Here is a 72,089-nt window from a genome sequence, read left to right on the forward strand (position 1 = left end):
TGGCTCTGCGCCATCTTTGAAAGAGACACAGCTCAAAGTCCTGCAGCCAGCAACCTTGCCGGTAGTTCCGCTGGGAGGGGAGACACAGGAACAAGCACATATCGGGAGGAGATCGGTGACTGCGTGTCAGGGCTGGCTTAGCCCTTCCTTCTCTGGGCTGGCTGCTCAGCTGTCGGCTAATTGCCAGCTCTCTTCTCTCTCTTCAGTTACCAGCTGTTCCCGATGATGCTCGTCTGGCCTGCCTATATAAAGTCTTCCAGCTCATTTCTCCTTTGCCTTCACGTTTGGTCACATCTCTAGGAACCATCTCCTGCTGTTGTTTCAAGACTGGCTTGCTAACATCCCTCCTAGCTTCCATCCTGCTTGCAGTTGCTCTCCATGGATCCCTGACGTCTGGACTGGCTGATTACCCGATCTGGTTTATGAACTTTGGACTGGCTGACTACCCGATCTGACTACTGGACTCTGGCTTGCTTGACTACGCTTTTTCCTATTTATCTTTTTATTTTTATTAATAAACAAGTGTGATTAGATTGTACTTCTGTCTCTGTCTGTTTCATGTTTCCTGACAGTACGTGAAGGCCATGAATTCAGAAGATACAGTCAATCCACTTGTTGGTAATATTTTTTCCAGATTGGATGAGCAAGATCACCGCATGGATCAGTTTGCCTTGGCGTTACAAATGCTCCTGAATCACACGTCTCACCTGGAATCCCGCACGGTGGCTGCTCCGGTACAACCTGAGTCGCAGGCCGTCCCTACTGCTACGCCAGTCTCTGTGCAAGCACCCACCTCTAGTATTACCTCTATAAGAGGTATGTCTGGTTCTGCTCCACTTCCCCAGCGATTTGGGGGCGATCCAGTTCAATGCAGAGGGTTTCTCAATCAGGTTGAGGTATATTTCGAAATGCTGCCCCAGGCGTTTCCCACGGACAGAAGCAAAGTAGGTTTCATAATATCTTTGCTTTCTGAGAGAGCCTTGGCCTGGGCTAACCCTCTATGGGAGACGCAAAAACCTGTTGTCTTGAGTTACCCTCAGTTTGCGGCCTCCTTTAAAAGGGTTTTTGACGTTCCAGCATGCTCCACTTCTGCTGCCAAGTGCCTCATGTCCATCAAACAGAGTACAAGAACTGTTGCTGACTATGCCATTGAATTCCGTACTCTGGCAGCAGAGGTTGCTTGGAACAATGAGGCCCTCGTGGCTGCTTTTTCTCATGGTCTCTCGGATTCCATCAAGGATGAGATAGCAGCCCGAGATATATCCACTGAGCTGGAGAGCTTGATCTCCTTTGCCATCCTCATTGACTCCAGACTCAGAGAAAGACTTTCTCTTAAGGAGCGCTTGCGGAAGCCTCCTGTACGTTTGCCTCCGAGCTTTGTAGTCCCACCCATGCCTCCCTTACCTCCCATGCCTCCTGGTACCGAGTTGGTCAGCGAAGATGAACCCATGCACCTGGGCTTCACGCGTCTCTCTGCAGATGAGAGAGCCTTTAGGAGGAGGGAGAGATTGTGCCTTTATTGTGGCCAGGCAGGTCACTTTTTGAAGTCTTGTCCTACCCGTCCAGGTAACGCCCGAACCTTGAGGTCCTGTCATGGACAGACCTTAGTTGGCGTTGTTTCGTCCCCAGTTATCCAGAAGGATAAGCCCCTGGTTTTGGTCACTCTTTCTTGGGCTGAGTCCTCCATCGAGATACAGGCTCTAATCGACTCTGGGGCTGAAGGCCTGTTCATTGATGCTGCATTTGTTTTGTAGCACTCGATTCCGCTGCAGCTGCGTGACACTCCACTTGCCATTGAGGCTCTTGACGGGAGACCTTTACAGCCTGCCCATGTGACTCATGAGACGGTTCCGTTGTCCATGGCCGTAGGGGCTCTTCACCATGAGATAATCCAATTCCAAGTTATTTCCTCACCCAGATTTCCGCTGGTTATTGGTTATCCTTGGTTACAGAGGCACAACCCCTCTTTTGATTGGCTGTGTGCTGAGGTTCTCTCCTGGTCACCACAATGCAGTGAGACATGCTTCCTGAAGGTATCCAAGGTCCTGTGCACCGCTTCACTCCCCTCCCTGCCGGAGGAGTACCGTGATTTTGGCGATGTCTTTGATAAAGGCAAGCCGGTAATTTGCCTCCACACCGCCCTTATGATTGCGCAATTGACCTTAAACCTGGTGCAATACCTCCTCGTGGCCGGGTTTACCCTTTGTCGGTCTTGAAGGATAAGGCCATGGAGGAGTATTTTGCTGACGCACTTTCTCAAGGTTTCATCCGCAAATCCTCATCTCCTGCTGGTGCTGGTTTCTTCTTTGTGAAAAAGAAGAGCGGTGAACTGAGACCTTGTATAGATTATAGGGGTCTCAATCGTGTCACAATTAAGAATACCTACCCGATTCCATTGATTACTGAGTTATTTGACTGCCTCAAGGGAGTAACGGTTTTCACGAAGCTTGACCTGAGAGGGGGCATACAATCTCGTGCACATTAAGGAGGGCGACAAGTGGAAGATTGCGTTTAATACCAGAACAGGCCATTATGAGTACCTGGTAATGCCTTTTGGCCTTTGTAACGCCCCGGCAGTGTTCCAGGAATTTATTAATGATGTCCTCCGAGATTTGTTGCAGTTGTGTGTGGTGGGCTTTCTCGATGATATCCTAATTTTTTCCAAGTCCCTGGAGAGCCACCACACAGATCTTTGTCATGTACTTCAGAAACTAAGAGAGAACAATCTCTATTGTAAACTGGAGAAGTGCGAGTTCCATCGTGAACAGGTTACATTCCTGGTCTATGTCATTTCCACTGCTGGTTTTTCAATGGACCCAGAGAAACTTTCGCAGTCTTACAGTGACCTCGACCCGTGGGTTTACGTCCTCTGCAGCGTTTCCTGGGCTTTGCCAATTACTATCGGAAGTTTATTCGTAACTTCTCGTCTCTGGTCAAGCCTCTAACTGATATGAGCAGAAAGAACAGTAACCCACAGAGTTGGTCTCCGGAGTCCATTAAGGCCTTTGAGACTCTCAAGGCTGCCTTTGTTTCTGCTCCTGTGTTGGCACATCCTGATCCTACGTTGCCTTTTATCCTAGAAGTTGATGCTTCTGAGACTGGTGTTGGCACCTTTCTGTCTCAACGTCCTAACTCTGAGAGCGTTATGCATTCGTGTGGCTACTTTTCCAAGAAATTGTCACCTGCTGAGTGCAATTATGAGATTGGTGACAGAGAGCTGTTGGCGATCATTTTAGCCCTGAAAGAATGGAGACATCTCCTTGAAGGTACCACTGTGCCTGTTATTCTTACTGACCATAAGAATCTTACTTTCTTGTCTGAGGCTAAGCGACTCTCTCCCAGAAGGGCATGATGGGCTCTTTTCTTGTCGAGCTTTAATTACATTGTCTCATTCTTACCCGGTACTAAGAATGTAAGGGCGGATGCCTTGTCACGACAATTTTCCTCCACTTCCAAGTCGGAGTCGATTCCGGTTCCTATGATTCCTCCTGATCGTATCTTAGCTACGGTACGTACCAGTCTTACTTCTCCTTTGGGTGACAAAATTCTTGCTGCTCAGGTCCATGCTCCTCCTGATAAACCTTGTGACCGCTGCTTTGTCCCAGAGAGTCTCCGTACTGCAGTGCTCCAGACTTATCATTCTCCCAAGGCAGCTGGCCATCCTGGGAAGAATCAACTAATTTGGGCCATCTCCCAACAATTCTGGTGGCCTAGTCTACGGGCTGATGTTACTGCTTTCGTGGCTGCCTGTCCCATGTGTGCTCAGAGTAAGACTCCACAACACCTTCCAGTGGGCCTCCTACAGCCCATACCCAATGGAGAGAGGCCCTGGACTCACCTGTCTATGGATTTCATTGTGGAATTGCCCAACTCCCAAGGCAACACTGTTATCCTTATGGTGGTGGACCGGTTCTCAAAGATGTGTCATTGTATTCCACTTAAGAAGTTGCCCACCTCTAAGGAACTGGCTTCCATTTTTGCTCGGGAGATCTTTTGCTTACATGGGCTACCCAAGGTGATTGTCTCGGATAGGGGAAGTCAGTTTGTCTCCCGGTTCTGGTGAGCCTTTTGTGCACAGTTGGGAATCCAGCTTGCGTTCTCTTCTGCGTATCACCCGCAGTCTAATGGGGCCGCAGAACGAGCCAATCAGTCCTTGGAGCAATGCATACGTTGCTATATTTCTGACCATCATAACAACTAGTCTGACCTATTACCTTGGGCAGAGTTTGCTCACAACAGTGCCTTGAATTCTGCCTCCCGATTGTCTCCATTTATGGCGAATTATGGTTTCCAACCGTCCATGTTGCCTGACTCGTTTGTTCTGCAGAGTATTCCTGCATTAGAGGAGCATCTCCGTTTCATGTCTCCTTATTGAAACCGTTGGTCTGTAACCGATTTTCCACCTCGGTGCCACGTCCTCACCCTATTCAGGTTGAGAACCATGAGGAGTATGAGGTACAATCCATTGTTGACTCCCGTAGGTTCCGTGGGCGCATACAGTACCTGGTGCATTGGAAGGGTTTTCATCCTCTGACGTACATGCCCCGTCCTCCTCCGCGAGTTCCATAGACGGTTTCCCCTCAAGCCCGGTGGCCCTCCAAGGGAGAGGGGTCATTGGGGGGGGGGTACTGGGGGGGGGGGTACTGTCAGGGCTGGCTTAGCCTTTCCTCCTCTGGGCTGGCCGCTCAGCTGTCGGCTAATTGCCAGCTCTCTTCTCTCTCTTCAGTTACCAGCTGTTCCCGATGATGCTCGTCTGGCCTGCCTATATAAAGTCTTCCAGCTCATTTCTCCTTTGCCTTCACGTTTGGTCACATCTCTAGGAACCATCTCCTGCTGTTGTTTCAAGACTGGCTTGCTAACATCCCTCCTGGCTTCCATCCTGCTTGCAGTTGCTCTCCGTGGATCCCTAACGTCTGGACTGGCTGATTACCCGATCTGATTTATGAACTTTGGACTGGCTGACCAACCGATCTGGCTACTGGACTCTGGCTTGCTTGACTACGCTTTTTCCTATTTATCTTTTTATTTTTATTAATAAACAAGTGTGATTAGATTGTACTTTTGTCTCTGTCTGTTTCATGGTTCCTGACACTGTGGTCACCATTTGCCTCTCGCTCTGTTGCCCCTATGGGCAGTCCAGGCCTGCCATACTGTGTGTTAGGCATATTTTATTAATTGACAACTTTAATTAATAAAACAAAATCCTAATTTTCCAAAAACGCGTGCAATAAATTACGTATTTAAAAGACTCACCATGCCTCTTAAAAATACTTTTGGGTGTTTTCTTTACAAAATGTGGCCATTTTGTGTTTTTTTTTTTTTTTTTTTTTTTTTTTTTACTATTCTGGCATTTACAGGCCTCCAAAATGTGATAGGTAGTCATGAAATTAGAGGGGTGGGTCCTGCGCAAATCGTGCCACTCAAATAAAATACACAAATTCAAACTAATATAAATATGTGCATACATATAATGCCGTGAAAAATATAGTCCATAAAACAGCACGGATACAAATCCTCTCTCTTATTTTGAGCCATACAGTGTGGAATAGAAGTGAAGATCCATATTACCTATTTTATAAGCTGGGACTGGCCCTCTAGTGGCGGAATTGTATCACTACATCCCTCCTTTGGATTTCCTGATGGCTATTATTTATGAATGAAATAAGAGAATCCTGGAGTTTGTTTGATTTGCTTATTCACTTCGTTTGAAGGTGAGAGTTTTGGGAGCCTTGAGGAGCGGACATTCTATCATTATTCTATCATTGATCCCTTCTCCATTTTTTATATTTTTATCCGTGCTGTTTTATGGACTATATTTTTCACGGCATTATATGTATGCACATATTTATATTAGTTTGAATTTGTGTATTTTATTTGAATGGCACGATTTGCGTAGGACCCACCCCTCTATATCCATTATTTGATAGTTTGTGTTCACTATTTTGTCCTGCTGCATTTTTTAGTTAGCATTTGCACTTTATATCACTCAGGTTCTTTTTCACAGCATCTGTGTTTCATTAATTCTGATTTTGGATTTTGTTCCACTTTAGTCACTCATTACCACTTAGCAGCGCGAAGGCTGACCACTTTCATAGTCATGAAATTAGATGCCTATTTTATGCCCTTTGCAAGTCTGGATGTGCTCCTTCAGGATTTTGGGCAAACAAGAAAAAAAAGGCTTGCATACAGTATCTACTGTCCCTAATCTTTAATTTGAAAAATTATCGAAAGAAAGTCCATAGCAATGTGCCACCCACTTATTTAACTGCATCTTTTTGGCGGTGCCAGACAAGTTCAAGTAAAATGATCAGGTTATGTTTTAAGTGTGTCTGCGGGATCTCTTAGCTGATGTGAATCTGTTATCTTTGTCAATTGTCTCTAAATAGTTTTAAATAATTCATTTTTGCCCTGTTCACTAACATATGTCCCCCATCTTGTCTTGTCATTTCACTTTTTGCGTATTTTACACATTGCTACCTTTTTCAAGGTGGACTAGCATTTAACATAGGGATGAGTCCATGGCAAGTGATGGGGGACTGTAAAACATTGGACATCAAGCACTTGAAGGATTTACAATGGCTTTATTCATCCATACTCCTAGGGAGAGAGGGGTACAGACTTCAGATACCCATAGATACACTTATGCCACGTACACATGATCGGAATTATGGTCGGAAAAAGCTCTGATGGTTTTCCTGACAGAATTCCAATGGAATTCCACTCAAGCTTGTGTTGCCTACACACGGTCACACCAAATTCCGACAGTCAAGAACACTGCGACAAGCCGAGAAAATTAAGTTCAATGCTTCCGAGCATGCGTTGAATTGTTTCCGAGCATGCGTAGAAATTTTGCGCGTCGGAATTGCTACAGAGATGATCGGAATTTCTGATCAAAACTTTTTCCTTCGGAAAAATTGAGAACATGCTCTCAAACTTTTTTCTGGTGGGAATTCAGTCAGCAAAATTCCGATGGAGCATACACACGGTCGCATTTTCCAACGAAAAAGTTCTCATCTGTCTTTTGCTGGCCGAATTTCCGATCGCGTGGACGCGGCATTACAGTCTCCAGATCCACATCCGCTTTTTACAGTGCAAATAGAGCCTTTTAGCCCAAACTGGCATCACTGTATCTATCAGAAATTCAGTTGGCTAGTAGACCTCTCTGTGCATCTTCTTAAAGGAGTTACCAGGCCCCTTCCAGCTTCAGCTCAGCTCTTCCCTCCAGCAGAGTCTCTCTCCATGGCAAGCCATCTTGGATCAATTTCCTACTTAACTAGGCAGGACAGCTAATGGCCAAAATCCAGGCTTTCATTTGGCAAACCAAAAGAAATCAGCACTAGAGATGAGCTTCGTGTTCGAGTCGAACATACGTTCGACTCGAACATCGGCTGTTCGCCCGTTCGGCGAATTCCGAACGTTATGGGGCGTTCGCGCAAAATTCATGTGGTGCTCACGGCCCACAATGCACTGTGTCATCGCAGTGCATTGCTGGCTCATGATTGGCCAAGCATGCACTGTGACCCCGCATGCTTGGCCAATCACAGCGCCAGCAACGAGGAGAGCCATGATTGGCCACAGGCAGGATGCCTGTGGCCAATCATAGCTCAGGCTGTGTAGTACACGCCCCACAACAGTGCTGGTCGTGGACGCGGTGCATTGTCATCAGCACGTGGCCATGGGACACGCTTGTCCTTCTTTTTGGCAGCTGGACATGTTGAGCCGCAACATGCCAACGACTTGGTAGAGTGGATGACCAAGCCCTCTTCATCCTCCTCATCCTCTCTCACCCAGTCTCAGGGTACTAGCAAAGCAGCTGCCAACGCATCGTCTTCCCTCCTCTCAATGTCATCATCAGTGACTCCTTCCCTAGACCCACCACGTCCTCCTGAGGAGTCTCCTGAACTCTTTGAGCACAGTGTTGGGTACATGCTCCAGGAGGATGCCCAGTGTTTTGTAGGCTCTGATGATGACACTCAGCTAGAGGAAGGCAGTAGCGTGAATGCAGAGAGAGGGGATGCTCAAGAAGGACAGCAATCTGGCAGTCATGTTCCACAAGCTGCAGCATACTGCCAGGTTTGCTACAGCGATGAAGAGGGAGGGGATGATGAGGGCACTGACTCCACGTGGGTGCCTGGTAGGAGAGAGGAGGAGGAGGAGGAGGAGGCACATGTCCAACAAGGCAGGATGCCCTCCGGGGGCCAGCTTAGGGGCAGCACACCGACTGAATCACACCGCAGAGCTCCGCCTGTGCAGGGCGCTGCCTCTGCGTGTTATTCTAAAAGTTCTTTGGTGTGGGCCTTTTTTGAGACGAGTGCATCAGATCGCACCGCTGCTATTTGCAACATATGTCTCAAGCGTATCTCGCGTGGCCAAAACATCAGCCGCTTGGGCACCACATGCTTGACCAGACATATGTTGACCTGCCATGCAGCTTGTTGGCAAGCTTACCTCAAAGACCCACACCAAAGAACAAAGCGGACCTCTCCTTGCTCCTCATCAGCTGGCATCTCCAACCTCACTAGACCTTCAGTCCTCTCTGAAACCTGCTCTGAGAGGAATGAAGGTGTAGAATTAGGTGTGTCACAGCCAAGTGCTTCCGGGCACTCTGCTAGCAGTACACCCACGTCCGATTATAGCAGGCAAATGTCCCTGCCCCAGCTGCTGGACCGGCGAAAGAAGTTCACTCCCAGCCATCCACATGCCCAGCGGTTGAATGCTAGCTTGGCTAAATTGCTAGCACTTCAACTGCTGCCTTTTCAGTTGGTAGACTCGGCCCCCTTCCGTGAGTTTGTACAATGTGCGGTTCCTCAGTGGCAGGTCCCCAAACGCCACTTTTTCTCATGGAAGGTGATTCCGGCTCTCTACCGGCATGTGGAAGGAAATGTCCTTGCCTCGCTGGACAGGGCGGTCAGCGGTAAGGTGCATATTACCACTGACTCATGGTCCAGCAGGCATGGACAGGGACGTTACCTGTCTTTCACGGCCCATTGGGTCACTCTTCTGGCAGCTGGGAAGGATGCAGGACAAGGTGCAGTAGTGTTGGAGGTTGTTTCCACCACCACGCCTCCAAAATGCTACTATTGGTTGTGACACACCTCTCTTCTCCACCCCCTCCTCTTCTTCTTCCTCCATGGCCTCTTCCAGTGCTCTGTCCTCAGAACCAGCGGTGCTCCGTAGGCGCTCCAGGGGCTACGCAAGTACGTAGGCAAAACGATGCCATGCCGTGCTTGCGCTGGTTTGTTTGGAGGACAGGAGCCACACTGGGGCGGATGTTTTGTCAGCTCTGCAGGGGCAGGTCGAGAGGTGGTTGACGCCACGCCAGCTTAAGCCAGGAATGGTGGTTTGCGACAATGGCACCAACCTCCTCTCCGCCCTCCGACAGGGACAACTGACCCATGTGCCCTGTGTAGCTCACGTCCTTAACCTGGTGGTGCAGCAGTTCTTGGGCAGGTACCCCGGCTTACAGGATGTCCTGAAGCAGGCCAGGAAAGTCTGTGTGCATTTCCGCCGATCATTTAATGTCTGTGCTCGGCTGGCTGAGCTCCAAAAGGAGTTGAACCTGCCCAAGAACCGCTTAATATGTGACATGCCCACCAGGTGGAACTCAGCTTTGGCGATGCTGCAGCGGCTGCACATGCAGCAGAGGGCCATCAATGAGTACCTGTGCGACTACGGCACCAGGACAGGGTCAGGGGAGCTCGGTTTTTTCTCACCACGCCAGTGGGGCATGATCAGGGATGCATGCACTGTCCTGTCACCGTTTGAGGAGGCCACAAGGAAGGTGAGCAGTGACAGTGCATGCATCAGTGACACTGTACCTCTTGTCCACCTCTTGGAGCATACGCTGCGTGGAATAATGGACAGGGCACTTGAGGCAGAACAGAGGCAGGAAGAGGAGGACTTCCTTGCCTCTCAAGGCCCCCTTTATCCAGACAGTGTTCCTGCTGTGCCACCCATCACACAGGAAGAGGATGAGGAAGAGGAGGAGGAGGATGATTGTGTCAGCATGGAGGTGAAGGCTGGCACTCAGCAGCATCAGCAGCAGCAGCAGTCTTGTAGGGATGATTTATAGTCCCAAGAAACCTGTGGACTTGTACGTGGCTGGGAGGAGGTAGCTGCAGATCATTTTGTCCTTAGTGACCCAGAGGACTCCGGACCGAATGCCTCAGCTTACCTACGCTGCATGGCCTCCCTGATCCTGCAAAGCCTGCGGAAGGATCCTCGTATTCTTCGGATCAAGGAGAGGGACCATTACTGGCTGGCCACTCTCCTTGATCCACGGTACAAGGGTAAGGTTGCCGACCTTATCTTGCCATCGCAGAGGGAGCAGAGGATGAGACATCTCCGGGAGGCCTTGCAGAAAGGTCTGTGCAACGCGTTCCCAGAGACTGGGAGGTTACAAACTCCTGGTCCTGGACAACATGTTGCTGAGGCATCAGTCAGAAGGAGCGGTGGAGAAGGTGGCCGTCTGACTGATGCTTTCAGACAATTTTTTAGTCCGCAGCCCTATGGTATGATCGGTTCCAGCAACCATCGCCAGCGTCTGATTTACATGGTGCAGGAATACCTAGGGGCAAGGTCAGACTTGGACACCTTTCCCACCGAAAATCCTCTGGCTTACTGGGTCTTGAGGATGGATCACTGGCCAGAGCTTGCACAGTATGCAATTGAGCTACTGGCCTGTCCTGCATCCAGCGTTCTTTCGGAACGCACCTTCAGTGCTGCTGGTGGCTTTGTTACTGATCACAGGGTGCGCCTGTCCACCGAATCAGTTGATCGACTGACCTTCATCAAGATGAATCAGTCTTGGATCACCCACAGCTACCAAGCACCTGAAGCTGATGTAACCGAATAATTTTTTTTGAAATATCACATCCCTTCAAGACTGCCTATGCAGATGCTGAGTGACTGTCCTGTTATGTTGATTGTCTATCCTCTTCCTCCTCCGCTGATATGTTGGAACATTTCTGGTTCTGGGTGATGTCATCAGCCCAATTTTTCTGCCCCTGTTTAACAGGGGCATTTAATTACATTTTTTGATGCAATGCTTTGCAGCAGAGCTAATTCCTGCAATAAAACTAGAGTATATGGGAGAGGTTGCAGTGTCGTGGCACCAGCACCAGTGCCTAAGGCCCAATTTTTCTGCCCCTGTTTAACAGGGGCGTTTAATTACAATTTTTGATGCAATGCTTTGCAGCAGGGCTAATTCCTGTAATAAAACTAGAGTATATGGGAGAGGTTGCAGTGTGGTGGCACCAGCACCAGTGCCTAAGGCCCAATTTTTCTGCCCCTGTTTAACAGGGACATGTAATTACAATTCTTGATATAATATTTCACAGGAGGGCCCGTTCCTGTGCCCACCCAGAGTAACTGTGAGGACTTATAGTGTTGTGGCACCAGCACCACAACCACCAAAGGTACATTTTTCTACCACTGTTCAACAATGGCATGTAATTACAATTCTTGATATAATCGTTCACAGCAGGGTGCTCCAGCGCCCACCAAGAGTCACTTTCAGGGCTTACAATGTTGTGGCAAAACCAACACCTTGTTCCACCAGTTCTGCAGAGCATATAGGGCAGGCCCCTACTTTCAAACATCCAACTTACAAACATCTCCTACTTGCAAACGGAAGAAGACAACAGCAAGTGAGATGAAAAAAGATGGACGACAAAACAAATTATACAGGGGTGATAACCCTTCCCTATGTTTTCCAAAAAGCTTAAAAATCGTTTTTTTGACTGGAGCTACACTTTAAAAATGTACCAGTTGAAAATTACAAACAGATTCAACTTAACAAAACAAACCTACACAGTCCCTGTCTTGTTTGCACCGCCTGTATACTGCTGTTCTGAGTATATAGGGCCTGGGGGCCACACACATTTCCTTTTTTTAATATGGGTACGGGATGCCCCTTAATATGCGTACAAGACCCAAAGGGGCTGGTAATGGGCAGGGAGGGCTACCCATGTAATTTTTCTCAATGATTTTCAACCATATTGCAGGAACCAGATATAACATTATATAACAGATATAACCGCAAGCAGTTTTAAATGATGTTATTTCCGTTTAATGTCATTTTGTGCAGGGACTGTTCTAAACACGGGAAACACGTGGCACTTCACAGGCATACTACAGACACCCCCCAGGCACTATATATTTTTTTTTTTGCAAAATCGTTTTTATTGAGTTTTTTAATAGTACAGAAAATCGCCCACACACGGGCCAACAGTACCCACACAGGGGCAAACACTCTGATGCGGCTACAGACCGCAGCAAAACACATCAGGTAACACAACAAATTCGGTCTTCCTCTGAAACAGCAACAGGCCTCACCAAGGAAGACCGAAAACAACCAAACCTAACTTATCTAAACCCCAATGTGGGGAGAGGGTAAAAGTAGGATAATCTGTGCTCAATGACATAAGTGCAGTATAGTATATCATAGAAATACATGTAGTACCTGGGTCAGTCTATTACCATAATCCAACCGTAATGGTGATCTAAAGGTTAGTTACTGCCTCAGTCACGGTAGTGCTATCGTCCAACCAGCAGGTCCACACCTTCTTAAATTTATGTGGGCAACCCCTGCCCTCGTAGGTGGCTCGATAAAGGGGCAAACTGGCATTCACTAGACCCTTCCAGAACTTGACAGAGGGGGGAGATGATTGTTTCCAGTTCATCGTAATGGCCTTACGTGCATAGTATAGTAATAAGGATATTAGTATTTTTTTAGCTCTGTGGATTAACATCTGTTCCACCAGCCCCAGCAGACAATATTTAGGATCATAAGGAATACTAGTCTTAGTGATATTAGCTATCACCTGGTGAACTTCCTTCCAGTAGTGTCCAATTGCTGGACAAGCCCAGAAAATGTGAAAGAAGTCCCCTGGCTGATACGAACATCTCCAGCACGCCGGAGAATGTATCGGTGACATCTGGTGCAGTCTGTGAGGAGTGTAGTGAGCTCTATGTACAATTTTATATTGAACTAGTTTGTCCCTGGCTGAGACCAGAGGGGAGAATGGAAAAACCCAAATCTCCCTCCAGTCATCGTCATCTAACTCCGGTATGTCCCCCACCCATTTCCTGCGGAGGGAGGACAGTCTGGGGACGGCAGCAACCAACAGGGACCTGTAAATCTGAGAAGTGGGTTTCTCCAAGTCCCTCACCCGAAGGGTGGACTCAAGCTCTGAATATTCCAACATGACTGGTTGACCTAAGAACTGACATCTAAAAGCATGGGCTATCTGGAGATACCTAAAATGAGCCTGTACAGGCACATTAAACTTGGTACACAATACATGAAAGGGAGCAAGCTCCCCACTGGTGATAACGTGTTCCAGAGTCAGTATTTTATGTCTGGCCCAGGCCTGTGGATCCGGGATAGTGATAAACTGTGGTAGATTGGGATTCAGCCACAGGGGGGTGTGAGGAGACCTCGTGTTCGGCAGAGATGCTCTCAACGCCTCTCCCACCTTCCACGCCCTCATAGTGGTGCGCATAGAGGGGGTGAGGCAGTGAGGCGTTTTTGGCCCCCTGAATATCAGCCCTTTCAAAGCCTCCAAGGACCCCACTATAGCCGCCTCCAACACCGTAGCAGAGTTGGTAAGATCAGGCTGCAACCACCAATGGACGGTCACAAGCTGAGCGGCCAAGAAGTATTTGTGGCAGTCCGGAAGAGCCAAGCCCCCACTGTCCACAGGCCTGGTCAGAGTGGTATACTTGAATCTAGGTGTTCCAGCCCCCCAAATAAATGAAAGGAAAAGTTGTTTAAGTGAAGTAAAGAAGGTTTTATTTAGCCATTGTGGGCAATTCCTAAATATGTATGTTAATTTGGGGAGGACTTTCATTTTAAGAAGGTTAATGCGCCCAATGAGGGAAAGGGGAAGATTGCCCCATGCCCTTAGTTTGGATTTAATCCCCATCAAAACAGGTTCAAGGTTAAGCCGGACAAAATCCCCGCTCTCCCTTGAAATAATGATACCTAAGTAGGTAAAGCTATCCACCCATTGAAGTGGGGTAGAGGGGGACGAGGAGGACCTGGCCCCCTCGTCCACTGGGAAAAGCTGAGACTTATGCCAATTCACCCTTAACCCGGTGAAGGTGGAAAAATTGTCCATAATTCCGAGTGCGCCCTGCAAAGAGTCACCAGCATCGTTTAAAAAAAGCAGTAAATCATCCGCATAGAGAGCCACTCTCTCCTCCAGCCAGCCCACCTTAAGTCCACAGATCTCGGCCGAGCATCTAAGGGCCTCCGCGATAGGTTCCATTGCCAGGGCAAACAAGGACGGGGAGAGAGGGCATCCCTGCCTGGTGCCCCTTCGCAGGGGGAACGGAGGAGACAAGGAGCCATTCAATTTAATACATGCAAGGGGGCCGGTGTACAATGTGCGCAGCCAGGTTATAAACTGCAGTGGAAAACCCATTTTTCTGAGCACCTCCCACAGATACACCCACTCTACCGTATCAAATGCCTTCTCCCCCAGGCACTATATTTAAAGGAATATTTCACTTTTTTTTTTTCACTTTAATCGTCATTAAAATCAGTGCTCCCGCCAAAACGGCCATTTTTAAAAACATTTTAGCCATTGACCCATGTCCCCTGGGGCAGGAGCCAGGTCCCCAAACCCTTTTTAGGACAGCATCTTGCATATTAGCCGTTAAAATTAGCACTTTTAATTTCGAACGTTCGAGTCCCATAGACTTCAATGGGGTTCTAAAGTTCGTTCGAATTTGGGGTCCGTTCGAAAGTTCTGGTGCAAACCAAACCGGGGGGTGTTCGGCTCATCCCTAATCAGCACCATCAACCTATTTGGTATACAGCAAGAACAGATACTATTGCAAAAGTCAGGGTGGCTACATACTTGTTTAGAGAATTACCAGGAAAAAAAAACAAAAAACAGAAGAAGCTTTCAACCACCATGGTCACACAGCTTCTTTATAAACAGATCCAATTGCATTTAAAGATATGCATTAAAAAAACTTCCATCATGATAAGTCCATACTTAAAGCGGTCCTCCATCCTGAAGTGGAAGTTCCACTCATCTGATCCCTCCCCCCCTCCGGTGCCACAATCGGCACCTTTCAGGGGGGAGGGGGGTGCAGTTACCTGGATAATCCAGGTATCTGCACCCACTTCCGGGACAAGACCGCCACAGACCGCTGCAGATGCCCCGCCCCCCGTTGTGTTCTGGGAAACACACAGTTCCCAGGACACATCGGGGACCAGCAGAGACGCGCAGCGCGACTCGCGCATGCGCAGATGGGACCCGGGCAGTGAAGCCGCAATGCTTCACTTCCCGATTCCCTGGCAGAGGATGGCGGCGGGGGCAGCAGAGAGACGAGCGATTGCTCGTCATCTGCCGCCGACATCGCTGGACCCTGGGACAGGTAAGTGTCAATTTATTAAAAGTCAGCAGCTGCAATATTTGTAGCTGCTGGCTTTTAATATTTTTTTTAAAGGTGCAGAACCACTTTAAGGAATGTCCCACAACATGTAAACAGTTTAAAAAAAAGGAGATAGAGGGTGTGGCCAGCGCGCAAGCAGTATGGACGTTTAGGGAGAGAGCTCCGCAGCATCAGCGGTATATACAGCGACACCGGACCCACAGCCTGCATCGCTCCAAGCACTCGAGTGGCGAACTGATCCCCCATCACGACTGGCATGACCAGGAAATGTAAAGATGACCGGGGACCCAAAAAACGTACTTCTTTCTTCCCCCCACCTCTGCACGGGGGAAGACAAGATGGCGCTGGTCTCTCCACAGACAGAGGAGCGTGCAGCGCCAGCTCTCCCTACACAGACATGCCAGATGCCATACCGCTACCCACTGATGGAGCAGAGAGACACTCTCCTCCTCTGGGTGAAGAAGATCCTCCTAGCCCATCATGCTGCAGCCCAGTGAAGACACGGCAAAAGCTGGACTACACAAGCAGTGAGGTAAGCCAAAACCCTACTGCATTTCTAGGCCCTGACAGGCCTGAGCTCTCCTCTATAGCGGCCTTCCCCACAGCTAACCAGCTCATACTGGATACACAACTTAAAGAGATTCTGATGACTCTCCACAATTCCCTCCATAATGACCTGTGTACACTAACTAAACAATTCTCCAGAGAATTTCATGCCCTCGGAGATAGAGTTAACAATATTGAACAGTCTATGGGGGATATGACTTCTACCATTAATGAGCTAGTAGATGCTCACGATGAAAATGTAGAAGATAAGGTGTGGATTAAGGCCAAAATGGCCGACCTTGAGGACCGTTCACGGAGGAACAACCTCAAAATCAGAGGTATCCCCTAAAATGTCCAAACGCCCGATCTCAAAAAATACGCCACAGACCTCTTTTCTACTTTACTACCGGACCTCCCGGCCATTGAGCTTACAATTGACCATATACATCATCTCCCAAAACCGTTCTTCTTGTCTCCTTAGACCCCTAGGGACATCCTGATGAGAGTCCATTTTTGTCACACTAAGGAGCAAGTTCTCTATAAGGCCAGGTCTATGGGGCAACTGCCGCAACTGTATACTGCTCTCCAATTATTTGTGGATTTGTCTAAACATACGTTAGACATGAGAAGGCAGCTATTCACAATTACAAAGGCGCTCCGCAACCATAGAATTGAATACAAATGGAAACACCATCCAAACTTTCTATACAGAAAGATGGTACCTCCTACATTGTGTCCTCTGTCGACAAGGGCTTGGCGCTGCTCCACACCTGGGGTATTATCCCAGAACCTGCACCGCCAGTGGGAGCAAAGAAGAATATAGAGAGACTCCAACCTCAATGGCACTAACAGATTCGCTACACTCTGCATGGTCCACTGAAGCTATACCTTGGTGACTATTCACTTATTTTTCTCAACTAACCGCCATGATGCTCCACTATGTCAGATCCATACCTATTGGCCCTCAAACTTTTCCCACTCAGTAACAATGCAGCAAAGTGTGCATTTTGCACTACCGCATTCTTTAGTTTTTTTTTTTGGTTTTGTTCGCTTTGTTTGTTTTTTGTTTTTTTTCTACACAGCAATTCAACTCTACGGAAGGAGAATAGAGCACTCCACCATGCATCACTACTACTGCACTAACTGCGCAGGTCTTCTAGGACAGCAAGAGGCTCTAACAGCACCCGCGTTGCTTCACTACGCCTGCCTGACAGCTGCATCCCCTTACATCTAATATCGGATCTAGTGAGTACTATACTGCATCTCGCCACCACTTCTTTCACATGACCACAAAAGTCTTATCTCTCAATGTCAACGGGCTTAACCACCCGGCCAAAAGACACTCCCTATGGCGCACAGCCAAAACCCATTCTTGCCAAGTCTTATGTGTGCAGGAAACGCACTTCAAAAGAGGCGAAGAGTCCAAATGCACGCATCCGGACTATCCCCATATCTTCTGCTCTTCAGGTACCAACAAAACCAGAGGAGTTCTTAACGCTATTCATTGTTCCGTAGACTTCAAACTTCAGGAATTCATCTCAGATATTAACGGCCGCTACCTTATTCTGACTTGCACTATTGACTTTGTTCCCTTAACTATAGCGACAGTCTATGCGCCTAATCGCAAACAACTGTCATTCTTGAACAACACGATGCGGAAAATCCGCAAGGTACAGAAGGGCTCCTTGGTCCTATCCGGAGACTTCAACATAATTCACGACCCAGAACTAGATACGTCTAACCCTAAAACGAGGAACCATCTCACAATGGGACCGTTTTTGCTCAAAAATGATCTCTATGATACCTGGAGATGCCTCTACCCAGATGACCGGGAATACTCTTACCATTCACCGGTTCATAATACCTACACTCGTATTGACTACATATTTACTGATAAATGGTTATTACAGAGGGTTGCGGAGTCTGACATTGCGCCTATAACATGGGTGGATCACGCCCCAATCAGTACCACACTTCACATAGTGAAATCACAACCAACACATAAAGTATGGAGGGTCAACGTTCAACTTCTTCAAATACCTACCTCAGCAGACACTTTAAGACAACAGATGGCTGAATTTTTTGCAAACAATGTGGGCTCGGTGTCAGACTCGGCCACCCTCTGGGGCGCCCATAAGACATTTTGTAGAGGGATTCTAATACAATTAAATGCCCAGGCCAGGAAGAGGAGGACGCAGCAATTAGATACCCTCACCGCGGATATCAAAGCTCTTGATGCCCTCAATCAACTCCGACCAACCCCGCAATTAAAACAAAAACTTCTAACGCTAAGACAGGAACTAAGGGCGGTGTTATTAGACGTCTATGAAAAACAATATCATAAATTGAAAGCCAGATACTATCATACTAGTAATTAGTGATGGACGAACTTCCGACGGGATGTTTCGCGAATGCGGACCGCGGACGCGGGTGATAGTTCGCGAACCGGAACGTTCGCGGCGGGCCCCATTGACTTCAATGGGAGGCGAACTTCGCAAACCTATAGGTCAAATTTGCAGCCACAAAATAATTATTAGCTGTGCAAACATAGTCCCACCACATGGCCAATGACATAACACATGTATGAGGTGAATCTGGGATCGACAACTACAAGCATTCTTTTTTTATATGGGAAATTGTTGTGACAATTCAGGACTGTGGAGCGCATGAAGGCAATGGAGGAGATGGAAGGTCAGGGACCAGGGTAGGCAAAGAAGAGGGTGCAGGAGATGATCACCAGCAGCGTGACATACAGCAATGACACCTGCACCGTGATAGAGTCATCTGACAGCAGCACCGTGATACAGAGCACTGACATCAGCAGCGTGACATACAGCAATGACACCTGCACCGTGATAGAGTCATCTGACAACAGCACCATGATAGAGAGCACTGACATCAGCAGCGTGACATAAATCACTCACACCAGCACCGTGATATACAGCACTGACAGCAGCACCGTGATAGAGAGCACTGACATCAGCAGCGTGACGTATAGCAATGACACCTGCACCGTGATAGAGTCATCTGACAACAGCACCGTGATAGAGAGCACTGACATCAGCAGCGTGACATAAAGCACTCACACCAGCACCGTGATATACAGCACTGACAGCAGCACCGTGGCAGAGAGCACTGACATCAGCACCGTGATATACAGCACTGACACCTGCACCGTAAGCAGCCCCAGGAGGAAGTCAGCATAGCACAGGGATGGTGGGAGCCCCTCATAATGAGCATAGCACAGGGATGGTGGGAGCACCTCAAAATATGCACAGCAGAGGTACAGCCCCAGGAGGAAGTCAGCACAGCACAGGGATGGTGGGAGCCCCTCATAATATGCACAGCAGAGGTACAGCCCCAGGAGGATGTCAGCACAGCACAGGGATGGTGGGAGCCCCTCATAATAAGCAGCCCCAGTAGAAATATGACACCGCTCAACCTCTTCAAAGAGGAGGGTACGGGCATATAGTACGGTGTGCTTTTTTTGGACAAGGAAGTGAGCCAAATTATATAAGGACTTTTGTGGACCAAGTAGGTTGTGTGTGAGTGATTAGCAGACTGTACGTCAGTCCCTATACCGATGAAGGACTGCTGCAGTATAGGGCAGCGGTCAGCAGTAGTGCACCTCAACCCTATGTATTGTGGACCGATACCAGTCCTTATAGAATAGCAGACTGTACCTCACTCAACCCTATGTACTGTAGCACCCTAGACCAAGTTACCAGTCCTTATAAGAACTTTTGTGGACCAAGTAGGTTGTGTGTGAGTGATTAGCAGACTGTACATCAGTCCCTATACCGATGAAGGACTGCTGCTGTATAGGGCAGCGGTCAGCAGTAGTGCACCTCAACCCTATGTATTGTGGACCTATACCAGTCCTTACGGAATAGCAGACTGTACCTCACTCAACCCTATGTACTGTAGCACCCTAGACCAAGTTACCAGTCCTTATAAGGACTTTTGTGGACCAAGTAGGTTGTGTGTGAGTGATTAGCAGACTGTACGTCAGTCCCTATACCGATGAAGGACTGCTGCATTATAGGGCAGCGGTCAGCAGTAGTGCACCTCAACCCTATGTATTGTGGACCGATACCAGTCCTTATAGAATAGCAGACTGTACCTCACTCAACCCTATGTACTGTAGCACCCTAGACAGACCAAGTTACCAGTCCTGATAAAGAGCTTTGTGGAACAAGTGAGTTGTGAATGATTAGCAGACTGCAGCAGAAGGGCAGCAGTCAAGTATAATATTCTTTCTATATTTGGAAGAAAGAATATTATACGTGTACAAGCCTATTACCATACCACTGATACCAGTCCTGAAAAGAACCTTTGTGGAACTAATAGTAACAGCTACTGTTTAAACTGACCCTCACTGCCTGACACACTGCTTCCTGCCTGTCCCTATATAAACTGGCAAAACAGAGGCTGGAACAATAACTGGTTACTGGAATAGCACTTTTGTGGACCTGATAGTAACAGCTAATGATGATGACTAATCTGGCTGTCCCTACAGCAGCACACACCGTCCTGTCCCTTTCTCTAAACTGACAAAAGACACTCAGACTGCTGCAACAATCACTATCACAACACTGCCTATCCTGAACTACACCTAACACCTATACCAGTCCTGAAAAGAACTTTTGTGTACCAAATAGCTAGCGATGTATCTCTCCCTGCTCCACACAGCAACCTCTCCCTATAGTGACAGAAGAAAGAATGTAAAATGGCCGCTGGATCGGGTGTATTTATAAGTTAGGGGGAATGTCCAAGTGTCCATGTGCTGTAATGTCTCAATTGGCTGTCCTGTACCCCATGATGGATGTGTCATCAGGTCAAAGTTCTTTTACACAGTAAAAACACGGAAGTCCGCCGGGCGAACGGCGCCAATAGTCCGCCGAACGGGCGGACCGCGAACAGCCGAAATTCGCCACGAAACGACCGCCGGGCGAACTGTTCGGCCATCCCTACTAGTAATAAAGCAATCCAAAATTCCGTACCTATACCACCCTAGCACTAACACCAAACTACGAGATCCCCAGGCTATTGCGGATGCCTTTAGCTGCTATTACAGCACATTGTACAATCTGGACACAGATACAAGCACCCTTCCTCCTACGCCTGAATCGATACAGAAATTCCTAGCCACGGTTCACCTGCCGTCTCAAACTGACGCCCAACTCGAGGCCCTTAACGCCCCTTTCACTACGCAAGAAATCATAGCAACCATTGAATCCCTTCCGATCGGAAAATCCCCCGGCCCAGATGGATTAGAAGCAGAATATTACAAATTCCTTAAAGACACCTTAGCTCCTCATTTATGCCAATTGTTTAATGATGCTGCCTCCTCCTCGACCTTCCCTGCCGAAATGCTAAGAGCTTTAGTGGTTAACCTCCCAAAACCTGGTAAACCAGCAGAGGTTCCCCAAAATTTTCGACCAATATCCCTCCTTAATACCGACATCAAACTTTATGCGAAAATGATAGCGACAAGACTGATGACGTATATGCCCTTGCTCATCCACAGGGACCAAACGGGGTTTAACAAAGGAAGACAGACTTCCGACGCAACTACACGCCTTATTAATATTATCCATCATGTGGGTCACTCTCGAACGCCTTCTCTGCTTCTTTCTTTAGATGCAGAGAAGGCGTTCGACAGGGTCCACTGGGGATATCTCCGACAGGTACTAATGAAGTTCGGATTTGCAGGACATATCCTTTCTGCCATCTTAGCCCTCTATAGACAGCCCTCAGCTCAAGTTTACATTAATGAAATGCTATCCCTCCCATTTGACATTTCGAATGGTACAAGGCAAGCATGCTCCCTTAATTTTTAACTTAATTATCGAACCCTTAGGAGAACGAATTCGCTCGGACCCCTCTATTACAGGATTACGTATCGGATCAACAGATCATAGAATAAGCCTATTCGCAGACGACATAGCCCTTATACTCACGAACCCTACTACCTCTCTCCCACGACTTCAAACCATCTTACAGGAATTTGGCTCAGTATCTTACTATAAAGTGAATGAGACCAAATCACAAATATTGGACTTGGGCGTAGACAGTAACACTAGACGTTCCCTCTCTGCCACATTTCCCTACAAATGGTCGAATGACGGAATCCCATACCTAGGTGTGACTCTAATTAAAGCAACTAATAGATTATTTCATGCAAATTTCTACCCCTTTAGGTGACAATTCGAATCAGATCTAAACTCCCTAAGTAAATTTGAATTCTCTTGGGTGGGTCAAGATGATGTTGCTGCCAAAATTGCTCTACCTGTTTAGAACTCTCCCTATCCACCTCCCTAGAAACTACCTGAACTCTCTTCAAGGTATTCTGGGATGCTATTTATGGTAGAAAAAGAAATCCCGATGTCCACGACAAACTCTTATCAAACACATATCAGTGGGTGGTTCCTCCATCCCAGATCTCACTGACTATTATGACGCCACTATTCTAAGTCAGCTGAAAGAATGGTTCAGCCCCTCAACCACCACACTTTGGGGAGATATAGAGACAACACTCATATCTCACCCCAACCCGCAACACTGGCTACTTAGTCAAAGACCCAAACAACCTATCCTGACCTACCTTCCGCCCACAGTTAAGGCCATCATCTCGACGTGGCGCCGTGTCATAACATACCAATGGAAGGATACCCCGACCACTAAACTGAACCCACTTCTGACGATCCTCCACTGACTAATCCCCAACCTTAATATTAAAGCATGGAATATAACACCAAAATCAATATATTATATGACCAAGAGGCCTTGAAACCATACAATCAGCTTCAAAACTATCTAAATCTCCCAGCGCCTACTCAGTTCACTTATCTTCAAATGGCACATTGCCTTAATGCCAATCACCAGATCCGTGCTCGCATCCCTGTCAAGATCTGGTCGTACTTAACTAAGCCCACTGCAGGTTTGCAGGGAATATCAACCATCTACCCAGTGTTAAATGAAAAGAATATATTTACCCTAATACCCCCACTCGCTAAATAGGAACTAGACCTGGGATGCCACTTTACCCCATCTCAATGGATAGCCTCTTTCCAATCGATTCGTAAGGCAACAACCTGTGCTACTGGAATTAACCCAAAAAATAATCCAAAAGGAGATACCTAACGCCGTCGATCTTATCAAAATTTGGAGGTATCACCTTATCTGCTTGTTGGAGAAAGTGCGACCAATTTGGGTCATTACTTCATACTCTCTGGGATTGCCCTACCATACAAGAATATTGGAAAGAGGTGTTCCGGTTGATTTCGGAAGTAATTGACACCCCTCTTCGAGCCTCCCCAGAATTGGCCATATTAAACATAAACATCAACCTTATCATCCCTGCACATCACAAAGTAGTAACACATATACTCTTGGCAGCTAGACTGTCACTTACTAGGAGATGGAAATCGGAATCCCCGCCCTCCTTGAACGATGTCATAATTCTTACTCAAACCCATTATTCTAAGAACTACTGACTACCACCACGAACGCACGATATCTCAAAGAACAAAGGGCATGGGCCCCCTGGCTTCAATGGTATAAAACTTTCACCCAACAGACCTGAGTTACAAATGACATAGGTAGAGTGGATAGGTATCGACGTTAGATGACTGAATGCCACTCGACTATTCTCGGTAGTTTGAGAAGATATTAGTGCTTGATATTACAGGCAGTCTACTCTATGCAGCTCTGTGGGCGGTGTCGGACACCCCAAGGCACAGAAAGATCCCGTTAAGGGGTGTCGGGGTTGTCGAGACAGTGCCCAGGCTGACAAAGCTGAAACTCTAACTGACTGCTACTGTTGTATGCTGCATTATTGCCTAGTATTTGGCTTGGATGCAACAATTGCTTACCTGTTCTCTCCAGTCCGAACTATATCTATTGGTGAATGTCCCTGTTAATTTTCGATATTTGCTGTGTATTGTTTGCAGTTTACTATTGTACTGTTTTATCATTGAAATCTCAATAAAAAATATTTGACGGAAAAAAAAAAAAGGAGATAGATTTTCTTTCTTAATTAAATCATAGCCAACTGGTTTGAGGAACATCACCGCCGTTCCTCTGCCTTGATTTGCTAGCCACATACTATCAGTAGGCATGGTTTATTTTTATGTGCTTTTGAGACCCAGAGAATTTATTTGCAGACTTCTCTGGCAGAATTTATTAAATGAACTGTATAGCCTTGAACTATGACCAACGGACTTAAAACATCAGTAGACATTGTTTACTTTGTATGCACTTGAAATCAAATTTGACTACATCTACCAGTTTCTCTGTTGACTCCTCATGGGATCAGACATATACATTGTATTATATAAGATGTTATTTTTTCAAAATATCACTTCCTCAGGCCCATTCCTCCATATTATCGATATTTCTTGACAATGCTTTTTGCCATCAATGAAATTAATAAAGATCCAACAATTTTACCAAATATGACTCTGGGATTCCACATGTATGATTCATGTAATGACAATCGGAAAGCTGTGAAAAGCATCTTACAGATCTTATCTGGTCCAGGACAGACGGTGCCGAATTATTCCTGTAGGAAAAGCGGCAAGTTAATCGGTTTTATTGGGGATCAAAACTCTGAAACTACAGTGAACATAGCGCAGATACTGGCCCTGTATAGATACACCCAGGTATGCAAATGGTTTCTCTGTAACTCCTATTTTAACAGTGGTATTTTAACCACTTGCCTACTGGGCCCTTTTACCCCTTCCTGCCCAGGCCAATTTTCAGCTCTCAGTGCTGCCACACTTTCAATGACAATTATGCGGTCAATGACACACTGTACCCATATTCCTTTTTTTTTGTACACAAATAGAGCTTTCTGTTGGTGGTATTAAATCACGGCTGATTTTTTTATTTTTTTGCTGAACAAATGAAAAAAGATAAAAAAAAATAAATAATAATAATAATTTCTTAGTTTCTGTTATAAATTTTTACAAACAGGTAATTTTTCACCTTCACTAATGTGCGCTGATGAGGCAGCACTGATGGGCATTGATTGACAGTACTGATGGGAACTGATTAGCATTGATACTCAGCACTGATGGGCATTAATAGGCAGCACTGATGGGCACTAATGAGGTGGCACTGATGGGCATTAATTGGCACTGATTGACAGTACTGATGGGAACTGATTAGCACTGATAGTCAGCACTGATGGGCATTAATAGGCAGCACTGATGGGCATTAATAGGCAGCACTGATGGGCACACATGAGGTGGCACTGATTAACAGCAGCACTGATAGGCTGCACCGATGGACACTGATTGGCAGCACTGATGGGCATTGATTGACAGCATTGATTGGCACTGATTGGCAGCACTGATGGGAACTGATTAGCACTGATAGGCAACACTGATGGGCACTGTTGGGGCTGCACTGATAATCAGGACATTGATGATTAGTGCCCTAATTATAAGTGCAGATGTCCCCTTTTACACAAGCTGGTTACCGGCTCTCTCCTCACGCTGTGACGTGTAGAAAGCAATGCTTATAACTGGCAAATGTGTTTACATAGTAATCAGCAGTGATTGGACAGAGCTGATCTTGTGGTAAAGAGATGCTGTGATTGGCTGTTTACCCTGATCTGTGATCAGCTGTGTCCAAAGGCTGAGTGCACACTGCAGTGGGTGGGGGAGGGCGTGGTTCTGGGAGGACGTCAATAGATGCCCTTCCAGTAGCTGAAATATAACTGTAAAAGACACCTTTCAGGTGCCATTATGAGATCGCTTTGCATTTTTTCAATGAATGTAAACCATTCTTTGATTGGATGAGGTGGAAAGACAGGGCAGTAATGTCATGCCCTTCACCTCATCTAATCAGAGAATACTTTGCGTTGCAAAGAATTCTCTTAGTGGTGGGACATTGAAAGGGTTACTTCACTAATCAAAAAGAAAAGTGGTGAGTGTAATATGGGTTACATACAGTATCTCACAAAAGTGAGTACACCCCTCACATTTTTGTAAATATTTCATTCTATCTTTTCATGTGACAACACTGAAGAAATGACACTTTGCTACAATGTAAAGTAGTGAGTGTACAGCTTGTATAACAGTGTAAATTTGCTGTCCCCTCAAAATAACTCAACACACAGCCATTAATGTCTAAACCACTGGCAACAAAAGTGAGTACACCCCTAAGTGAAAATGTCCAAATTGGGCCCAAAGTGTTAATATTTTGTGGGGCCACCATTAGTTTCCAGCACTGCCCTCTTGGGCATGCAGTTTACCAGAGCTTCATACGTTGCTACGGGAGTCCTCTTCCACTCCTCCCTGACGACATCATGGAGCTGATGGATGTTAGAGACCTTGCACTCCTCCACCTTCCATTTGAGGATGCCCCACAGATGCTAAACAGGGTTTAGGTCTGGAGACATGCTTGGCCAGTCCATCACCTTTACTCTCAGCTTCTTTAGCAAGGCAGTGATTGTCTTGCAGGTGTGTTTGGATTCGTTATGTTGAAATACTGCCCTGTGGCCCAGTCTCTGATGGGAGGGGCTGAAGCTCTGCTTCAGTATGTCACAGTACATGTTGGCATTCATGGTTGCCATAATGAACTGTAGCTCACCAGTGCCAGCAGCACTAATGCAGCCCCTGACCATGACACTGCCACCACCATGCATGACTGTAGACAAGACACACTTGTCTTTGTACTTCTCACCTGGTTGCTGCCACGCACGCTTGACACCATCTGAACCAAATAAGTTTATCTTGGTCTCATCAGACCACAGGACATGGTTCCAGTAATCCAAGACCTTAGTCTGCTTGTCTTCGGCAAACTGTTTTGCAGGCTTTCTTGTGCATCATCTTTAGAAGAGGCTTTCTTCTGGGACGACAGCCATGCAGATCAATTTGATGCAGTGTGCAGCGTATAGTCTGAGCACTGACAGGCTGACTGCCCCACCCCTCCAACCTCTGCAGCAATGCTGGCAGCACTCATGTGTCTATTTCCCAAAGACAACCTCTGGATATGACGCTGAGCATGGCCACTCAACTTCTTTGGTCAACCACGGCAAGGCCTGTTCTGAGTGGAACCTCTCCTGGTAAACTGCTTTATGATCTCTTGGCCATCATGCTGCAGCTCAGTTTCAGGGTCTTGGCAATCTTCTTATAGCCTAGGCCATCTTTATACACATGTTCTCATGTTTTTGTACACCAATTTTGGACATTAGCCCTTTCTCAAAATGGTGTATTGGTATTGGTATGTGTGAATTGAATGATGAGAGTTGGATGCCCCCATTTGAGCTATACACATTTGTCTGTGGTGGTTATATAATGGAATCCATCCACGTAAATGTGAAGTGGTTTTTCCCCCTTAAGACATTTTATAGTATATGCCTGATGATTAGGGCAGCGTTGCCCTATTCCTAAATGGCGAATTGGGAGGGTGAACCAGGAGCTCAGAAGTGGGCGTTTACAAGTGTAGCCATTGTATACTTAAGGCGGTGGATCAGCGCGCCGCCCGTACCACAGGAAGAAGTCAGCTTTGATGAAACGACGTAGGGTTGAGCGGCATGCTGATGCCATTCCCCGTTGTTCTAGGAAGGACGGGCAGTGAGAACGAGAGAGAGCCGGCCGGCTCGTTATTTTACACACACGCTTGTATATGGCTAAATTTTGAGTTTGAAATCTTGATTTTTACATGTTTTAATAAGTCTTTTGTGGAGTTACGATATGGGACCTTTTCTGTCTGTTTTATCCCATTAAATCAATGCGGCTGGAATGAGAGATGCTCTAAGGTGGAGATATACTGATCGGAGTTACCAGCGGTGTTTCTTAAAGGTCCAGACTGGGGGTTAAATTTGCAGGCACGTTCGATCTCCTTAAAAAGAGATAGCTGGTAAGCCTCACTGGATCTAGTGGTGGAGGATTCTTTCCTTGGTGCACTTGCTTGATATTCTGAGGGTGCTGTGTGCGGTGTCACCTAAGTGGACTGAAGCTTTATTTCCCTATCCTCCTGCCTCTATATTTAACCATCGGCTTTCCATTCAATTTTGGACTATTTTCATTCGTTTTCTATCATTGTTTTTTATTTTCATTTGAGTTTTAATATCAATAATTTTTGTACACATGGTGGGAAATATGTTTTTTCCTGGCGGTAATGATTTATTTTAGCACTATTTATGGTATATGATTTTCAGCGCAGCTTTTTTTCTTAAATTGGTTTTCATTGTGTGTATCTCACATTAAGTTGCAGCAGGAGTTTTTCAATATTTTATTTTGTTCACGGATATCCATATAATTCTTTATAGACAGCGCTGTTTTTTCACTTTTCATAAGCCATCTTTATGTAAAGAAAAAACATTTTTTTTTTCAGATCCTCAGAGAGTTCTTTGTCAGGGGGTGCCGTGCTGAACGTCCAGGGACCAAAATGAGAGATTCAGAGCGATAACACCAAATTGAACATACCTGCTCTCTAATACACACCTGAGACCTTGTAATACTAATGAGTCACATGACACCGGGGAGGGAAAATGGCTAATTGGGCCCAATTTGGACATTTTCACTTAGGGGTGTACTCACTTTTGTTGCCAGCGGTTTAGACATTAATGGTTGTGAGTTGAGTTATTTTGAGGGGACAGCAAATTATACAAGCTGTACACTCACTACTAGGGATGAGCTTCGAGTTCGAGTCGAACTCATGTTCGACTCGAACATTGCCTGTTCGCCTGTTCAGCGAACAGTGAACAATTTGGGCTGTTCGCAGCAAATTCGAAAAGCCGGAACACCCTATACAAGTCTATGGGAGAAATCTAAAGTGCTCATTTTAAAGGGTAATATGCAGGTTACTGTCCTAAAAAGTGTTTGGGGACCTGGGTCCTGCCCCAGGGGACATGGATCAATGCAAAAAAAAGTTTTAAAAACGGCCGTTTTTTCAGGAGCAGTGATTTTAATAATGATTAAAGTGAAACAATAAAAGTTTAATATTCCTTTAAATTTCGTAGCTGGGGGGTATCTATAGTATGCCTGTGAAGGGGCGCATGTTTCTGGTGCTTAGAACTGTCCCTGCACAAAGTGTCATTTGTGCAGGAAAAAAAGTCTTTTAAAATCACTTGCGGCTAAATTGTCGGGTCTCCGTAATACAGAGAACACTCAATGAGTGTTCTCTGTATTAGCCGACAATTCATTCATTCATTGATAAAAAAAAAAAAAAAAAAAAAAGCGTGGGGGTTCCCCTAAATTCAATTACCAGGCCCTTCAGGTCTGACATGGATATTAAGGGGAACCCCGTGTCAAATTTTAAAAAAAAATTGACGTGGGGGTCCCCCTAAATATCTATACCAGACCCTTCAGGTCTGATATGGATATTAAGGGGAACCCCGCATCAAATAAAAAAAAAATTGACGTGGGGGTCCCCCTAAAAATCCATATCAGACCCTTTATCCGAGCACGCAACCTGGCAGGCCGCAGGAAAAGAGGGGGGACGAGAGAGCGGCCCCCCTCCCTCCTGAACCGTACCAGGCCACATACCCTCAACATTGGGAGGATGCTTTGGGGGTCTGTGACCCCTCAAAGCACCTTGTCCCCATGTTGATAAGGACAAGGGCCTCATCCTCACAACCCTGGCCGTTGGTTGTGAGGGTCTGCGGGCGGGGGGCTTATCAGAATCTGGAAGCCCCCTTTAACAAGGGGACCCCCAGATCCCGGCCCCCCCCCTGTTTGAAATGGTAAGGGGGTACAAAAGTACCCCTACCATTTCACAAAGAAAGTGTCAAAATGGTTAAATAAGACAAACACACTTTTGAAAAATTCCTTTATTAAAAATGAAAAAAATAAAAAAAAGATTCCAGCGGTGCTAATCCACTCTTGCTATCCAGCGACAGATCTCTGGGGTCCAGTGATGGATGATCATATCCAGCGACGGGGGATCTCTCAGTCCAGCGCTGTCCATACATCCTTCTTCTGTCTCCACTCCGGAGACACTGCAGAGAGCCCAGCGCTGACATTTCTTATATTAGGAGGGCGGGGCCACCCGTCACCTGACCCCGCCCCTCTGACGCTGGAGAGGGAAGCCAGGGGTTCCCCAGTGACGTGTGGGTGACCCCGCCCCCTCTGATGTAACGCAGGTTTCCGTTACATCAGAGGGGGCGGGGTCGCCCACACATCACTGGGGAACCCCTGGCTCCCTTCACCAGCATCAGAGGGGGCGGGGTCAGGTGACGGGTGGCCCCGCCCTCCTAATATAAGAAACATCAGCGCTGGGCTCTCTGCAGTGTCTCCGGAGTGGAGACAGAAGAAGGATGTATGGACTGCGCTGGACTGAGAGATCCCCCGTCGCTGGATATGATCATCCATCGCTGGACCCCGGAGATCCGTCGCTGGATAGCAAGAGTGGATTAGCACCGCTGGAATCTTTTTTTTATTTTTTTCATTTTTAATAAAGGAATTTTTCAAAAGTGTGTTTGTCTTATTTAACCATTTTGACACTTTCTTTGTGAAATGGTAGGGGTACTTTTGTACCCCCTTACCATTTCAAACAGGGGGGGGGCGGGATCTGGGGGTCCCCTTGTTAAAGGGGGCTTCCAGATTCTGATAAGCCCCCCGCCCGCAGACCCTCACAACCAACGGCCAGGGTTGTGAGGATGAGGCCCTTGTCCTTATCAACATGGGGACAAGGTGCTTTGAGGGGTCACAGACCCCCAAAGCATCCTCCCAATGTTGAGGGTATGTGGCCTGGTACGGTTCAGGAGGGAGGGGGGGCCGCTCTCTCGTCCCCCCTCTTTTCCTGCGGCCTGCTAGGTTGCGTGCTCGGTTAAAGGGTCTGATATGGATTTTTAGGGGGACCCCACGTCAATTTTTTTAAAAAATTTGATGCGGGGTTCCCCTTAATATCCATATCAGACCTGAAGGGTCTGGTATGGATATTTAGGGGGACCCCCACGTCATTTTTTTTTTTTATTTGACACGGGGTTCCCCTTAATATCCATGTCAGACCTGAAGGGCCTGGTAATTGAATTTGGGGGAACCCCCACGCTTTTTTTTTTTTTTTTTTTGAGTGTTCTCTGTATTACGGGGAGCCGACAATTTAGCCGCAAGTGATTTTAAAAGACTTTTTTTCCTGCACAAATGACACTTTGTGCAGGGACAGTTCTAAGCACCAGAAACATGCGCCCCTTCACAGGCATACTATAGATACCCCCCAGCTACGAAAATTTAAAGGAATATTACACTTTTATTGTTTCACTTTAATCATTATTAAAATCACTGCTCCTGAAAAAACGGCCGTTTTTTAAACTTCTTTTTGCATTGATCCATGTCCCCTGGGGCAGGACCTGGGTCCCCAAACACTTTTTAGGGCAGTAACCTGCATATTACCCTTTAAAATGAGCACTTTAGATTGTGAACGTTCGAGTCCCATAGACTTTAATAGGGTTCTAAAGTTCACACGAAGTTTAGGTCTGTTCGCAGGTTCTGGTGCGAACCGAACAGGGGGGTGTTCGGCTCATCCCTACTCACTATTTTACATTGTAGCAAAGTGTAATTTCTTCAGTGTTGTCACGTGAAAAGATAGAATAAAATATTTACAAAAAATGTGAGGGGTGTACTCACTTTTGTGAGATACTGTAGCTGCTCCATCACTTCACAAATGAGAACAAAAAAGAGTATCTCCCATGGGATTCTGTTGCAACAATAAAAGTACAAACCAAATGTGTTTCTTTATAAAAAATAAAAATAAAATGGATTTGGACAACAACATAGAAGTTTAAAATTTTTGAATCCAGGTCTATACAGTCCAATTTCTAGTCTAATATGCAATTAAAGTGGTGTTGCCACCAAAAAATTAAAAGCTGCTTAAAATTCGTAAAAAAAATAAAAAATAAATAATTGGCAAAAAAAATTTTTTTTACTCACCTCTAAATACCTGTTGCTAGGGGGTCCCTCGTAGTCTGCCTTCTTCATTGCCCGGGCTGGTGACATCACTTCCCCTCGCGCCACACATTCACCTGGGACCCGTCACGTGTCCCAGGTGACTGTACGGCGTATCACGGCGCCCTGCACCGCTTGCGCATGCGCAGTGGGTGCCCGGCTGTGAAGCCACAGCCGGGTGCCCACAGTACGCATGACGGTGCCGCGAGCAGAGCGGGGAATGAGGGGGGGGGGGCTTCGTTCCCCCGCATCGCTGGACCCTGGGACAGGTAAGTGTCCGATTATTAAAGGCCAGCAGCTGCAGTATTTGTAGCTGCTGACTTTAAATTTTTTTTTTTTAGGGGTTACCCCACTTTAACCACTTTCAGACCGGACCATTTTGCTGGTAAATGACCAGAGGTCTTTTTACACTTTGGCACTGCGCTGCTTTAACTGGTAATTGCGCGGTCATGCAATGTTGTACCCAAACAAAATTTGCGTCCTTTTCTTCCCACAAATAGAGCTTTCTTTTGATGGTATTTGATTGCCTCTGCGATTTTTATTTTTTGCGATATAAACGTAAAAAGACCGCAAATTTTGAAAAAAAATGATATTTTCTACTTTTTGTTATTAGAAAAATCCAATAAACTCAATTTTAGTCATACATTTAGGCCAAAATGTATTCAGCCACATGTCTTTGGTAAAAAAAAAGTCAATAATTGTATATTTATTGGTTTGCGCAAAAGTTGTCACATCTACAAACTAAGGTACGTTTTCTGGAATTTACGCAGCTTTTAGTTTACGACTGCCTATCTCATTTCTTGAGGTGCTAAAATGGCAGGGCAGTACAAAACCCCCCCAAATGACCCCATTTTGGAAAGTAGACCCCCTAAGGAAATTGATAAGAGGCATGTTGAGCCCATTGAATATTTTATTTTTTTGCCTCAAGCGATTGAATAATGACAAAAAAAAATTTTTTTTTTTTTTTTTACACAAAGTTGTCACTAAATGATATATTGCTCACACATGCTATGGGCGTATGTGAAATGACACCCCAAAATAAATTCTGCTGCTTCTCCTGAGTACGGGGATACCACATATGTGGGACTTTTTGGGAGCCTAGCCGCGTACGGGGCCCCGAAAACCAAGCACCGCCTTCAGGCTTTCTAAGGGCGTAAATTTTTGAGTTCACTTCTCACTACCTATTACAGTTTTGAAGGCCATAAAATGCCAAGATGGCACAAAACCCCCACAAATGACCCCATTTTAGAAAGTAGACACCCCAAGCTATTTGCTGAGAGGCATGTTGAGTTCATGGAATATTTTATATTTTGCCACAAGTTGCGGGAAAATTACAAACTTTTTTATTTTTTTATTTTTTTTCACAAAGTTGTCACTAAATGATATATTGCTCACACATGCCATGGGCATATGTGAAATGACACCCCAAAATAAATTCCGCTGCTTCTCCTGAGTACGGGGATACCACATATGTGGGACTTTTTGGGAGCCTAGCCGCGTACGGGGCCCCGAAAACCAAGCACCGCCTTCAGGCTTTCTAAGGGCGTAAATATTTGACTTCACTCCTCACTACCTATTACAGTTTTGAAGGCCATAAAATGCCAAGATGGCACAAAACCCCCACAAATGACCCCATTTTAGAAAGTAGACACCCCAAGCTATTTGCTGAGAGGCATGTTGAGTCCATGGAATATTTTATATTTTGCCACAAGTTGCGGGAAAATTACAAACTTTTTTTTTTTTTCACAAAGTTGTCACTAAATGATATATTGCTCACGCATGCCATGGGCATATGTGAAATGACACCCCAAAATAAATTCTGCTGCTTCTCCTGAGTACGGGGATACCACATATGTGGGACTTTTTGGGAGCCTAGCCGCGTACGGGGCCCCGAAAACCAAGCACCGCCTTCAGGCTTTCTAAGGGCGTTACAGTTTTGAAGGCCATAAAATGCCAAGATGGCACAAACCCCCCCCAAATGACCCCATTTTGGAAAGTAGACACCCCTAAATTTAGGGGTACACTAGTGAGACTAGGTAATAAATGGCGGGTGCCCTGAAACTATAAAAAAATAACTAACCAACCAGCGTCACCTGTAACAGTTATATGGTGATCACTGGTGAAAGGGTTAACTAGGGGGCAATCAGGGGGCTTTATGCGGTAGTATATGGGGGTCCCTGGCGCTATAAAAAGCTGCGGCGAACCTAAATACCTACCTGCCTAACTAGCGTCACCTGTGACACTAATACAGCGATCATAAAAACGATCGCTTATTAGGCTGGGTTCACACTGGAGCGATGCGGGAACGCCACGAATGCGCGGCGGGTTCCCGCATCGCATGCCTCCCGGCGGCAGTTCACACTGCCCTATGCGAACTGCTGGGAGTGTCAGTGAAATGTTACTGACACCCCCAGATCAGTTCGCATATCGCAGTGCGATCTGCAAACTCGGATCGCATGGTGTGAACACCCATGCGATCCGATTCTGCTGCGGGCCAAAAAAAGGGTCCCGTGCGAATTTGCGGCGGGTGCGGCGGGTGTGGCGGGTGCGGCGGGTGCGGTGAATGGCTGAACTCGAATCGCACAGAGATCGGATGTGATTTGCACTGCAGTGCGGTGCGAATCACATCCGTTCTCAAACCGCTGCAATCTGAACCCAGCCTTAGTGACACTGGCGACGGGGGGTGATCACGGGGTTAAACCTTTATTGGGGGGGTTAGGGGGGTACCTTAGAACTAAAGGGGGCTAACCCTAACTGCCCTAACAGTTATTAGTCACAAATGACACCCGCCGGGTGATCAGGGGTTAAACCTTTATTAGGTAATAAATGGCGGGTGCCCTGAAACTATAAAAAAATAACTAACCAACCAGCGTCACCTGTAACAGTTATATGGTGATCACTGGTGAAAGGGTTAACTAGGGGGCAATCAGGGGGCTTTATGCGGTAGTATATGGGGGTCCCTGGCGCTATAAAAAGCTGCGGCGAACCTAAATACCTACCTGCCTAACTAGCGTCACCTGTGACACTAATACGGCGATCAGAAAAATGATCGCTTATTAGGCTGGGTTCACACTGGAGCGATGCGGAAACGCCGCGAATCCGCGGCGGGTTCCCGCATCGCATGCCTCCCGGCGGCAGTTCACACTGCCCTATGCGAACTGCTGGGAGTGTCAGTGAAATGTTACTGACACCCCCAGATCAGTTCGCATATCGCAGTGCGATCTGCAAACTCGGATCGCATGGTGTGAACACCCATGCGATCCGATTCTGCTGCGGGCCAAAAAAAGGGTCCCGTGCGAATTTGCGGCGGGTGTGGCGGGTGCGGCGAATGGCTGAACTCGAATCGCACAGAGATCGGATGTGATTTGCACTGCAGTGCGGTGCGAATCACATTCGTTCTCATAAACCGCTGCAATGTGAACCCAGCCTTAGTGACACTGGCGACGGGGGGTGATCACGGGGTTAAACCTTTATTGGGGGGGTTAGGGGGGTACATTAGAACTAAAGGGGGCTAACTCTAACTGCCCTAACAGTTATTACAGTCACAAATGACACCAATGCAAAAAAAAAAAAAAAAAAAAAATGACATTGGTGTCACTGTGACTGGGGGGCAGGGGTAATTGGGGGGGTGATCGGGGGGTAAAGGGGGGGTGTGAGTGTGCCTGGCATGTTCTACTGTGTGTGTAGAGTGTTGGTGCAACTCACCGATCCGCTCTCCTCCGTGTCGGAACGGAAAATACCGACACGGAGGAGAGAATACATCACTTCCTCTCCTGTGTTTACATTACAGGAGAGGAAGTGATGTCACGGGGGATTTCCATTCGTCGAGAGCGATCGCGAGGGGGTGGCCATGAATGAATGGCCGCCCCCTCATCCCGGATCGCTCTCGAAGAAATGCCGACCGCCGCAGGCACCGGGGGGGGGCCCGATCGGGCCCCCCACCCGCGGGCAGGCAGGGACTTATATATACGCCCATATGCCTGCCCGTGCCATTCTGCCGACGTATATCGTCGTGCGGCGGTCGGCAAGTGGTTAAGTCTTATGCACAGAAAGACAACTCGTTTTGACTAATTACAGTCTTCTTCAGGGCACAGTAAGGTGGAAAAAACAATGAAGGCAACAAGTATATAGATTTCACAGAAATAAAAATGAAAGACAATGTTCTTACACTATGAGTGCCTATAGACATTACTTACATAGTAGACGGGATAGAACCAAAAAAATCCGTAGTGTGATTCAGAGGTCACGGTATGGAGGTCGATTTAAAGGCTCATGGAGGATCATAGTACACAGTCCAATTCCTAGTCTAATATACAATAGAGTCTTGTGCCACGTACACACGATTGGAAATTAGGCCAACAAAAGACCGATGAGAGCTTTTGGTCGGAAAATGTGACCTTGTGTATGCTCCATCTGACTTTTTCTGGCCGAATTTCCGTCAGCAAAAGATTGAGAGCAGGTTCTCAATTTTTTGGTTGGAAAAAGTTCTGATCGGAAATTCCGATTGTAGCAATTTGTACGCGCAAAATTCCTACGCATACTCGGAAACAATTTGATGCATGCTCGGAAGCATTGAACATCATTTTCACGGTTCGTCATAGTGTTGTACGTTACCGTGTTCTTGACAGTCGAAAATTCGGCGAACTTTTGTGTGACCGTGTGTATGCAAGCCAAGCTTGAGGGGAATTTCGTTGGTAAAAAACATCCAAGATTTTTCTGACGTAAAATCCGCTCGTGTGTACGCGGCATAATACACAGAAAGACAAAAATATATATATATTGGATCTATTTTATAGCCACCAAAATTAGCAACGTGTTTTGACTAAAGGTGAAGTTGTCCTTTAATGTGGCACTACAACATTGCTGATGCAAGGCAAATTGACAATGTCTTTAGAAAAATCAGCCAACACCCTTCTCCCCTTGTATTCATTGCACCTGCATCCCCCTTGCAGCTCCTTCTCCACTGCTGATGAGATTAACTGGCACTTTCAGGTATGGAAGAGGGAGACATGTGGGACCTGCTCCCCTCTAAGCCCTTGTACACACGGTCGGAGAATCTGTCGGAATGAGTCTTATCGGACCATGTCGTCAGATAATCCGACTGTGTGTGGTATGCATCGGACTGATTCCGTCCGAAACTCCGTCCGACCTAATTTTCCAACATGTTGGAAATATTTCCCGACCAACTGGGCCGGACGGACCTAATCCGATCATGTGTAGAGCATTTTCATCGGACCAAGTGCCACGCATGCTCAGATCAAATTCCTACATCAAAGCTATTGGCTACTAGCCTGAATGTAGTCCCATCGTAACGAAATTACGTCATCACTTTCTGAAAGATCGGATTTTTCGCCAACTTGGCCCGACCGTGTGTATGCAACAGTTTCGGACACAATCCGTCGGACAAAATCCGACGGGCAAAATCCGACGGATTTGGTTGGCAAAATCTCTGACCGTGCGTACGTGGGCTAACAGTCACTACTAATTGCTAGGCCCATACACTATGACATGATAGGGGTCAGGCACAGCCTTTGCAGAGACATGGTCACTTGTTTCAGAAAGGTGACAATATGTTTTTAGGTATATTACTGCAACAATCAAATTAACATGTATCTGTTTTTAAAATTGTAGATTTTTATATGGATACATAGTACAAGGAATCCAATATCTTTATATTATAGGTCAGTTATGGTGCAACCACTTCTGTTCTCAATGACAGAAATATGTACCCCACATTTTTACGGACAGTTCAAAGTAACCGGACCATTTATTTCATATTATCTAATCTTCTCCAATTCTTTGGCTGGACATGGGTTGGAATTCTATCTTCTGATGATGACAGCGGTAATGAGGAAACCCAACTTCTGACTCAAAATCTAACCATGAAGGGCATTTGTGTTGCCTACATGATCAAGATAAAGCCAGGTGTTATGAGCATTACAGAAAATACTTTTAAAAATAGCATTGAGACCATTAGAATGTCATCTGCTCAGGTTATAATTCTTTGTGGGACCTTTTCTTCATTTATGGCTGATCTTTTAAAAGAAGTGCGCCACATGCTCTATGATAAGACATTCATTTTTGGACCAAAAATTGCTTCCAATGCATTTCTTATGGAACATTTCAGAGAAATGCTTACAGGTAGTTTGGCTGTAGAGTTTTATAATCTGCCTGTTCCTGACATGAAGAGTTTTTATGACAGTTTTCAGGTTGTGAACCATCCTCAGGACATGCTACTGGAACACATATGGCTGCTATATCTACACTGTTCAGGAACCAATGAGTCAAGTAATAGATTTTATAGTAAGGTATATAAAGTGTCTCTTTTCAACTGCTCTGGGACTAAACGTGTCACTGAATTCATTAGTTTTCAAAACCCGGGTTTGACTGATCGGGTTTATAAAGCAGTTTATTCATTGGTTCATGCTCTACACAACATGTATCTGTCTATAGGAAGTCAGGCTCCAGAGAAGATAGCTCAGGTACTGTACATAACAATCTACATCAGTTAAGCAATTACTTTATTATGAAGATGGTTTGCTGTCTATATGAAGTACTTACTGTATTTCCTGTATACATTTATCTAATAGTAAAAAAAATAAAAAAATAATAAATAATAAATAAAATAAAAAATAATGTTTCAGGTAATACTAATAAGAGGATGGAGCAAAACCACAAATCTCCACCCTTAATAAAAGTGTTTCGCTGGTGCAGGGAATGACTTCATCCTCATGCCGATAAGACCCTAAGGAATTGTGAACACTCCAAATTTTGAGAGAAGATGTTGAAGCAGAATGCTAGGAATGTCTTCTCAGTGGGACTTGGTGTTCCTTACATATATACACAATTTTTGTTTAAATGTTCATGGTTATGGACGTTATCCTGTTGGAAGATAAACCTTCACCCCAGTCTGAGGTGCAGAGCAGGTTTTCATCAAGGATGTCTCTGAACAATGCTGCATTCATCTTTCCATAAATCCTGACTAGTCTCCCAGTTTCTGCCACTGAAAAACATCCCCACAGCATGATGCAGCCACCACCATGCTTCACTGTAGGGATGGTATTGGCCAGGTGATGAGCGGTGCCTGGTTTCCTCCAGACATGATGCCAAAGAGTTTTCTTTGTTTCATCAGACCAAATAATTTTGTTTCTCATGGTTTGAGAGTCCTTCAGGTGCCTTTTGGCAAACTCCAATCAGGCTGTCATGTGCCTTTTCCTGAGGAGTGGCTTCCGTCTGGCCACTATACCATACAGGCCTGATTGGTGGAGTGCTGCAGAGATGATTGTTCTTCAGGAAGGCTCTCCTCTCTCCACAGAGAAATGCTGGAGCTCTGTCAGGGTTCTTGGTCACCTCCCTGAATAAGACCCTTCTTCCCCGATTGCTCAGTTTGGCCGAGCAGCCCGCTCTAGGAAGAGTCCTGGTGTTTCCAAACCTCTTCTATTTATGGATGACAGAGGCCACTGTGCTAATAGGGACTGCAGAAATCTTTCTGTACCGTTCCCCAGATTTGTGCCTATCCCCAGATCTGTGCCTCAATACAAACCTGTCTCAGAAGTCTACATACCATTCCTTGGACTTCATGGCTTGGTTTGTGTTCTGACATGCACTGTTAACTGTGGGACCTTATATAGACAGGTGTGTGCCTTTCCCAATCATGTAATCATGTCCAATTGACTGCATTTAACACAGGTGGACTCCAATCAATTGTATAAACATCTCAAGGATGATCTGTGGAAACAGGATGCACCTGAGCTCAATTTTGAGCATCATGACAGAGGCTGTGAAAACTTACTGTATGTACATGGGATTTTTTTTAAATACATTTGTATAGATTTCTAACAAACTACTTTCACATTGTCATTATGGGGAATTATTTGTAGAATTTTGAGACAAATAATGAATTTGATAAATTTTGGAATAAAGCTGTAACATAACAAAATGTGGAAGAAGTGAAGCGCTATGAATACTTTCTGGGTACACTGTACTTTTTAGGTACTTGCAGGAGTACTGGAAGTACTGTCAGGGATTCTGCAAGTCTTGTAACATGCCCCACCTCACTTACTCACAGCCTCCAGATGTCTCCCAGGGTCAGATTTCTTGGAATGTACATAATGGAAATCTCTATATAAGTAAGATGCATGCATTCTGTCTCCTGGATATTGTCTTGCCCATCAGAACATTCAATCCTGGGTGCAGGTTTTGCTAGACACCTGCAACCTTGCTCACTACACAGGTGTGCGGGGTCATTATATAGTCAGGTCTGAGAATTTCTCAAAGCTCTCATTTTGGAGGCAGCTTTCAGTTTGGAGACGGAAGGTCTCACCCAGGGTCAGGGGGCCCCCAGCCAGAAGAAACGAGACAGATGTCTCATCAAGGGGTCAGAGGGCCCAGCCAGAAGCCACGGGAAAGAGGTCTCATCAAGGAGTCAGTGGACCCAGCCACAAGCTAGCAGGTCTCGGTTCCAGGATTTAAGTTAGCAGCTATCAGGGGTGTCAAGAGAACCCCAATACCTAGGCCAGAGGTGGGCCATGCAGCAGGGAGCTGCAACTGAAGGCTAGAGAGCTGAATGTGAGAGAGCTGAATGACACAGTCAAAGGAGGGGGCAAGTCATCCAGATATGTTCACATTCCCTCCAGCAGGTAGGTAATGTAGAGGGGTAGATCATTGCTAGTTTGGTTGGTGTCAGGTACCAGTTATTTAGAATTTAATGTACGGTTTCCTAGTGCAGTATGCATTTGGAGACTTTTAATGGTTTTTGAAGTGCTTGACGTCATTGTTGTGGTGTGTAATTGCGCTTTATAAGGCTTTCCCAGTGTAGCATAGAGTTTTAGATTTGACTGCAGGGTCAGCGATGCACTTGTAGATATAGAATATGCCTCTCTAGTGGGGTTCTCCATGTCATAGAACTTCATAAGGTGCCAAAAAAAGATGTTCTCTCACCACGATGTGCAGGAGAGGGCAGAGCAAATTCTGAGATATTTGATGAAAGAAGTCTTTTGAAGGGATATGATGGCTCTTTTGCAGATGTTGGAATGAAAGAAGTGTGGAATTCTGATAGAGATCTCCAATTGTTTTGAGGCCAGTTGACAGCCAGTTTGATATAGGAATATCAGGCATGATTGCCTGCATTGTGTTGAGTTGTATAAAGTTCAGAAGTCAGAATGTTATGCCTCCATATTGTTGGTAAGCTGCTGGCCATGTTCTGATGGTAGCATTGAGAGTGCGGAGATAAAATTGTGGCCCATGTTGTTGCAAAAGTAGAGCACTGGGGAGCCTCTTGGGGCAGGTAATTAATGCAGTTTCTTCTATTTGGAGCCAGGTATGTTGTAGATCAGGCTTCCACTAGAGTTTAACTTGGTCAAGAATGGTTGCCTTAAAGTACGCTGAAATGTTTGGTGCACCCATTCCCCCGATTGATGTTGGTGAGCACAGGATAGAGCGTTTGACTCTTGGGTGTTTCCCATTCCAGATAAAGGAGGTCAGTATGGCTTGTAATTTGTTGAGGTGGGATTGCAGGAAGTTGATAGGTAACTTTCGAAATACATATAGTACATGTGGTAATAGGTACATTTTGGTTAGTGCAATGCGCTCAATCCATGAGGCTTGAATATTTTGCAAGTTCTGAGCTGTTTTTTGAAGTTTAGAGATAAAATGTGTGAAGTTCAGTAGAGTAGATGAGAGGTAGGAGTAATTAGGTGTTTGCCTAAATAGGAAAGTGTAGAGTCATGAGCCCATGGAAAATAGGTGTGATGAGCAATGCTACGTTTCGTATTTATATCAATATTTGCTCCTATCATAGAGGACTTGGAATAGTTGATTTTGTAAATTGAGGCCTTGCTAAAAAGGTCTAGAGTATGGTGGAGGTGAGGGAGTGATTGTGTGGGGTTGGTTATGGAGAGGATCACATCATCGACATATAGGCCGATTTTGTGATGGAGGTCATAAACTTTGATGACAGATATAAGAGGGTTTGTGCAGATGGAGTGGGCCAGTGGTTCCATGATGAAGGTGAAGATTAGAGGAGGCAGGGGGCAGCCCTGACAAGTTCCATTGGTTTTATGGAATGGGTCAGACAGCATTCCCGATGTTACAACTTTAGCATTAGGAGAGGAATAAAGTGCCATGATTGCTTGCATGATCGGACCTGAGAAGACAAATTTTGTCAGAACTGCTTTCAAAAAGTTCCAGTCGACTCTGACAAACGCCTTCTCTGCATCCAAACAGATGAACAGAGAAGGTGTTCGATGGTATTCTACCCATTGTAGCAGGTTGATGTAGCGACAGGTGCCGTCAGACGCTTGCCTACCAGCCACAAATCCCACCTGGTCGGGGGGGGGGGGGGGGGACCAGGTATGGAATGATAGAGGAAAGTCGCGTGGCTAGAAGTTTGGCATACAGTTTTGTGTCCATTAATAATAGTGAGGTAGGCCTGCAGCTGGTGCTTTACCAGGTTTTGGAATTGTGGTTATGTTGGCTTCAAGAACTTCTGGGGGTATGGCGCCCTTTGGGGACAATTTGATTGATAGATAGGCAGAGGTGAGGGGAAAGTAGTTTGGAAAATTGTTTGTAATATTTGTTGCTAAATCCATCAGGACCAGGGGCTTTATGTAATGAGAGGGAAACGATGGCTTGTTCAATTTCAGATAGTTGAAAGGGACCAGAGATGCTTTGCATTTGTTCTGGGGATGATGATGGTAGATATAGATGTTCCAGGAACCAAGTTATATCTTCAGAAGTGGGGGGAAAGTCCCCCTGAGGAGGCGAGGTTGTACAATTTGGTGTAGAACAGACTAAACCTGTTGGCAATGTCTTTAGGGTTGGAGACACGGGCACCAGTGGCGGAGGTGAAGTATGGGATTTTGGTGTGGATCAGGTGGCGTTTAAGTTGTTTTGCAAGGCTAGCACCAGGTTTGTTGTGGTGTGCATAGAAGTGCAACCTAAGCTTTTCAGGGATAAGTCGAAGTCTACATATAGTTGGTCGCTAAGCTTTCATCTCGCATTGCATAATTCAGTTTCTAGGAGTGTAGGGGGTTAGGTCTTATATGCGATTTCAAGGGATCATATTTGTACTAATAATTTATAGGTGGTAGCATTGCAGGTTTTTTTTGTGAGCCCTGAGTTTAATGAAAAGGCCTCTGATACATGCCTTATGCGCATTCCAACAGACTGTGGGGTCCGACACAGAGCCAGCAGTAGTTAAAATGTAGTTTTCTATCTCAGTTGTGACATGTTTCTGGAGATAGAGGTAGAGAGATGATAAGTGTTGAGCCTCCACATATTTCCCTTTTGTGTGGGGTGAGGAGGGAATAGTTTGAGTTGTATTGGGGTGGGGTCGGACCACGTAATAGTGTCTATTTTGGCATTATGGATATTTTGGAGGGTGTGTTTGTCTACCAGCGACATGTCTATTCTGGAATATAACTTTTGTGTGTGCGAATAGAAGGTGTAAGGAGGCATCTCTAGGGGTCATATAGGTCTTCAGATCAGAGTAAAGAGTAGAGAGCCATGGAATGTTTGTGAGATGGGTTTGAGGAGTCTAAATATGGGTCTACTATTTGATTAAAGTTGCCACATATGTTAGGGTGTTTTTTCGAAAGGTTTCCAGTTTCCCAAAGTACAAAGAGAACCGAGCAACAGCAAAAAAAGAGCACTGAGTATAGGTAGGTCAATACTCATCTGGGATAAGTCTGTTGCTGAGAGGAAAAGAAATGACTGGTATGCTTTTTACAGTACAAGGGCAATTGAAAGTAGAGTTGGAATAGTGCCAGCAGTACAGGTTAGCGAGGTGGAGCATGGTTGGTATTGTTGTGGCCAGGACCGTGGAATTGCTGACAGCGTGGCTCAGGATCTGGTGGAGGTTAGGAGATAAGGCCTTAGTTTAATAGCCTTTTTATGCCTTCCTTGGGTGTGTAGATATGTATTGTTTGCTGCTGAAACAAACAACATTTGTATGCAATGTTACGATCTCTGAGAATTGTGGTGACTTGGGCAAATTCTCTCCGCTTCTGGGCGGTGGCAGTCGATATATCTGTGGAGAGAAATAGAGAACTAGGGATCTGGTAATGTAGTGGTAGAGCATGCTGCAGCCATAATTTTACTTTTAAAAAATGTATATGCACTAAGACATCATGAGGGACTGATTCTGGTAGGTAGTTAGGTTTGACGATTCTGTGGGCATGATCAATGGCTATATCAGCTTGTAAAATTTGAGGATTGAGCTTGAGAAATAATTGTTGTATATAGTGGATCAGATTTGCAGGTTTAACAGTTTCGGGGATACCTCTAAACTTAATATTGTTCCTTCTTGAGCGATCCTCAAGATCTGCCACTTTTGCTTGTAATAGACACATTTCCTCAGAGTGTTGGTAGGAGGCCTCAGAGGCCTTGTGGTGAGCAGAGGCATGTTCTGTAATCTGCCTTTCCAGCATGTCCATGTGTTCCTCTACATGCTCCAATCTAGTATGCACAGAGGATAAGATGAGCGAAGCTCATTGCGTAAGTCTTTCTGTAGAGAAAGGAGCATAAGCTTGAGGGTTTGCTCTAAGGCACTGGCTGGATGTGCAGCTAGGTGTTCCAGATCCTCATCATCATGAGGAGATCTGTCAGGGGCATCCCAGTGCTATTTTTTGTACAGTGGGGCTTTGTTAGGTGAGAGTACTGGTGATTGTGCAGCCCACTTACCTCTGTCAGTAGGTGAGACTTGGGAAGGGGCTAAATTGGGCTCCGTGCTGTCCATATCCTCTGTGGTATCAGCAGGGTCCTCTGTCTCAATGTTCATCGGCAGAGACGGAGGAGGAGACGCCGATCCGGCACCATCTTGTCTGTGCTGCATGGCCGACTGTGTGAAAAAGTCTGTGAGTCGGCGTGACTTGTACGGGCAGTGGTGTTTCTTTCTGGACATACCGTTCAGACACCCTGTGTATCGACTCCCCTCTGATGTAGGGTAGAGGGGAGAAGAGTCGCTGTGACAGGCAGAAGGTTGCTTTGTCCCCCGAGGATGAGCGGAGCTTATGGATCCAGCAGCCATCTTGCTCCGTGGCTAGCCACGCCCCCACGATTGCCTATTTTAATGGAAGCTGTAGAGTTAAACAGATTTAGAAATGTCACTTTAACATTTGAAAGATTCTATGACATTTTGAATTTAAATCTACTTTAATGAGTATTAGGATATTGGATTACAGGAAGATGATGTATGATTTTTTTCTTTCATTTAACAGCTTTATTATTGGGTTAAAAATCAAAGAACCTCAAAGGGTGACCTACTTTTTAAAGAAAATGGTGAACTTGTCACATTGTTCAGAATTATGAATTGGAGGTCTTTAAACAAAAGTTATGGAAATCAAAGACAAGTTGGCAAAACCTTAACAACAAACAGATCTCAGAAGAATTTCTTCATCATGGTAGAGAATATTATCTGGAAAAGTGGAATTAATAAGGTTAGATATACTCTTTATCTACTTCAATAACGGACACTTTTAACCCCTTCCTGCCCAGGCCTATCATCCTCTTTTTTTACACACTATGATTGCTTATAACAGTAATATTAGCAACCATTTTTTATGAATGAAATAATTCATCCAGTGTGTACTATTGTGATTAGCTGTGATTTGCCACAGAGCTAATCACATGGTACAGATGGGCTGTGATTGGCCTTGTCTGTACCATGTGATCACTGTGATCACAGAGATCAACACAATAGTACACAATGAATGGCTATAAATGGAAGCCATTCATTGTGTACAATTGCCATTTGGTGCACTGTGATTGGTCACAGCAATCGCAAGCCCCACAGATGTCTTCCAAGTCACAACCAAAGTTGCTCTGACATGTGGCTTTAAAATCATGCAATTTCAGATGAAGTTGGACAATTTCAAAACCGCTGTCAATGTGAATGAGGGCTTATGGTTAATTTTTTTCCCTTAAAATAACAAACTTGTCATAATTATCTGCTCTGTGTAATGGCTTTGCACATAGCAGCCCCAAACCTCCTCTTCTTGGGTCTTTCTCTGGTGCCCCTGACTCCTCCCCCGCAAACCATTTGCTTTTGGGGAACTTGTGCATGCTCGCCACCAAGAACTGCTCTGTGTCCATAAAAACATACAGAGCATGCCTCAGACCTGCCCCCCGCACCAATGGCTCCTACTCCTGTATCAGAACCAATGAGGAAGGAGAGAGCCAAGAGAACTTCATCTCTCATGCACATCATTGGATGGAGATTGAGATCAGGCTCAGGTAGGTATTTAGGGGTAGGTGCATGCAGAAGGTTTTTTTACTTTGCTGCAGTGGTCATCAACCCTGTCCTCAGGCCTCTCTAACAAGCCAGGTTTGCAAGATAACTGAAATACATCACAGGTGATATCATTTGCTGCTCAGTGATTGCAGCATTCTAGTCTGCATCTCCCCAAAGAGATACGTAAAACCTGGCCTGTTAGTGGGCCCTGAAGACAGGGTTGATGACCACTGCCTTACTGCATAGAATGAAGAAAGGTGAAAAAAAAACAACCTTCTGCCTTTACAACCACATGATTCCAGGGTTGGAGAGTGCCGAATTGCATGCAGGAAGGAGATCAAGAAAAGACAGAGACTTGTGAGAAGTATTCAAAGAATGGGGGTGAGAAATGGACCACAGTGGTGGGGAGGGTCATTTGTAGTTTTGAATGGAACTGCCATTTTCCATGTCACCAAAAATATTGGCAGAAAATTAAGAAATGTCAGTGACATTTCATACTTTATGGTATTATTTTGTTGTTTTGAAGGCTTTAAATGACTCCTAAGGCTTACAGAAGCTCCTTCCAATTATCATGGACCTGTCCTTCAGTCAAATTATGAAGTCCTTCATTAGCCTAATTTTTTATCATACACAGTATAAGGATCAACTGCACCCAAGATGAGGAAAAAATTCTAATTCAAACACTGAATGAAATAAACTTGGAACATTTGCAAACCATAAATGAAAGGTACAGTAAGATATATGAGATGAAATCACTAGTAGACATGATCATTCTGAATTTGTATTAATTTGTTATGTTCCATTTGTTTAGATGCGGCATTCGTTATTTCAGATCATTCGTAACTTCAAATAAATTTGCATTCATTACATTCACTAACAGCCAAATTTCAAAGGAAATTCCAATACCTATAATTTAATAGTTATGTATTGTTAATTAGTTAGTTAGTTAGTTATTATTAGTTAGTTAGTTATGCTTTTGAATTTTTGGATTTTCTCTTTCTTTTTTTTGGCTTTTCAAATTTACGATTTTACGAAGTTAAGAATTTCGATCATAATGAATGACCAGAAAAACGAAAAAAAAACAAAAAAAACAAACAAACAATTAAAACGAAAATGAACAAATTTTTCGGCAGTGCACATGTCTAATGATTAGACATGTGTATGATGTGTTCATTCATCTAGGTATTTTGTTTCATTCAGTTTGGTTGATTTGTTCAATTTGGATTCAGATTTTGTATTCAGAATTAGTTTCATGTCTTTTTTCGAGTTTTCTTGAAATGTACCTTTTTTTTGACGATTCAAAGCGTTCATATCACTCAATTTTGAATCAGTTGAATTGTAAAACTTTAGTTCTTTTTTTTTCGAATATGGCAAAGTGAACACACAAAAAAAAAATCTTCATCAAATGAGTATAATGACTCTTTAAATCACCTTTGGCAAAAACAACATTATTTCAAAATGGTAACTCTAATAACACACACAGTCCTTGATTTCAGAAATGTGTTTACATTTCGAATTCAACTGGAATTCGAAGTAAAATTTGATTTGAATTTCAATTCAAATTTTGGAAATTCAGACTAATTTCATTTAGTTATTCAGAGCATTTGGTAACCTCTGTTTATATTGTAATTCATGTATTTGGATATATCCTAATACCTGAAAAAGGAAAAACAAACATGTCAGAATATTATATATAATAATATTGTGTCTGAACGTATAACAAACTACACATGTCTAGACATCAGTGATGCAAGAGGGGCAGCAAACATGAGGCCTCCTACTACATGACTACCAGCCCACGTTAATGTACTGTATATGGAGTAAAGGGGTTGATTCACTAAAACTGGAGAGTGCAAAATCTGGTGCAACTCTGCAAAGAAACCAATTAGTTTCAATTTTTTTTTTCTGTCAAAGCTTAATTGAAGAAGCTGATTGGCTACCATGCACAGCTGCACCGGATTTTGCACTCTCCAGTTTTAGTAAATCAACCCCAAAGACTAATAGGCAAGTCAAATGCAGCATGCTTTCAGGTAGACATGTGAATGAATGAATGAAATACTTGTATAGCGCACAATGCAAACTGAATCGCCTCTAGGCGCTGTGGCGAGCTTTGATCATCTGCTAAAAGAGGAAGGTCTTGAGTTTTTTCCTAAAAGCCAGGTGATTTTCTTCCAGGCGGATGTTAATTGGTAGAGCATTCCATAGCCGAGGCCCTTGGACAGCGAATCTCCGATCACCCTTGGATTTATACCGGGCTTTGGGCACGAGGAGGAGGTTTTTCTTGGCTGATCGAAGACTGCGGTTTGGTGTGTAATGATTTATTTTCTCCATTAGGTATTGCGGAGCTTCTCTATGCACGCATTTGTGGGTGAGGCAAAGGGTCTTGAACGTGATCCGATTTTTTACGGTTAGCCAATGTAAGCTCCTCAGCGAAGGAGAGATGGATTCCCAGGGTTTTTTTCCTGTTATCAGCCTTGCCGCCGTGTTTTGGATCAGTTGTAATCGCGCAAGTTGATATTGTGGTAATCCTATTTAAAGCGAATTTGCATAGTCCAGACGTGAATTAATGATTGTTCCAACTACCACTGCTTTGTCATTCTTTGGGATAAAAGGGATGAGTCTGCGAAGCATGCGCAGCAGATGGTGAGATCCACTGACTACAGATCCTATTTGCACATCCATTGACATTTGTGCATCTAAAATAACCCAGAGACTCTGGGGGAGATAGTCTGCCCAAAGACGGTTGGTGGAGACCAGGAGGTTTTGGTTGCGGGCTTATGATTTGGGTGTAAGATAAGAAGCTCTGTCTTTGATTCGTTCAGCTGGAGGGAGTTAGTGGTCATCCAGTCCTCTATTGATTTGAGGCAGTTTTCAAGTTGTTGTTGGTGATCTTTTTTTCCATTGATCCGGAAATAAAGTTGCGTGTCGTCAGCATAAGAGTGGAAGCAGAGATCTGAGCATCTGATGATTTGAAGGAGTGGGCGAATGTAAATGTTGAAGAGAATGGGTGACAAAGGAGAGCCTTGAGGGACTCCACAGGTGACTGCCCGAGTTTCGGAGAGGAATTTTCCTAGTTTCACTGTCTGTGACCGATTTCCTAGGAAGGACGCGAACCAATGGAGATCTATGTCTTGGACTCCGGCTACTTCTGTGAGGCGGACGAGTAGAGTATTGTGATCTACTGTATCAAACGCTGCAAGTCTAGCAGTACGAGGAGACACGGCTCTCCGTCATCTGCTGCTTCGAGGGCGTCATCCCAAATCTTGAGGAGAGCTGTTTCTGTTCCATGACCCGGGCGGAAGCCTGACTGCAGCGGGTCCAGGAGTTTGTGAGTATCCAGGTGAAGTTGTAGCTGATGTACTACAGCTTTCTCCATGATCTTCAAAATGGTGTTGAGGCTCGTAATTGGCCTACGGTTGTTTGGATCCTGAGGGTCCAGGTTTGGTTTCTTGAGTAGAGGTTTGACGATGCCTTGTTTGAGGATGCTGGGAACAATCCCTTTGTGGAATGATCGGTTTATGAGGTGGGTTATGGTTGGAGCCACGATGTCGGAGCATTCTTTCAGTAGTTTTGTGGGGATAATGTCAATAGGTGAGGTACTGTCACGCAGTTTATTAATGATGTTTTTTGCGGTGTCTACGGTAATTGGGGATAGTGAAAATTTCGGCGGTGGCGGTATGTTGGTGCAGACATGTGCAGTTAGTTTTGTTACAAATTCGTTTTCAGACAAAATTCAGCATATTCATTCATTCGGAAGCAAAGACTCTTTTGACAAATGCATACAAAAAATTTTTTCATAAAGAATGAAAATCCAAAAGAATGAAAATCTGAAAGAACGAAAAGCCAAAATAACGAAAATCCAAAAAGAACGAAAAAACTATTCAACCAGCGAGCTTATATGATTACATTCAGATAATTTAGTTTTTCGTATTTTCTATTATGATTAAATTATTAACTTTTATTATAGTTTTTATTATTATTTATTATTATAAACTAATAAATTATAGGTATTGGAATTTCCTTTCAAATTTAGCTAAAGTAACTGTTAGTGAACGTAATACGAATGCATCCAAAATTAAGAATTTTCCAAAGTAATGAATGCCGCATCTAAACTAATGGAGTGTAACAAATACGAATGCATCCCTAATTACAAATTATCTGATGTAACGAGTGCCGCATCTAAATGAATGGAACGTAATGAATACGAATATATCGGAAATGACGAATAATCCCAAGTAACGAATGACGATCATAACGAATGATCCGATAAATAAAAAAAATAAAAGAAAACAAATAAAATTAAAACAAAAATAAACACATTTTTTGGTAGTGCACATGTCTACTTTCAGGTCCTTCTGGGTATCTTTTACTTTAATTCAGTTTACGGCAAGAAATGCAAAAGCTTACATACAGAATCCTTTGGAGATTTAGAAATGAGAGTAATTTGGAAAAGGTTTACTGGTGTAAACCCAAAAATAAAAGCTCATGTTTTTATAGAGAGAAAACATTCCATGATGTCACATTGCCTCCTTTTGATACGAAATATGTAGGGTCAAATTATTTCTATATTGTAGTTCTACACTAGCAGAAGCATAGAGATAAGTAGGCACAGCATGTGAATCTCTATAGACTATTTCCTAATCTGCAGATCCCGAAGTCTCAGTGTTCGGAGAACTGTTTACCAGGAACCAGGAAAGTCCCAAGGTCTGGAATCCATGCCTGCTGCTATGACTGTGTCCGGTGCTCAGAGGGAGACATATCCAATGTCAGCGGTATATGGATATTTATACAATTACTGATGTTGTTTCTTCCATATATGTCCATATTGAATAATAGTTTTATAAATATTTAATGGGAAATGCCATTCTGAATTCATTTGGTTGTGTCTCTTCTTCTGCTCTGGATGCTCTCTATGTACTTTGAGGACTACTCTGACTTCGGCATAATAAAGCTTTCTCTAAATTTGATCAGTAGAATTATTGGTAGTTTTTCCTTAGTTCCTCAGAAGGTCCCAGTCCCAGAGTTCATCCAACAACTTATAAATCCCGGGAGGGGGGGCTTTATAAGTTGTTGGATGAACTCTGGGACCCCCATGCCACCTTCCTACCCCGTGCACATGTTTATATGTTTTCAAACACAGGTTGTTGGTTAACACAAACCATTTGATGGTTAGAATTGTTGAATAATTGGGTAATTTGTAAAAACTATTTTGCCCATCTGTTAGTTTAGGTTTTATGATATAACACTTTGTATAATAATTTATGATGTACTCCTATTATCAGGACAATTCAGCATTCACCAGCAGATAATAAAGACATGGTCATCTAGCCTACATCAAGACAAATATATTTCCCTAGACACTTGTTCTTACAAGCCGTAATGAAACTTTCAATTTGTATGAACACGTCAGGACTGAAGATCAAAATAAATCCATACCAGATGATAATCATTCAAATGATGATGACCATACCAAATGATAAACAATCAAATGATAAGCAAAATAAAAAAAAAACAACTATACATCACTGAATGATCCATATCACTGAATGATTTATTTTTTTATCTTCCAGACAGTGAAAACTGCCAGCAATGCAGTTATAATGAATGGCCCAATGAGACGAAGGATCGGTGTGTCCAAAAACGGCTGGATTTTCTGTCTTACTCAAATGACCATTTAGGACTGGTCTTTGCCTTGTTCTCCTCCATTCTCTGTGCCATAACTGGACTGATATTACTAGTTTTTATTTTACACCGAGATACGGCCATTGTAAAAGCCAACAACAGGAACCTGAGCTTCACTCTTTTGGTCTCCATCATGTTAAGCTTCCTTTGTGTGTTCTTTTTTCTTGGACGGCCTGCTGACATATCCTGCTTGTTACGTCAAATCTCATTTGGGATCCTTTTCACAATTGCCATCTCTTGTGTCCTTGCCAAAACCATTATAGTTTGTGTAGCATTTAAGACCATCAAACCTGGTAATTTGTGGCAACACTTGTTTAGGACCAAATTTTCTAATGTCATTGCCATCATATGTTCATTCATTCAAATCATTATTTGTGTCATCTGGTTGTCTGTTTCTCCTCCCTTCCAGGATCTTGACACCTCTTCTTATCAGGACAAGATAATTGTTCAGTGTAATGAAGGGTCAGTTATTGGGTTTTATTCTGTTCTTGGTTACATGGGGTTTCTGGCAGCTGTGAGTTTTGTTCTGGCTTTCATGGTGAGGACATTACCGGACAGTTTTAATGAGGCCAAGTACATCACCTTCAGCATGCTGGTGTTCTGCAGTGTGTGGATTGCCATGATCCCGGCCTATCTGAGCACCAGAGGGAAGTACTTGGTGGCTGTGGAGATATTTGCCATACTGAGCTCCAGTTCTGGAGTTTTAGGTTGTATATTTTTCCCTAAATGTTACATTATCTTATGGAGACCAGAACTGAACACTAAAACAAGTATAATGGAGAGAAGAATTTTTAAATAAATTGTACTCCTAACTATAACATAGAATATAGTATATGTATATGAGTTTTCTTCAGCTATTGCATCTATTGCAATTTTGTAAATGCATTCTGGTCAGTCATGTGACTCAGCATGTTTACTTTTAGACTTCACGTTTGCTTTAACTTCAAAACATTAAAAAACAACCCCCCCCCCCAAAAAAAAAAAAAAAAACCTTACCTGTGTGAAGCATGGCTAAAAAACAAATCATTGGATTAATATGGAAGGGTTACCCCTGTCTCTTGCAATGAAGTTCAATAATACCCATATATCCATGCTTAACCTCTTCCTGCTTGGCCACTGCATATAAGCGGTACGACAGGAGAAACGTCAATCTGGAGGGACATGCCTCGGTACAATCATGTGACTGCTTTGTCTGTGTAACGAGCAGCGGGGCTCTGCCCTGGTACCATGTAATCATTGTAACCAATCACAGCCATCGCATGTCCAGTAATAAACATGACTGTCATTCAAGCAGCCATTTGGAACTACTGTGATATCTATGATTGGTCACAGGGATCACACAGTACAGTGTAAGACGTTCCCCACTGCCAGGCACACAACAAGCTTCATCTTTCATCCGAACACAGTGTACATTCCTTGAGTTTTTGTTTTTTTATTAGGGAAAATAACTTGGCTGGGGATAGGAATTATGGGATGCACAACTTGATAGAGACTAAACTGGGGACAACTTTCTCCCTATATACACAGCTCAATTGATTCTTATCCTTAATTCTGTAAAACTCCAATTGATTCCTTGTCCTTGGTCTATACAGCTCTGATTGATCCCTCTTTTGCAGCTAATAGTCTCTATGGTAGGAACTCTCAATCCCTTAAAAAGTAGCACAGGCTACAAATCTAACCCAATTATAATTTATGAGGATTTGAATAAGGTCCTGGATCTGACATTGGACTCCACTAACCCCACCTGTAGATCCTCTTCGTCTTTCCCTTCCCTTATCACCCAGGAAGACCTTTTTGATGTCTGGAGGTATATCCATGGCAGCAAGAGAGATTCCACCTTCTATTCCTCTCCACATAATGTTATTCCAGACTTCCTGGTAGACTAATACATCGTACAACGCATATCCCGGCCAACATCCAGTTGACCACATGGTCAGACCATGCTCCCATAATGCTGGAACTATCTACATCCACTAACACACTCTCTCAATCCTGATGGAGACTTAATGAAACATTATTGATGCAACACCTTTACCAGACACAGATGGACTCTGCTATCTAAATCTTTCCTTGCTACTAACCAAGGTTCAGTCTCTGACCCTACTCTTATCTGGAACACCCACATTAGAGGTCACCTCATTAAGATCTCAGCCCATGAGAGACATCAGTGCAACAGATCTATTGTCCAACTTACCTCTCAAATACACCTTCCTGATTCCCAAAATAAACAAATGTATCCTGTCATCGCAGCTTAATTAAAAGAGCTCCACTCCCAACTTAGCAACCTATTTAGACATTCCTATGATTTTTAAGACAGGAGACTTTGTCTCACATATTATTCATTGAATAACAGAACTGGAGCTTTCCTAGCAAATCAGAATCGAAAAACTCAGAGATAGCTTAATAATGTTGATGATTCTACTCATAGTTACATAGTAGGTGAGGTTAACAAAAGACACAAGTCCAACCTATATGTGTGATTATATGTCAGTATTACATTGTATATCCCTGTATGCTGCAGTCATTCAGGTGCTTATCTAATAGTTTCTTGAAACTATCAATGCCCCTCGCTGAGACCACCATCTGTGGAAGGGAATTCCACATCCTTGCCACCCTTACAGTAAAGAACCCTCTACGTAGTTTAAGGTTAAACCTCTTTTCTTCTAATTTTAATGAGTGGCCATGAGTCTTGTTAAACTCCCTTTTGCGAAAAAGTTTTATCCCTATTGTGGGGTCACCAGTATGGTATTTGTATATCGAAATCATATCCCCTCTCAAGCGTCTCTTCTCCAGAGAGAATAAGTTCAGTGCTCGCAACCTTTCCTCATAACTAATATCCTCCAAACCCTTTATTATAGCTGTTGCCCTTCTTTGTACTTGCTCCATTTCCAGTACATCCTTCCTGAGGACTGGAGCCCAGAATTGGACAGCATACTCTAGATGAGGCCGGACCAAGAATTATGGCTTTATCCCTGGAGTTGATCGCCTTTTTAATGCATGCCAATATTCTGTTTGCTTTGATAGCAGCAGCTTGGCATTGCATGCCATTGCTGAGCCTATCATCTTCTAGGATCCCCAGGTCCTTTTCCATCCCCCCAGTGTATAGATTGCATTCATATTTTTGCCACCCAAATGCATTATTTAAAATTTTTCTACATTAAACCTCATTTGCCATGTAGTTGCCCACCCCATTAATTTGTTAGGCAAGGATGTGGAATTCCCTTCCACAGATGGTGGTCTCAGCGGGGAGCATCAAAAGTTTCAAAAAACTGTTAAACAAGCACCTGAACAACACATACAGGCATATACAATGTAATACTGACATATACTCACACATAGGGGTTGGACTTGATGGACTTTTTCAGCCTCACCTACTATGTCTATGTGCTTAACTCCCCACCTCACTGACTCCCTAAACTATATTATGGACAGTGGTACCTGCCCCTGCAGAATTCCAAGAATCCATTATAGTGACTATCCCGAAACCTGGCAAACCATCTGACAACACAGCTAATGTCTGCTCCATTTCACTCCATAATTCGGACACAAAATTATGCACCAAATTATTAGCCAATCGTATTGCACAGCTAACACCGTCTCCTATTCATTCGGACCAAGTGGGATTTGTCCTGAGTTGCCAAAGCTCCAATGGCACCCACTGCTGCATTAATCTTATTCAGTGGGTGGAACATCACCGCATACCTTCTCTACTGATTTCATTGGATGCTGAAAAAGCTTTTGATCGCATACACTGGACCATTAAGATCAAAGAGCTTCGGAGGTTTGGTTTCACGGGACAAATTTTGACTGCTATTACCCCTTTATACTCTTCTCCTACAGCCAAAATTTGGACCCCATGTTTCCTCTCACCCCCGTTCTCTATAACCTACGAAATGAGGCAGGGATGTCCCTTATCCTCCATCATTATTTCCCTCATTATGGAACCTCAAGCCAAGCATATCTGCTTTGATCCTTCAATTTCAGGAATAAATGTTGGCGATGTACAGCATAAGATAAGTCTTTATGCTGATGATGTGATTTTTTTTTAACTGACCATTTTAGTACACTTTCCTTATATAAGCTCAACCACTCTAAATGCCATATGCTCCCTGTTGGCTTAGATTCTTCTATAAAAACACCAAATCACCAATGCCGTACCTTTCTTGTGGTCTCCTTCATCCTCCTTACAATATTTAGGAATCCAATTAACCTCCCCTAGAAGTAACCTGTTCCATAAAAATTACTCCAATCTCATAGCCAAGATTACTCAAAATAGTTCTTCTCTACAATCCTTGTCTCCATTGTGGGCAGAACCTATTGCTTTAGAAAATATGTTTCTGTTGCCTCATGTACTGTATGGGTTTCAGGCCCTCCCTGTCCCCTTCCTCTCAGCTCACTTAAAAAAGTTATTAACTAATTTGAACTCATCTGGCATGGTAAATGCCCCCGGGTAAAGTCTACGTCTCTTCTTCACCCCACCAAGCTTGCAGGCCTTGGAGCGCCTAACATCGCACTATATTACAAAGCCTCCATCTTGTCACAACTTCGCTCCTGGTGGGACCCTAACTCTACAATTTCCTGGAACCAAATTGAAGCGACTGCCTTAAAGTACATATCCAAAAGCTGTCCTTGAAGTAGTTATTCTTTATCCCTTAACCCGAGGACAGTTTCTGGACATCATCAAGGCTGCCCTCAGAATCTGGACCTCTTTAATGGATCACTCCCAAAAACTCTCCTACGGTCTTACATGTAGCGGTACCCTCGTAAGGACTGCTGATTTGGTTACTAGCATCCGCCAATCACCCTGCTGCCAACCTCCCATTCACCATTTTAAAGACAATGAACAGTAATTTTTCTCTGTTTTGTTGCTTTTATTGTGGGGTACAACTTGGATAGGAGAAAAGGGAAATATGAGATGCCCATCATACAACACATTCTTGAAATTAGTTGTGGCCTTGGCCTTGTATCTTTGTATTTCTGTGCAATATCTTCTTTACTGACTGTTACTTATTTTCTTTGTATAAATCCTTCACTGCATAGTTACTGAGTTTCCTTTCAAAAACAACAAAAGGAACCACTCTGAATAATTCCCATTTTTTAAACCGGAATGATATTTTCTTTATGAATCGAAGAGCCAGAGCTGCACACAGCTGCTCCCTCCAGACTCCATAAATCCGACAGTCACCCAGTCTTTGGAAGGTATTACCAATGTGATAACCAGGCCAGAGATGACACGTTATCTCCCCCAGATGACCTTACACATGGCAATAAGCGGACTACTGATTCCAGCCAGTCCATCACTAACAATGCTGCTTTCCCCGGCCACAGCATTCTGCTCTGCATTCTACTCTGCTCTGACAAGTTTCTCTTCTTATGTTACACTGATATTCTCCTCCAGAACAGTTCTGTGTCCCCGGTCACAGAATGCTGCTCTACTCTCTTCCACTTGCCTGCTACTTCCTCTGTTTGATCTTCTTTACATCCAAGTTTTGTGTTCCCCGGTCACAGCAGCCGGATGCCTCTTTAGAGATGAAGATCTGTATCTTTAGCTCCTTCCCAGTGGTTCCTCCATCCCTCCTCTGCATTCGCCACATCCCCCACGTGGAGACATGTGGAACAGAACCTCAAAAATCCATTCTGTCTTTCTGCTCCACAGAACTCCTCCCTGGAAGCATGTGACCCCAGCTTATAAGGGAGGCCTGCCCCCTGCCAATACCAAAAGTTAATTGGTCAGAGCTCCTCACATGAGCTGCCTGCCACTCAGGTCTCAGGTCCCACCTCTCTTCCAGAACAATCCATCTGAAAGCAGAGAAATCATCTCTGAGCCAAAGTACAGGTGGCCACACCCCCCACTACACTAAACACTCCCAAATCATAACAACCAGGCCTAGCCTTAAGCACAGGCCTGGCTAAATTTATCTACAGCTAGAAACATACTACTCTAGCACCTACCTTTAGGTAGAGGGTGCTACATAAATTATATCCAGTTGAAATCTATGGAACTTCTCATTCCAGAGATATTGATCTCCTCCTGGGAAACAACAGGCATTCTTACAGTGGGAGAATTATACTCCTCCAATCATCTTCACGCCTTTCAGGATCCAGGCTCTTCCTTCCCAATACAACGTTCCACATTCTTCAAATACCTGTAAATCTGACATGCCCTGCAAAGTATACAGATCATCAACTCTTTATCTTTGGACTCAATCTTGGAAATCTTCAACTCTCCTCCGTCTACCCATAAAGGGTTTTCTCCCATATAACCTGTTGTTCACATCAAATGCTATGGATAAACCAACAATAATGCTGTTTTGGGAAAAATCATCATCCACCCTCAAGCAATGGCAACACGCCCAATCCTTACTAGACATGTGCACACTGAAATATTTTGTTTCGGAATTTAGTTTTCGATTGAAAAATAAATTTAATTAGTTACTCCCGAAATTCTTTTTTATTTATTTTGTTTTGTTAAAAAATGCATTCCTCCAAAATCTGTCATTGAAGGCTTATGGTGTCTGTCGAATGTTCTAAGAAGATTTGACGGAGCAGCTAAACTGCACGATGCCGCAATCGTACATTTCCAGTCAATGTTCCGCCTACAAACTATAGTAGAATTCTACTGTTGTATGACACTAGTAATAATTATATTTATTAATTATTATTACTAGTCAACCAACATTAGAATTCTTCTGTATCCTATAGGCAGAGAATTTGACCATTAATGTCTGCTCGCGGTGACTGCTTTGTCGAATCTTCATGTCAAATCTTTTCTCTCTATGTCGAATAATCTTGGACTAATAGAGTTAGGTTAGACACATTCGACCTTTTTTGCTATTGTCTCTATAATGTAAATTCTTTTCTCTCTATGTCAAATCTTTTTTCTCTATGGCAAATCTTTTCTCTCTATGTAGAATAATCTTGAACTAATAGAGCTAAGGTTATGCACATTCGACCACAGGCTCAATGGACACAGATTGCTATTGTAAGCGTCATGACGAATCTCCTATCTATATCGAACTGTTGCAACGAAAACGAAAATAAAGCATTTGTTTATGTCGGATCTTTCGGTTTTCTGATTCTGCATGTTCGTTAGCGTTTGTTAAAACTATAACGAAAATACCTGAAATTCGGACAAAACCGAATGCACGTGTCTAATCCTTACCCCTGAAATTTTCACGCTGTATTACACACTGGGAATCCTTGCAGAAACATGTACACCAGTCAAGCTTGCTACAATATTTCCCAATCAATCTCCTCTTTGCTGGAGACAATGTAGATCCTCAGGATCCCTGCCTCACATTGTGCGCCATTGCCCTGTTATCCTGAGTTTCTGGTCTCAAACCTTTTTGTAAATTTCCAAAGTTACTGGTATTAACACTGTACATGACTAAACTAGCTTTACTTGGTATAGGTGTGGAATCCTGGTCTTCTGAGTTTCAAGCTATACTCACTCATATCTTTATTGCCACCCATCTAGTTATTACCTGCAAACGGAAAATGCCTACTCCATCTGATATTTCTACTGTCACTGGAATTTTAAATGACCACACTCAATATGAGTATTTCCTTGCTAAAGCCTATATGCTACAAGAAAATTTTTTCACCAGTGGAACCCCTGGCTAAAACACTCATCTGTTTACTACAACTATGAACAGAAATTAACTCCCCCCCCCCCCCTAAATTTCTTATCGACCCATAGGATTCCACACCTTTCCCAATGCAATATAACACACGGAGTGTGTGGTTCAACTCCTACTCTGGGTGTCAATATTCCCGGAATGTGTAGACATTGTATATTCAATATCCTTAATGTCTTAATTCATATTTTTATACCAACTCCCCCCTCTCCCCTTCCTCTCCATTTTCCCCTTTCCTCCCATCTTTATCTTCTTTTACCTCTTCTATTGACAACCATTGCCTTACTGTATCTCGTTGGACTGTTGCTTGATTTGATGTGTCAACAAAACTTTTCAATAAAGATATATTGAAACGAAAACCTGGAAGTTGTTTGGTTTCAGTGCAGAGTTTTTCACTCTCCAGTTTTAATAAGCCCCCCCCCCCCCACCCCACAGTGTCCCTGATTACCTCCATAAAAGTCATATTGTCCCTGATCACAGTCACACCAGTTACAGTGTCCATGATCACTGCCACACCAGTACCAGCATCTCTGAAAACCGCCACGCCAGTCATTTTGTCTCTAATCACGGCCACACCAATCATATTGTCCCTAAACAGCACCACAGCAGTTCCAATTTCCTGATCACCGTCACACCAGTTATATTGTCTGTAATGACTGCCACACCAGTTACAGTGTCACTGATTCCCACCACACCAGTCATATGGTCCCTAAACATCACCACACCAGTTACAGTGTCCCTAGTCACCGCCACCCCAGTTTCAGTGTCCCCACACCAGTGTAAGCAACAGTGTTCCTTATTTTTGCCACACCAGTCCCTGTGTCACCTGACTAATGTTAGTCAGCAGCAGTGTTCCTGATTGCTACCATACTAGACCCCAGTGTCACCAGACCAGCGCAGCCAGCAACAATGTTCCTGATCACAACCACACCAGTGCAGTGTTGTCTCTGCCTGCTGCCTGTACTGACCCTGGCCTGTTTATTGACCACATTTCTGCCCGTTGCCTAAACCAATACTTTGTTTGCTTACTGCCTACAGCATGAACTGACTACTTGCTTTGCTTATAGGAAACTGGGACTGGTATGGGTGATGCTACACTCTGCATCTTCCTAAATCATGTGGCAAAAAATGAACTCTTCAAAAGACTCACTATGCCTCTTAAAAAGAACTTGGCGTGTTTGCTTTCCAAAATGTGGTCATTTTGTATATGTTTCTACTGTGCTGGTGCTCAAGGGTCTCCAAAAATCTCAGAGGTAGTTAGGAAACTAGATGTGTAGTTTATGCCCCTAGGAAGCCTGAAAGTGCTCCTTGGATCATTCTAGATTCATACATGGGAGGAGTAGCAGAATGTGTTTTGGGGTGTAATTCTAATGCCCCGTACACGCGATTGGATTTTCCGACAACAAAACTGTGGATTTTTTTCCAAAGTATGTTGGCTCATACTTGTCTTGTATACACACGGTCACACAAATGTTAGCCCAAAATTCTGATCGTGAGAATGTGGTGAAGTACAAGACATACGACGAGCCAAGAAAAGGGAAGTTCAATAGCCAGCGCGGCTCTTTCTGCTTCATTCCGAGCATGCGTGTACTTCTTTTTTTTAAAGAAGTTTTTATTAAGATTTTATAAGCGTACAGTATCATAAACAATAACAATAACAGATGTGTATGAATGAAGAAAATGACAATATTGTTTGTTACATACAACAGTCGACAATCGCATATGGGATGCAGCAAGTAATTCTAACCAAAACTATGAGGTCATGCTTTAAGGCATATATCTGTAGGCTTGGTCTACTTAACTAAGTGGTCTAATAAAAAGGGAAAGTGTATCAAGTCTCAAGATCCCATTGGAGGGATTTAGTGTCACTTCAGATAAGTTTGATTTCATAATGGGGAGAAGCAAATGTTCAGTTTGAGAAGCTTTGTCATCCAGTCACCCCAATAGGGATCAGACTGTGACTGGAGAATTGGTAAGGGTTTAGATTCAAATTTCATGAGTACTTAAGGAATAGAACAGTATGTTGAGGTAATGTTACTTCAGAGAAATACAAATTGAAAATAACTAAAAGCATGTTCCATAACATTGTGTGAAATAAATGCAGTCGAAACTGCCTTCCGACTGAATATCCGACACCAAAGTGGTATCTAAGTAGCAAATCTATGATGGGGCAAGGTAGGGGCGGTGGAAAGAGGGTAATGTAAAAACATCAAATGGGTTAGGAGTGTTCTGTATACAGCCTATTCCGATATTGGAGAATGGGTAAATTGCTCCCACTGGCATTTGTGGTTTGTTAATTCAAGTGGTTCCAGAGAATGTGAACAAAACCTCTATGTAAACGGTTGTAAAAGATAAAGAGAATCTAAAAAGGGGTCTAGGTGAGTAAGGAGAGGGGGTATGGAAATGCGGTGGTTCAAGATTTATTTATGATTGATGTTATTAATATTATGATGAGTGTTCATGTCATGTAAGCAGATCTCGATATTCCTGTGTGGTGGTGAAATGTTGCCAACAGGACCACGTCTGTATGAATTTGGAAGGTGTGTCTTTGGCTTGATGGATCAGGTCTTCCATTTCGGCTGTTTTGTGGATTCTATCGAACCAATCACGTATGGTTGGGGGGGTAGATAATCGCCATTTCCTGGGGATGCACATGTTTGCAGCGGCGATCATGTGCATAGTGAGGGATCATGGGTAGGTACGGTTCGGTTTTGCAGGGTAGTGCAAAAGGAATTGTGCAGGCGTGTATTCAAGTTGGTATGTGGTGATTTTTTGTATCAAATGGTGGACTTTCTTCCAAAACGGTTGGATCTTATGGCAGGTCCACCATATATGTAATAATGAGCCGGGTTCAGTTCCACATCGCCAGCATTGTGGTGAAAGGGAGGGGTAAATGTGGTGGAGTGTAAGAGGTGTGCGGTACCAGCGTGATATGACTTTCTTGCGCATAAACGTTCAAGGACCCTTTGTGTGCGATGGTAAATATTGTTTCCCAATCCTTATCTGTGAGGTTGATAGATAAATCAGTGGACCATTTCGTCGTGGTCCAGCAGTTCCGTTGTTGTTGGTTTGGGAACAGTAATCCGTAGGTAAAGGAAATAAGGTGTCTATGGGGTTTTGAGTGTTGGCACATGTCCTCAAATGGGGTAAGAGGTCGGGACCACTCCGATTTTGGAGCTTGCGTGTCAAGGAAATGTTTAATTTTGATATAGGTCCAGTACGGAAATGTGTTTGGTCTAAGATGGTTCGAGAGAGTAGAGTATAAGAGCAGTTTGTCGTCTGTGAAGAAGTGGATAGCCCGGACAGGTGTGTGCAGCCATTCAATCTTCAAAAAGGGAGCGTGCATTCCTGGTGTAAAAGCCGGGTTCATTGTGAGGGGAGTCATTGGTCCGTTTATCGATGATATCTTGTATTTTGAGCATGCCTTTTGAAAAACGGAGAGTGTAGGGTAGATCAGTGGGTGTGTTTTATAGATAGCTGGAGTGTGTTAGTTTGGTATCCATGGTGTCTGAGCTAGGGGGATGTGAGATAGTGAATTTTCTAATTGGACCCAGTCCTTAGTGGAAGCGTGTAGGTTCCAGTCCAGAATTCTTGTCAAATGTGCTGCCTGATGATATTTTTCGATATCTGGGAGGCCGAGACCACCACTGAGTTTAGGAGATGTGAGCTTGATATAGTTTAGTCTAGGGCGAATCGGCCCCCATATGAATCTAGTGCATAATGTACAGTAGGTTGAGAAAAATGTGGGCGGTAGTTTGATAGGGATCGCCTGGAGAAGGTATAAAACCCTCGGTAGGACGTTCATCTTAAGTATGGCCGTCCTACCGAACCATGAGCAAAGTCCAGACGACCATTTCTTTAGGTCATTTTGGATGTTGCGTAGCAGGGGTAGATAATTTGCATCATATAGGTCGGTTAGAGATGCTGGTAGTTGAATGCCTAGATAGGTGATGGAATGGGTGTTCCACTTAAACGGGAAGTTGAGCTGGCATTGGGAGCATTGTTTTGGGGTTAAAGTAATATTTAATGCATGAGATTTTGTGAAATTGATTTTGAGATGGGAAATTTGATTGAATAGTTCCAGTGTTTTCAAAAGATTTGGAAGTGTTGTCAAGGGCTCTGTAAGGAATAGAATATCATCCGCAAAAGCAGCTAATTTGTAATTGTCGATTTTGCATAGTGATTCCTTTGATATCCAGATTCGCTCTAAGACATCGAAGGAGGGGTTCTAAGGTGAGCACGAATATAAGTGGGGATAGAGGGCAGCCTTGTCGTGTGCCATTGGATATGGGAAAGGCGTCCGACAGGTGGCCATTAATGCGGACTCTTGCAGTGGGCTTGGAGTAAAGCATGAGAATGTATTGGAGCATGCGGTCAGGAATGCCAATGGATTTCAAGGTCTCTGACATGTAATCCCAGGCCACTCTATCGAACGCCTTTTCCACATCCAACGACAAAAAAAACTTTGTTAAGCCAATGGTGGATGTTAAGGGCTTTGAGGGTATTATCCCTCGCTTCCCTGCCCGGGATAAAACCTACTTGGTCGAGGTGTATAAGGTCAGGGAGTAGGGGAAGCAATCTGTTGGCCAGGATTTTAGCGTACCATTTTAGGTCTACGTTCAATGCGTGTACTTTTATGCGACGGACTTGTGTACACACGATCGGAAATTTTGACAAGTTTTGTTGGCGGAAAATTTGAGAATCTACTCTCAAACATTTGTGGGTGGAAATTCCGACAGCAAATATTAGAGATGGCGCATACACACGGTCGGACTTTCCGACAACAAGCTCACATCCAACAATCCGATCATATGTACGGGGCGGATCCGCTTCTACGGAATCTGCCTCTGTCTGCCAGCTCAGCGGGAGATCTCTCCGTTGATCTCTGCTGAGCTGGCAGATGACAGGTCCCTCTCTGCTCACTGAGCTTGTCGAGCTCCGCTGGTTTCTATGGAGAGATCCGATGAAAACGGACATAGGACCTTCCATCTGCTTTTGGCGGATCGGACCAGGTTGGATGTCAGCAGACATGTCACCACTGACATCCGTCGCTCCATAGACCAGCATGGAGCGCCCGTTCACGTCCGCCGTCAAAACTGACAGGCGGACTTGAACGGTCCGTTAATGTGAAAGGGGCCTTAATTGACAAGTTTGTGTATTGTTGTTTCAAAAGACTCATTATACCTTTCAGAAAATTTCATGGAGCGTTTGCTTTCCAAAATGGAGTAATTTTGTGGGTGTTTCTAATCTCCTGGTGCACCAGGGCCTCCAAAAATGTGATAGGTAGTCAGGAAATTAAATAGATAATTTATGCTTCTTGAAAGCCCACTGGTGCTCTTTGGATTTTGGTCCCTTCTATACATCAAGGCTGTGAAAAAGTCTCACATGCGATATCCCCATACCCAGGAGATATACAGTGGTGTGAAAAAGTGTTTGCCCCCTTCCTCATTTCCTGTTCCTTTGCATGTTTGTCACACTTAAGTGTTTCGGAACATCAAACCAATTTAAACAATAGTCAAGGACAACACAAGTAAACACAAAATGCAATTTGTAAATGAAGGTGTTTATTATTAAAGGTGAAAAAAAATCCAAACCATCATGGCCCTGTGTGAAAAAGTGATTGCCCCCCTTGTTAAAACATACTATAACTGTGGTTGTCCACACCTGAGTTCAATTTCTCTAGCCACACCCAGGCCTGATTATTGCCACACCTGTTCACAATCAAGGCATCACTTAAATAGGAGCTGCTTGACACAGTAAGGTCCACCAGAAGATCCTTAAAAGCTACACATCATGCCGAGACCCAAAGAAATTCAGGAACAATTGAGAAAGAAAGTAATTGAGATCTATCAGTCTGGAAAGGGTTATAAAGCCATTTCCAAAGCTTTGGGAATCCAGCGAACCACAGTGAGAGCCATTATCCACAAATGGCGAAGACATGGAACAGTGGCCTTCCCAGGAGTGGCCGGCCGCCCAAAATTACCCCAAGAGCGCAGCAACGACTCATCCAAGAGGTCACAAAAGACCCCACAACAACGTCCAAGGAACTGCAGGCTTCACTTGCCTCAGTTAAGGTCAGCGTTCATGCCTCCACCATCAGGAAAAGACTGGGCAAAAATGGCCTGCATGGCAGAGTTCCAAGGAGAAAACCACTGCTGAGCAAAAAGAACATCAAAGCTCGTCTCAATTTCTCCACAACACATCTTGATGATCCCCAAGACTTTTGGGACAACATTCTGTGGACCGATGAGACAAAAGTGGAACTCTTTGGAAGGTGTGTGTCCAAGTATATCTGGCGTAGAAGGAACACTGCATTTCATAAAAAGAACATTATACCAACAGTAAAATATGGTGGTGGTAGTGTGATGGTCTGGGGCTGTTTTGCTGCTTCAGGACCTGGAAGACTTGCCGTGATAAAAGGAACTATGAATTCTGCTGTCTACCAAGAGATCCTGAAGGAGAATGTCCGACCATCTGTTCGTGTACTCAAGCTGAAACGAACTTGGGTTCTGCAGCAGGACAATGATCCTAAACACACCAGCAAGTCCACCACCGAATGGCTGAAGAAAAACAAAATGAAGACTTTGGAGTGGCCTAGCCAAAGTCCTGACCTGAATCCTATTGAGATGTTGTGGTATGACCTTAAAAAGGCCGTTCATGCTCCAAAACCCTCTAATGTAACTGAATTAGGACAATTCTGCAAAGATGAGTGGGCCAAAATTCCTCCAGGACGCTGTAAAAGCCTCATTGCACGTTATCGCAAATGCTTGGTTGCAGTTGTTGCTGCTAAGGGTGGCCCAACCAGTTATTAGGTTTAGGGGGCAATCACTTTTTCACACAGGGCCATGATGGTTTGGATTTTTTTTCACCTTTAATAATAAACACCTTCATTTACAAATTGCATTTTGTGTTTACTTGTGTTGTCCTTGACTATTGTTTAAATTGGTTTGATGTTCCGAAACACTTAAGTGTGACAAACATGCAAAGGAACAGGAAATGAGGAAGGGGGCAAACACTTTTTCACACCACTGTAGCAGAATGTGTGTTGGGTAGGTCAATCATGTATGTCAGTAGTCAGGTCAGTCATTTGGGCGGCACAGTGGTGTAGTGGTTAGCACTCTCACCTAGCAGTAAGAAGGGTTGCTGGTTCAAATCCCAACCATGACACTACCTGCCTGGAGTTTGCATGTTCTCCCTGTGCCTGTGTGGGTTTCCTCCGGGGACTCTGGTTTCCTCCCACACTCTAAAGACATGCAGGTAGGTTAATTGGCTTCTGTACAAAATTGGCCCTAGTATATGAATGGGGACCTTGGATTGTGGGCTCCTTGAGGGTAGGGACTGATGTGAGTGTGCAGTGTACAGGGATAGGGACTATTGTAGACACTCACTCAGGTTGAACTGGATGGACTGGTGTCTTTATTCAACCTTACTAACTATGTATGTGTCAGATGGGTCAGTGCATGTCACATAGGTCAGTGCATGTATGTAAGGTGAGTTTAGTGGTCAGCATTGATGGGCACTGGTAAGCCAGGCAGCAACCAGCAAGTGAGCTTGGCCCCCGCCATACAACCCCACTGCCCAGCCAAAAAATCCAGCCCCACTACCGCCCCCCCATGCCAGCCTTGGACTTCGGGACTGAAGCCCCTGGTCTTTTTGCCCCCTAGCACCGCCACTGTTAAGAAAAATTAGTTTTCATCTCTTAGAAGAGTCATCTCACTTTTACTTTTATTTTGGGATATTTTGGACTTTAATATTCATTCTATTGTTAGAATATTTTTTACTAAGGCCTCATGCCCACTGAAATTTTTACAGCTGCCTTTTTGAGCGTTTTTTGCAGCATTAAAATGCCTCTCCATGTTAGCCTATAGCCTCATGCCCACCATGGCATTTTTGAGCTGTAAATGGCATAGCCATTTTTAAGTTGCAAAAAAAAGAAAACAGTACCAGTGCATTCTGAGGCTCCAGCGTTAGACCTATAAAAACATCAGACGCCGGCAAAAGGTGGTAAATGCAATTTAATGAGTCTTAACGGTGTGTTAAGCCTCGTCCGGCGTTTCTGTCTCTTCAAAATCAATGCTTCCCTATGGGAGCCCATTGATTTGAATAGAGGTCGCACCAGAAGTTGGATCAAGAGGATCCAACTTGCGGTGCAACTTGTTTGCTGAGAATCTTGAGGGGGGAACCCAGCGCAAAAATAAAAAAAAATTGCCATTAAAGGGGGCTCCCAGATTCCGACTCACCCCAGGAGGATAAGGGTCTGGGTATGGATCTTGGGGTTCCCCTTAAGATCTTCTGGTATCCATCTTGGGGGGGGAACCTCACGCATATATTTTTCTCAGCACACAAGTCGCACCGCAAGTCAGATCCCTTTGATCCGACTTCTGGTCTGACCTCTGTTCAAATCAATGGATTCCCATAGGGAACCATTGATTTTGAATAGAGACAGAGAAACGCGGCTGAAAGCCAGCGCGGAGTAATGTGCATTGAATTCAATGCAAAACGCGGATAAAATCATGTTTTTAATGCCACTTATTTCCTGGTGTCTGTACTGACTGTACAGCCCATTTTTTTAAAACGTCCGTGGGCATGTAGCCTTACAAATTTTCGCTGATCACTCTTACTCAATGAATCTGTATAATCCACATATGTTTTGTAGTAATCACTCAGGTACTGGTTAGGAGTACCCATCTCTACTTGACAAAGAGGATAAACAACCCCAGAAACTTCACAATTACGTCTTCCTTCATGTTATAATCCTGGGGTGTCTGGGAAATGTCTGATAATCCTACTGTACCGTTATATTATAATACAAATAACATTAGGCTGGAACTAGGACTTGGACATACATTGTGTGAAAGCTTTTTCTATTATACTATGTAATGTGCCTAAAGCCATGCTGCATATGCTTTTTTTTTTTGGGGGGGGGAATGTAATGTGTTGTAGATGAATGCAAATACTGGAACTGAACTTTTGAATAAGATTGCAAAAGAGACTTGGTTGGGTGTGCTTGTGTTAGTGTATGTGTGACCTGACTATGTGTGTATTTGTCTGCTCTCCATTTTCTGTGTGTGCTCTAACCAGTGGTGGCTAATGGTATATTTTTTTTGGGGGGGGCTGAAAACAATGCAAACCCCCCCCAGTTGGGTCACCTGCCCCCCCACCCCCCATCTGCCGGTCACCAGCCCCACACTTGCCCCATCTAGGTCATGGGCAGCGCTTCTTCTGAGCAATGAGCGGCGGCATCCCCTGCGTCTCCTTTGCAGCACGGCGGCTTCCACCGTGTGTCCCCCCCTCCTTCCTCCTCCTAGAAGGCAAAAAGGATCACTTCTCCCATCGGTCAATCGGGTGATGGGTCTCAGGACCCGCTTCCTGATTGACCTGGAGGAGAATCAGGAAGGCAATAGCGAATATTAATTCGCAATTGTCACACAAGCAGGAACATGGATCTCTGTGTTGCCCCAGTCAGAGAAACCCCCACACAGTTAGTAAGCACCCTTAGGTACATACTTAACCCTTTGATCGTCCCTGGTGCTAACCCCTTCCCTGTGTCAGAAACCATGAATCAGACTGAGACAGAAGTACAGAAGACAGAAGTACAATTAAATCTCGGAGATGGAGGTGGGCGTGGTTGGTGGTAGGGCGTCATGTCGGTGCGTCGGCGGCTCCACGGCGCCTTCTTTAAATGTGTGTTGTGTTGGTGTGTGAGCCGAGAGGAGGATCCACTGGCCTGCTTCAAACCTTTTTGAAAGGGGAACCATCTGAGACATAAAATAGTGAAAGAAGGTGGAGAAATTCAGTGTAAAGTGGTTGGAGACTGAGATACTAAATGCATGTGACCCCCCAGGGGGATAAAGATCTGGTGAGTGGGAACCCAAAAGGGGATGAGCACGGAAGTCACTGGATCTGTTTGAATGAGCACCAAAGTCACTTCTTTTTTGATTCGTCTGAAGATTTGTTATTAACTGACTTTATAATTATCTCGACATTCGTATTTTGCATAATTTGCACATTGCACTTTAAGTATATTGAGTATTGTACCTGGGAGCCTTTGCACATTTTTTTTTGCACAATTTTAGTATTTTTTGCACTTATTTTTTGCACATTTTTTTGCACTTTTTGCACTTCTTTATATTGTTTGCTTTTTTGTACTTTTTGGTCACTAATTAGTGCCATATTGTAGGTATTATTGATATTTTCTTGTCCTCTTTTTTCGGACATATACACTGTGGACTTGAAACACCTTGACTGAGGATTTTCACATTTATGATTAGATTCACACAGTAATTCAGACTTTTTGTGTTTTCGATTTTTCATCTGTGTTTATAATTATGTACCACATCTCATTGATCTAATCCATTCCAATATTAAGTATTGGTTTATAATAATAGGGTGTATGTAGAGCACGAAAGGGATTTTCTCCTGTTTACCATTATTCTTATTTTTATGGTAATCTTTATGTTTACTTTATTCGATCCTTAGCGCCTACTGTACATGCACCCTAGATAGGGTACACAATCTTGGTAGCCTCAATTAGATTTTGTAGCCTGATAAGATATACTAGTGTACTCTCACTACTGGAGGGGATTCTGTGGCTGGGTCATTGATCTCGTCTAGTAGAGAGGGTTTAGAGGATCCCCACAAACTCACAGGTCTAGCCCATAAAATATCCTTTTTGAGGTAGCGCCTAGGGCCCTATTATTATTATACCTCTTATAGAGGTAATACTCGAGGCGGGTGCCTGCACAGAGACTGGCGCAGTAGCAGGGACGGCCTGCGACTCAGGTTGTACCGGAGCAGCCACCGTGGGGGATTCCAGGAGAGCCATGCGACTCAGGAGCGTTTGTAATGCCAAGGCAAACTGATCCATGCGGTGATCTTGCTCATCCAATCTGGAAAAAATATTACCAACAAGTGGATTGACTGTATCTTCTGAATTCATGGCCTTCGCCTACTGTCAGAAACCATGAACCATTCAGAAACCATGAATCAGACCAAGGCAGAAGTACAATTAAAGCACACTAGTTTATTAATAAAAATAAAAAGGTAAATAGAGAAAGCATAGCCAGAGTCCAGTAACCGGATCGAGTAGTCAGCCAGTCCAGGGTTCAATAACCAGATCGGGTAATCAGCCAGGCCAGAAGTCAGGGATCCAAGTGGAGCAACAGCAAACAGGATAAGGAACCAGAAGGGATGTCAGCAATCGAGTCTTTAAACAGAAACACAGGAGATGGTTTCTTGTGATGTGACCAAGGCGAAGGCAGATATGAATTGAGCTAGACAGCTTTAAGTAGGCAGGTCAGACGAGCTAGATAAGGAACAGCTGGTAACTGTGGAGAGAGATGAGAGCTGGCAATTAGCCGACAGCTGAGCAGCCATCCCAGAGAAGGAAGGGCTAAGCCAGCCCTGACACCCTGCCAGTGTCATTAGTACAGTGACAGTGCATATTTTTAGCTGTATTAGTGTCACTGATCCCCAAAAAAGTGTCAGTTAGGTGTTCGATTTGTCCGATGCAATGTCGCAGTTCTGCTTAAAATCGCCAATCTCCGCCATTACTTGTAAAAAAAAAATCCAGAAAAATAGCCCATCATTTGTAGATGCTATAACTTGTTCTCAAACCAATCGATATACACTTATTAGGATTTTATTTTACCAAAAATATGTAGCAGAATACATATTGGCCTAATTATAGCAAAAAGTACATCATATTGTGTTTTTTTTATATATAGTGCAAAAAATAAAAACCACAGTGATTATCAAATACCACCAAAAGAAAGCTCTATTTGTAGGAAAAAAAGACGTCAATTTTTTTTGGGCGCAGCCTCGCACAACCGCCCAATTGTCAGTTAAAGCGACGCAGCGCCATATCACAGAAAATGGCCTGGTCATTTTGCAGCCAAATCTTCCGGGGCTGAAGTGGTTAAATAGAACAGGATCCAGTACAGAGCCTTGTGGTACACCACAAGTTACTGGTCTCTGTTCTGAGTGAACCCCATTTATAGCCACACTGATGTCTATCCTTTAGCCAACTGCATAGCCACTGAACCACCCAAGGGTTAAGTCCTAGCTTGTCCAACTTTTGTATTGGATCATTATGTGGAACTGTATCAAATGCCTTGCTGAAATCAAGATATGCTTTGTCCACAGCAGCACCCTGGTCCAAAACATTGGCAATATACTCAAAGAATTCAATCTGATTAATCTGACATGATCTGCCCTCAGAAAAAGCCATGCTGCTTTGGGTCCAGCAGGTTTTGTATTTTTTAGGTAATCAATAGTCACATGCCCAGCATGCACCAGTCCGTTACTTCAGAAATGGGCAATATTAGACCAATATAAGAAATGTCAAAGTGCAGAGGACACATTTGGCAGGAGTCCTCCCGGGAGGCGAGAGCATTTTTAATTTTTCGGGTCCAGCGGGCGGCGTGATTAACGGTGGATTTACATAGAAGGACTTTCTTTTTCAATAAAGGATTTGTCAAAAAATGTCCCTTGTGTTTATTTCTTTTTGACATGTTTTTGCTGAATAGGTAGGGGTACTATGTACCCGATACCCATTCACATAGGGGGACCGGGATCTGGGGTTGTCAGGAAGAGACCCTTGTCCCCGTCAACATGGGGACAAGGTGGTTTGAGATTTGGGGCATAGCCCTTCCTACCCCAAAGCACCCCCCCATGTTGAGA

The 72,089-nt window shown here is 44.3% G+C and overlaps 1 protein-coding gene across 1 annotated transcript; it reads left to right on the forward strand.

The window, feature by feature from the left end:
- Positions 1-15,667: 15,667 nt before the first annotated feature.
- Positions 15,668-52,704, forward strand: LOC143986831 (vomeronasal type-2 receptor 26-like). Its single transcript, XM_077485239.1, has 7 exons — positions 15,668-16,295; positions 17,425-18,327; positions 24,301-24,623; positions 37,541-38,341; positions 45,077-45,295; positions 50,738-50,861; positions 51,660-52,704. Exons 1-7 carry the CDS (start codon positions 15,668-15,670, stop codon positions 52,568-52,570), a joined length of 3,909 nt encoding a protein of 1,302 aa, XP_077341365.1. The 3' UTR covers positions 52,571-52,704.
- The last annotated feature ends 19,385 nt before the right edge of the window (positions 52,705-72,089 follow it).

This window comes from Lithobates pipiens, unplaced genomic scaffold, assembly GCF_037356315.1.
Source record: "Lithobates pipiens isolate NorthernLeopardFrog02 unplaced genomic scaffold, aLitPip1_a1.2 Scaffold_18, whole genome shotgun sequence".
NCBI classification, from domain to species: Eukaryota; Metazoa; Chordata; class Amphibia; order Anura; family Ranidae; genus Lithobates; species Lithobates pipiens.

Bases quoted from the DNA above. Each gene is read 5' to 3' on its own strand.
- LOC143986831 (XM_077485239.1), top strand. From the start codon at position 15,668: ATGACCAGGAAATGTAAAGATGACCGGGGACCCAAAAAACGTACTTCT. The intron at 24,624-37,540 runs GTATGCAAATGG...TTTATATTATAG, and splicing joins CCCTGTATAGATACACCCAG to GTCAGTTATGGTGCAACCAC. The intron at 45,296-50,737 runs GTTAGATATACT...CCTAATCTGCAG, and splicing joins GGAAAAGTGGAATTAATAAG to ATCCCGAAGTCTCAGTGTTC.